This window comes from Mobula birostris, chromosome 11 (assembly GCF_030028105.1).
Source record: "Mobula birostris isolate sMobBir1 chromosome 11, sMobBir1.hap1, whole genome shotgun sequence".
Taxonomy (NCBI): domain Eukaryota; kingdom Metazoa; phylum Chordata; class Chondrichthyes; order Myliobatiformes; family Myliobatidae; genus Mobula; species Mobula birostris.
Genome location: NC_092380.1, coordinates 70,304,351 through 70,373,216, shown reverse-complemented (window position 1 = coordinate 70,373,216; position 68,866 = coordinate 70,304,351). Strand labels below are relative to the sequence as shown.

General features: G+C 40.7%; 1 protein-coding gene across 3 annotated transcripts; it reads left to right on the top strand.

Annotated features, from left to right (window-relative positions):
- The first annotated feature begins 11,986 nt into the window (after positions 1 to 11,986).
- LOC140205171 (uncharacterized) lies at positions 11,987 to 66,483 on the top strand. 3 transcript variants are annotated; one of them, XM_072272467.1, is made up of 13 exons: positions 11,987 to 12,327; positions 28,952 to 29,293; positions 30,583 to 30,903; positions 31,734 to 31,850; positions 33,584 to 34,024; positions 34,443 to 34,823; positions 35,159 to 35,470; positions 36,268 to 36,597; positions 45,885 to 45,929; positions 50,323 to 50,367; positions 54,666 to 54,710; positions 58,254 to 58,298; positions 64,021 to 66,483. In XM_072272467.1, exons 1-13 carry the CDS (start codon positions 12,204 to 12,206, stop codon positions 64,320 to 64,322), a joined length of 2,850 nt encoding a protein of 949 aa, XP_072128568.1. In that variant the 5' UTR covers positions 11,987 to 12,203; the 3' UTR covers positions 64,323 to 66,483. The 3 variants fall into 3 exon arrangements, with proteins under 3 accessions (XP_072128568.1, XP_072128567.1, XP_072128569.1); XM_072272466.1 differs by having other exon boundaries at positions 64,018 to 66,483; XM_072272468.1 differs by lacking the exon at positions 54,666 to 54,710 and having other exon boundaries at positions 64,018 to 66,483.
- Positions 66,484 to 68,866: the final 2,383 nt, after the last annotated feature.

The following is a 68,866-nucleotide window of genomic DNA, read 5'->3' as shown; positions in this document are numbered from 1 at the left end:
CGAATGTTGAAAGGCATGGACAGAGTGGATGTGGCAAAGTTGTTTCCCATGGTGGGGGAGTCTAGTACGAGAGGGCATGACTTGAGGATTGAAGGGCGCCCATTCAGAACAGAAATGCAAAGAAATTTTTTTAGCCTGACGGTGGTGAATCTATGGAATTTGTTGCCACGGGCAGCAGTGGAGGCCAAGTCTTTGGTTGTATTTAAGGCAGAGATTGATAAGTATCTGAGTAGCCGGGGCATCAAGGTTATGATGAAAAGATGGGGGAGTGGGACTAAAGGGAGAATGGATCAGCTCATGATAAAATGGCGGAGCAGACTCAATGAGCCGAATAGCCAACCTACTCCTTTGTCTTATGGTCTTACAGTCTAACATTATATTTGCCTTCCTCACCACAGACTCAACTGGCAAATTAACATTTAGGGACCCTTTAGGTCTCAGTTTTTTGTATTTTCTCTCCATTTAGAAAACAGTCAACCCTTTCATTTCTTCTACCAGAGCACATGCCAGACACTTTCGGACACTGTATTCCATCTGCAGCTTCTTTACCCGTTCTCCTAATCTGTTTAAGTCCTTCTGTAGCCTCCCTACTTCCCCAGAACTACCTGCCCCACACTTGTCTTTGTATCATCTGCAAGCTTTGTAACAAAGCCATGAATTCCATCATCCAAATCACTGACATATAATGTAGAAAGAATCAGTCCCTACACAGACACCTGTGGAACACCACCAGTCACTGGCAGCCAAGAAAAAAAGGCTTCCTTTATTCCCACTCTTTGCCTCCTGTTAACCAGCCACTGTTTTATACATGTTAGAATCTTTCCTGTACAGGTCCACCTTCACTGATCCGACTACCTGTAATCCAGTTCCTTCGATAATCCAGCACTGATCATGCTTAATATAATTTGGCATTTTCACTAATCCGGCACTCCTCAGGTCCCAATGGTGCCGGATTAGTGAAAGTCGAACTGTAATACAATGGGCTTGTAGCTTGTTATGCAGCCTCATGTGTGACACTATGTCAATGGCCTTCTGAAAATCTAAGTACGCAACATCAGCTGATTCTCCTTCTTCAACTGTGCTTGTTATTTCTTCAGAGTTCCAACTGATTTGTCAGGCAAGGTTTTCCCTTGAGGAAACCATGCTGACTACAGCCGATTTTATCATGTGCCTCCTGAGACCTCATCCTTCTTAATCAACTCCAACATCTTCTCAACCACTGAGGTCAAACTAACTGGCCTATAATTTCCATTCTCTCTCCCTTCTTGAAGAGTGGAGTGACATTTGCAATTTTCCAGTGTTCTGGAACCATTTCAGATTCTAGTGATCCTTGAAAGGTCATTACTAGGTCCTCCACAATCGCTTCAGCCACTTCTTTCAGAATTCTGGGGTGTACACCTTCTGGTCCAAGTGACTTATCTACTTTCAGACCTTTCACTTTCCCAAGAACCTTCTCTCTAGTAATGGAAACTTCACACACTTCATAACCCTGACACCTGGAACTTCTACCAAATTGCTAGTGTCTTCCACACTGAAGACTGATGCAAAAATACTTATTTAATTCATCTGCCGTTTCCTTGTCCCTCAGTAACATCCATGAGTTCTTGTACTATTTGGCCAATCTCAAATGTGGTTCCTGCAGCCATAACAAAACCATAAGACATGGAAGCGATAGATGTCACTTTGAGATAGCTTCTTTAACTCATATGTTTTGGTCATGTCCTTTTTTAAAAAAATATTGGAAAGATATTTTTGATATTATTTCAACTGTTCTGAATATTGATTTACAACCTCACCCTATTACTGCTATTTTTGGGTTACCAATGATAGAATCAAGTGATTTAACCTCTCAGCTCGTTGGATGATTGTATATCTTATATTAATGGCTAGAAGATCCATTTTGCTGAATTGGAAAGATTAATCCTCCCACCACATTTCATTCATTCTCTCAAACTATGTTATGTTTAAACTTAGAAAAAATTAGAAGTGTTATTTATGATCCCTTTATTAAATTCGAAAAGACTTGGAGGCCATTTATTCAACACTTCCATATGATGTAATTTGACCTTTTCCAAACATTCTATTTCTTTTTAATAAATGTTGAGAGGAGTGGAGTCGACAACACTAATGGTTCTTTTTTTTATGTTACATAACAGCCCATGTCTTTTTTTTTAGTTTAGTTGGCTAACATTGTTTAGGCTAGTTTTTTTTTTGGGGGGGGGTATATTTTTTAAATATTTTTTCCTTTTTCATGATTTTTTTTTCCTTTTTTTTAAAGTATATTATATTTGTATCCTGAACGATTGGGAGGTTCAATGCCTGTGTGTCAACTGGGTTTATAATTAAATATGTTAGTTATAACAATGTAATCCCAATAACTTTGCATCAATATTATGTTATGTTTACCATTATGAAACCAATAAAAAGACTGAAAAAGAAAGAAAGACATAGAAGCAGAATTAGGCCATTTGGGCCTTCAGGTCTGTGACAGCATTCCATCATGAATGATTTATTATCCCTCTCAAACCTATTTTCATGAATTCTCCCCATAGGCTTTGAGTCCCTTACTAATCATCAATCTATCAACCTCCACTTTAAATATGCTCGAGGACTTGTCTTCCACAGCTTTCTGTGGCAATGAATTCCACAGATTCACCACCATCTTGCTAAAGAAATTCCTCCTCATCTCTGTTCTAAAGGGACTTCCTTGTATTCTAAGGCTATTTCTCTGGTCCTAGATTCCCTCACTACTGGATATCCTCTTCAGGTTCACTCTATCTAGGCTTTTCAATATTCGCACATTCTTCTAAATTCCAATAAGGACAGGTCCAGAGGAATCAAACACTCCTCATACATTATATCCCCTTTGCTTCCATGTTTCCACAGTCATGAACTCCAAATGCATAACAAGAAGCCATGTAGATATACGCTGATCTTCTTTCTGCAATTTTACAGGTTTCAATCAGGGCTTTCATATCTGTGTAGAGGTACCAGGAATCATGCTTCCTGATGCCAATAGTTTCAGAAACAATAGCCCATCCAGGCATTCAAACTCTGTACTCAGTTGTTGAGGAGCTATCGGTGTACAATATCTGATCTGGGTTCAACAGAGGCATTTACTTGCTCTCCTTGATTTGCTCTCCTTGGCATGTTATTTGGCTTGCACAGTCATGATCATTATAGCCCTTCTTACCCAATGTAACAGTGTAGCTGGATCCACTGGACTTTCTCACTTGATGATGATATTAGGTGAGTCAAGAGCAGTTGACCATTTAGACCACTGAGCAGCTGTTACTTGAAAGGCCTGACTCATTGTCAGTAATGTATGTACTTAGTGAAGACATTGAACATTTAAATGTTGATTGAGCACAAAGCGAGAAACAGCCATGACTTCCAGATAGTTTGCCTGCGCTACTCATAAACCCAAACTCCATCCTAATACTACATTATCCAATTTGGCAGAGTAATAACCAGAATGATGCTGCAGGTTTCCATGTTCTTGAGCTATGACTGCCATCATGCAGCCATGTTTCCCCTTGACGTACAGGGTAAATGGTTTACACATATCATGGATTCCTAATGCAGGACCTGCACATCCTGTCACTATTAAAGTTTGAAATGCTTCCAGTTGTTCTTCATTCAGAATCACACGATCATCTAAGCAGTTTCTCCCCTTCAAGAGATGTTGAGTGGTAGTCCAATTTCAGGAGATGATTCAACCCACGCTCTGCTGTAGTTACACAAACCCAGAAATTATCACAGTTGCTGGATTGTTGTAGGTGGTTGCAGATTTGCCAGCCTTTGCAGGAGGGAGATTGAAAATTTGACGGTGTCGTGTCATAACAACAACCTCTTACTCAATGTCAGCAAAACCGAGGAATTGATAGTAGACTTCAGGAGAAGGAAACCAGGGGTTCATGAGACAGAATTCAACGGAGGAGCAGAGGTGGAGAGTGTCAGAAACATTAAATTCATGGCTGTCACTATCTCATACGTCAAGTCCTGGAGTCATCATATAATTGTAATTACAAAGAAAGCATGACAGTGCCTCTATTTCCTTAGGAGTCTGCGGAGATTTGGCATGTGCTCAAAAACTTTGACAATAGATGTGTGGTGTGATGTACTGACTGGCTGCGTTATGACCTGGTAGAGGAACACCAATGCTTCTGAGCGGGAAATCTTACAAAAAGTCATGAATTCAGCCCAGAGCATCATGGGTAAAAACCTCCCAACCATTGAGCACATCTACATGTAACATTGTAAGAAAAGCAGCATCCATCATCAAAGATCCTCACCACCCCAGGCCACGTACTTTTCCAGCTGCTGCCATCAGTGCCTCAGGACTCACGCCCCTGGGTTCAAGAACACTTACTACCCCTCAAGCTTCAGGCTCTTGACAAAAGAGGGTAACTACACTCATTCTACATCTGGTGTTCCCACAACCAATGATCTCACTTTAAGGACTCTTTATCTTGTTATTTCATGCTCTTGTTATTTATTGCTATTTATTTATATTTGCATTTGCACCGTTTGTTTTTCATTCATCCTGTTTACAGTTATAGTTCTATAGATTGTCTGAGTATGCCCACAAAAAATAGAATCTCAGGGTTGTACATGGTGAAATGTCTGTACTCTGATAATAAATTTTACTTTGAACTTTTGAAATTTTCTGTCCCAAATAAATTGCTTCTTATTGTTGCAATTGTGCCTTGTCCAAATTTGCTTTGTGAACCTTTGGAGGATAAATCAAGCAAATAAAACACTTCATGTTCATTTTGCTCTTCATTGTAAAATGCAATTAGTTTGTCATCTACATACTGTATGATAGTCAAATTTATGGCTGGTAAGTCCCTAAGATGTTGTCTCAGAGCCATGTGGTAGTCAGTGGGATAGTGTTGTCCATTAAGTGTAAAAGCCAACTATGGCTGACATTCCTATGCCAGTGGTACAAACCAGAATCCACTGGCCACATTGATAATTTTAAACCAGTTGCGCGATGGCTTTAGGGCATTGAAAATTGTTGATGGATCGACCATTAGGGGATGGTTGACTGTTATTAACTCCTGAGTAACTCAACCACACTGTTCTGTAGTGTTCCTCATATTCAGAAATGCTTTCAAAAGTCTTTTGCTTGCACTCAACCACCTTCCTCCAACAAAATGGGTGTTGTATAGGTTCTTAATACATTGAAGATGTTAAACCTCCTTTTTTAGGATGTGAAAACTCTTTGGACCATTTATCAATCTTTTCCAATCCAGCTGGTTGATGATAAACCTGTCTCTTTTCATAATTCCCATCTTCAGTTCTGGGTATTATCACTTCCTTGGTCTTTATTGGGGCAAGTCATTATATGGTTGGGTAACCTATTGTTCCATTATTGCCATCTTCACTTGTGTCACTATAGCTCTCTGTACAGTCCTTGCAATTTCCATCCCCTAATTCCTCTGAGTTGGGCATGTGGCATTGCCTCATAAGACTGTCCAATATCCGGAGTGTTTTCCAAGGAGGAGCATCACTCCACTTGAGGTCTCTGCTGGATTTTCTGACACTACTTCATTTTATCTTGAAGCTCCATGCAATGCAATTTCATGCGATTACACTTAGTCCATAGTTCTTTCGCTCGTTCAGTTAATTCTAAGATTTGCTCCTTAGAATTTTTACTGTCTCTGTCATGCAGTTTCTGTAGTTCATCAGTTTTCCTTTTCCACTTGTTTAGTTAACTTTTTTACTTATTCTGTTAACTTACATGTTCAGTCTTCTGACTCAACGTGTTCACTTTTAAAACCACATATTTGATCTTCCAACTCAGCATGTTCATTTCTCTTTTAACTGTGATAACACACATGCAGTTTTTTTTTTCTTTCCCTCAAGCATTCCCAAGGTTTTTCTCATGATTTTTTTAATATTTACTAGCAGCCAAGTTTCATGAGACTCAACACTGACAGCATATTTCACTCTGATTTCTTCATTAATCTTGGAAAATTGAAATATTTTGTACAGGCAAGAACCCTAACTCTCAGTCATCTGTTCACACCTAACGACTGGGGGATCAGTTCCTTGTTCTGTCGTGGGTTGCACTACTTTGGACACTGCTTCGCTGCACATAACGCTTAATTTGTGAACTTAATGATCTGATGATAATTTTATTGACACTCAACAAAGCTTGTAACAATTTTAATTTTATTGATACTCTTCCAGCTTGTAACAATTTTTGTTATGCAGAACACTTTAATTGTTACTTCCATTTTTTAATCACTAGATTTGCAACCAAATTTAATTTTTTTCACATTTAACTTTATCCTAAATCTCCTTTGTTTAGATGCTGTATTGAAGCAAGAATGAGATTTCTCTGACTGTTAGTAAAGTAAGGAGGAAGGTTGCATGTGTGGAGCAAAATATTTCCCTTCATCTGGGATTATTCTACCCCTTAATTTTTCGCAACCATCCTGCTGTCTCCACCAAGCTGTTGGATCCCAATGTTTAAGCAATCTAAAGGTTCTTCGGAGAACAAGAATGAAGCATAGAATTGATGCTTACTATTGTTTTATTAAATGTTATAATAGCAAAGAAGAACAAGAAGAAGCGTTGAGAGTTCAAAGAAAAGACTAGACTAAAAAGTAATCATGGCCTTCTTATAACCAGACAGTTAACAGACATTGTACTGATAACAGTTAACTAATAAAATATCCAGATTCAAGTTGTATGACACTTGCTACTGAATCTGAAAAGTTTCTTGAAAAATACAGAGCCAACTGTGCTGTAATTGTTGGAAAATTCATTGAAAAGCTACATTATATAGCTGATTGTATAAAAATATAAGCAAGCAAAACAAAGTTAAAAAGCAAGAAAATTAACAATTCTATACGCCAATCCAACACTCTCTTGAATACATCTAAAATAAACAAGGTTCCTTCACGAAGCCTTTTATTTGAAGATATTTCCTATTATTTTTCAGGAAATTAAAATCCCCTGATACTATAACATTTTTCTTGCACCTCCCTGACATCTGCCTATATATCTGTTCAATTTATTTTTGACCGTTTGAATGTCTGTAATACATCCCCAGTCAAGTGACAATACTCTTTTTTGTTCCTACTTCTTACCCATATAGAAAATAGAACAGTACAGCACAGGAACTGACCCTTCAGCCCACAATGTTATGCCAAACCAATTAAATTAGTAATCAAATGGCCAACTTAACTCTTCGCTTCTGCTACGCAATGGTGATATCCTTCCATTTCCCTCACGTTCATGTCCCTATCTAAAAGTCTCCTAAAATTCCCTCATGTGTCAGTCTCTACCACTACCCCAGGCAGCACATTCCAGGTACCCAACAATCTCTGTGTAAAAGCATCTAGCCCCTCATATCTCCTTTGAATTTAACCCCTCTTACCTTAAATGGGCTCTGGTATCTGACATTTCAAGCCTTGAAAAAAGATACTGTCTATATACAGTACTCTGTGGCTCTCATAATCTTATAAACCTCTATCAGATCTCCCCTAAGCCTCCTCTGCTTTAGAGAAAACAACCTAAATTTGTCCAATCTCTCATTATTGCACAGGCCCTCTAATCCAGGCAGCATCCTGGTAAACCTCTTCTGCACCTCTCCAAAGCCTTGTTTTTGGAGACTTTGAGGATATTCTCTTTCAACAATGAAGTGATGGTTTTATAGTCATAGTCATAGTCATACTTTATTGATCCCGAGGGAAATTGGTTTTCGTTACAGTTGCACCATAAATAATTAAATAGTAATATGTAAATTATCCCAGGAAATAAGTCCAGGACCAGCCTATTGGCTCAGGGTGTCTGACCCTCCAAGGGAGGAGTTGTAAGGTTTGATGGCCACAGGCAGGAATGACTTCCTATGACGCTCTGTGTTGCATCTCGGTGGAATGAGTCTCTGGCTGAATGTACTCCTGTGCCCATCCAGTACATTATGTAGTGGATGGGAGACATTGTCCAAGATGGCATGCAACTTGGACAGCATCCTCTTTTCAGACACCAGCGTCAGAGAGTCCAGTTCCATCCCCACAACATCACTGGCCTTACGAATGAGGTTGTTGATTCTGTTGGTGTCTGCTACCCTCAGCCTGCTGCCCCAGCACACAAGAGCAAACATGACCGCACTGGCAACCACAGACTCATAGAACATCCTCAGCATCGTCCGACAGATGTTAAAGGACCTCAGTCCTTTTTAAGAATGGCAAAGAAATTTTAAACCATTATATTTGCTTTTTTTCTCAACAGAATTAGCAGATCAAAGCATATATTCTGTTTAAATTGGTTTTGACTTGAATTAGATTCACTTAATTCATACATGAATTATGTAAATCATATATGGAACATTTTGCAGCTTTTAATATTGTCTTACTTTGATTATTAAGCTCTTTCATTTGTGTTAATGAGGCATCAAAATGAAAGAAAATGTGGAAAGAAATACAAACCGGAAGTACTGTTACCACAAATTATAAAATGGAGTCATATGAAGAATGGATTTTTATTAAAATTGAAAATAATAAAGGAGTGGAACAGAATAATAAAAACCATTATTGCATGAAGAAATCAAGAACATATGAAAATGAATTTAAAGTTGAACATCAATAAATAAGGTCTACAAATCAAATAATGCAATTGGCCAAATGGGCTAACATTTCAACTACAATTCTGTTTTAACAACATGCAACTTGTACAATTTCCCATCTTCATAATTGAAAAGAACATTTTCTTTTCCAGCATTTTTATTAATTTACATACAAGAATACAGAGTACAGGAAAACAAATATATATCAATACATTATACAAAATCGTATATAAAGGCTCCTTACCCTATATTCATACAAGTTAATTAATTTGTAACATTGAAATATAAGAATTTTATTATATTAAAAAAATCCAACGCACCACTAAGACCAAAGCTGATTAGTAAAGAAAAAAATGAAAAAAATTACTAGTCATCATCTGTGCTTTAACAGCAAATCAAAGGTTTTGAAAATAATTCAGAAAAGGTCCCCACAATGTTTGAAGGTCTTGACTAGATTCAGAGATTGAACATCGAATCTTCTCTAAATTTAAACATGACATGACATCACGTAACCATTGGGCGTGAATAGGAGGGGCCGCATCTTTCCATTTAAGCAAGAGTGTCCTTCTGGCCATAAGAGACATAAAAGCCAAAATGCAAGTCAGGTGACTCCAAAATAATATCCTTTCCTCAGAACATTTTCCAACAGTCTAACAATTGCTATTTCATTTCAGTAACATAATTTTTAAAAAAACAAGGCTATTGATGCACTCAGTATGCCAGTGTAGAATTAATCATTTCGTTCACATTCAGATTATTTTCCTTCTGTGAGGTTAAGTCTGAAATTGTACATTTATTCAAACGTATTTTACAATTAATACTGAAACAAATTTAGCCAAGATTCAGAGCATAATGTTGTTCTTTACTAATTAAGCTTGTCCAATAATTAAATTCTTGATCTGAACTGTAAAGCAGAGAGAGAAAAATAATCAACTATTTCCTTTCCAGAACATTGTAGTGACTAAAGATCTCAAGTATTGTATTAGCTGCGATACTGTTTTGAATGATCAGAAAAGGTACTGTGAAAGTGCTAAGTTCCTCCAGCATTTTGTGTGTTGCTCTGGATTTCCAGCATCTGCAGAATCTCTTCTGTTTATTACTATAAAAATGCAATTTCTCAATTTGTGGTAAGAACTCAGCAAGTCAGGCAGCATCTGTAGAGGAGAATATAATGTACAATCGATGTTTTATGATGAGACCCTTCATTCAAAGCCAAAATATTTAATGCTTATTCCCTTCTATAGATGCTGTCTGACTTGGTGAGGTCCTCCAGCATTTTGTGTTTATTGCTTAAGATTACCAGAATCTACAGAATCTTTTGTATTTATGATTTCCCAATATTCTTGCTCAAAGTAAAATAAATTATTGTTACTTCTAATTTCTCATGTTGTGTATCAATTGTCAATTGTAATACGAGAGTGTACAAATGACATTAATATGGCATGACAATACTAGGGATTCAGCGGGGTGGGGTCAGGAGTGGTCAGGCCTGATCAGGCTGAACCTCATTCAGATGGAATTGTTATTAGACACCGGCACTGAAATCCTTCTTGGGAGTTGGTCCCATACAATATGAGCCATCTCTCACATATGCTCTCCGTGCCATTCCATGCTGCATGGAGATGTTTGGGGCATAGGCTGCTCCTGCACATATTCTACTTCCTCAGCCCAACCTGGCATTTGGATGTGTCATTGCAACCCATTGTGTCATTGCAACCCATTCTGCCATCGAGCAGCAGAGAGAATGGGGAGCAGGGTGGGGGCTGGATAGCCTAAAAAGCTCATGACTAATGATTTCAGTTCAGCAACAGCTCAATCCCAGAATCAGAATCAGGTTTATCATCACTGACACTGGTTTTGAAATTTGCAGTTTGGCGGCAGCATTTTAGTGCAAAACATTTAAAAAACAATAAGTTACAGTAAGAAATATAAGAATAAACAAGCCCTGCAAAACGAAGGCAAAATAGCGAGGTTGTATTCATGGGTCATCAACCATTCAGATTTCAGATGGCCGAGGGGAAGAAGCTGTTCCTAAAACTGAGTGTGGCTTCAGGCTCCTGTACCTGCTCCCTGGTGGTAGTAATGAGAAGAGGGCATGTCCTGGGTGGTGGGAGTCCTTAACGATGGAGGCATCGCCTTTTGAAGATGTCCTATAGTCTTATAGTTTGGGGCTGAGAAGGAAATGGATCAGCCATAATGAAATCACAGAATGGCCTAATCGTGCTCCTACATCTTATGATCTTATGTCGTCGATGGTGAGGAGGCTCGTGCCCATGATGGAGCGGGCTGAGTTTACAACCCCCTGCAGCTTTTCCTGATCCTGTGTATTGGCACCTCCATAACAGATTGTGATGTAACCAGTCAGAATGCTCTCCAGCACATATCAGTAGACATTTTCTGAAGTCTTTGTGACATTAAAAAATTTCCTCAAACCCCTAATGAAATATAGCCGCAGGCATGCTTTCTTCTTATTTACGTCAATACGTTGGGCCAAAGATAGATCTTCAGAGTTGTTGACATTTAGAAACTTGAAACCACTTACCATTTCCACTGCTGACCCCTCAACGAGGACTGGAGTGTGTTCTTCATCCTTCCCCTTCCTCAGGTCCACAGTCAATTCCTTGGTCTTATTGATATTGAGAGCAAGGTTGTTGTGCAAAACTACATCAATGCCAGATGATGTTAATACACCCCTCATTCTTCAACTAAGTGATTTATCTTTCTGCACATGTTGTTTGTTTCATATTCCAGTATCTGCAGTTTTATTTGTTTTCTCTCAAAACAAAAAAGCCGAAAGGAAGACAGATTCGCTTGTCATCTGTCAGACACATGAAATATGAAAGGTTTCACCGCTTGATTTGCTTTATGTATTTCATGCCTGCACTTGGGAGCTCCCAAGACTTGACCTAGAGAGCCAGAATATGATACCACCAGGGCTACAATGTTGCTGAACATCAGACACCCTTGCATTTTATCAACACCATGATTGCTACCACTGGTATTGGTATGTGACAATAATACCAATACTGTACCAAGATTTAGTGACACGTTTTTGTTTAGAAGCCATCCAGACATATCATTCCATAAATAAGTATATTCAGGTTGCAAAAATAACAGAATGCATTTTATAGTGATGTATTTAGATAGGTCAAGTGCAGGCAAACAAATGAAGAACAAGGGCCAGACTAGGTAGATTGGTTACGGATTGCCAGTAGAAAGGTCTCAGCGCCAGCTAATGTTAAAAATTCCCATCACGGAACGCAGGGGTCCCTTTGGTCACAGGTTTTATTTTGGTAAAGGGTCGAGCATGAGAGGCGCTGGATCGGCAGCAGTCGCCGCCTCCCGAAGCACTGAATGATTCTCTCTCTCCGAGGATGAGCAGGGTCACCGTCACCCCGCAGCTCGTTACCCAGACACCGCTTTCCGCCCATCTCTGTAGACTGCAGCCTCAGTTTTCGATACGTCCTTACAACATTAAGGGCAATGCAATGTATACGGCCAGTCTTGCGGAGACAGCGGTTGACAAGACTTAAATTAAAACATATTCTATGATGATGGGTACTTACCCGAACAAACCACGTGAAGAATACGAAAGTGAAAGCAATTGTTTTTTCCTTCTGAAATGGCGGCGGAGCTGGGTTTTTCTTCCAGCCGCGCTTGGGCGGGGTCGCGGCGATACCGGTGGTCAGGGGCTTCGGGACCCCTGGTGTTGTTTCTGATTGTTGTGTGGCTCACCCCTGCGGCAGGTAAGGTGTCAGAGTGCGGTTACTGCTCTCCTCTGGGTAAAACTGGTTTAAACGGCGGGGCATAAAATGGAGTCTGGCTAAGGTTTCCTTTAAAAGATCATTCTCGAGAATTGGACAAAGAACCTTAAAACTTTTGTAGTGTGTTTATTGTCAATTCTTTCAAGTAAAACGCGGATGGGTTATTTATTTTATGGCAACACACAAAAAATGTTGGAGGAACTCAGCAGGCCAACCCGGTTAGGGATTAAAGTGCAGTCGATGTTTTGGGCCGAGACCATTCAGCAAGAGCGTCGACTGTATTCTTTTCCATGGTTGCTGCCTGGCCTACTGAGTCCTCCAGCAATTTCTGAGTTACTTGGATTTCCAGCATCTGCAGATTTTCTCTTGTTTGTGATATTTCTTTTGTGGTATGATTATACATTTTAAACTACGCTCTAACTAGAGTGCCCTACCCATAAAAACGTTTTCCGCCTCTAAAATAGGATGTTCAGGTTATTATTTCATTTATGTTGGTTAAATTTATATAATTGGGCCACTTACGGATTTGGTTGACACCAGTCAAAATTTGTCATAATTCCAGATTGGATTGTGAAGTGGTTTTTGTTTGCTGTAATTTGTCTTGATGAATTCCTCTCCCCTCTGTGCCCGTTTTTACCCCTTCTTTGGCAATTCCTCAGGGTAAAAGCTAACTTGCAACCCCTGTATTTCTGAGGTATTGTTGAGGCCAATGTGGTACCTGCAAACTCTACCCAGGTGGAGTAGGAGGTGCTTGCTTTGACAGGTTGGTTAGTTGGACTGGAGGTATTATACTCCTTCTAGATTTGATCATGGCTTTAGCCTACTCCCAAAGTGACTGGACTCTTAAGTGATTTCCCTATTTTAATTGGTAAAGGGTGAGGTATTCTCGTTAAAACTTGCACCCTTCAACCCTGTGCTCATTGAATCAAATTGTCTCTGGGTAGGTTATAGTCAAAGAAAATTCTTTTGATATCCTTCTTGGTAGTGTGGAGACAGTCAATTGCAGTGTTAAGCAGAACTTTAATTTTGCACCATTTTCTTTTTCTCAAAATGTTTTCTCCCTTATTCTACTCTTTCCCAACCCCATACCCTCTGAAATATCTCCAGCCTTCAATTTTGGCTCTAAATCATTCCAGAGTTTACTCACTGCATGGATAGTGGTTGCATTTTCAGCTGCTGAAGTTCTCACTTTAGAATTATCTCAAAAAATTAGGGATACATGGGAAGTGTTTAAGTGTTAATATTTTAGAGGGTTGGTGGGTTTATAGAAAAGTACAGGAGGGGTGGAGTGAGACCATGGCAAAACTGCAAATCAGAAAATAATCTAAAATTAAAGTAGTGCTTAAAATTTTGTTTGGGAAGTTTTACCTTATTTGAGTAAAAGAAGATCTTCTTTTGCATGTCACACCACTGGTGTTTTGGGCAGCAGTGAAAGTCCTCCATTTCTGGTAGTGTTCAGGGCTTCCTTCATCATGTCAGTAGCTTCATCTCTGTTTACTGTCAGTCATGCAAGTCCCAGCTGGAGACTCAGGAATACTGTCGCACTCAGATGTATTAGGATTCTTCATTGCTGTTTCAAACAGTTTTGTTTGATCAGTCAAGGTTGTTAGCCCTGAGCTGAACCCCTGAACCTGGAGGATCAGTGGACCACTCATAGTCTGGCTTCTACCCTTTGACCTGTATAACATGGCTGATCCAACAAATAGCCAATGTTTAAAGCCCTGACTTCAGCCGCTGTAGTTCTCCAGGTCATTAAGGCACATGAGCCTCCAAACCACGTTAAGGTTGGGGTCCTTTTGGATTATTTGAAAAAGTAGCCAATGACTTAATTTAAGATTCTAAGTCATTTGTGTGTTTTATGTGATTTAATGTATTTGGAAAAAAATCACTCCTTCAGAATACCTTGGGAGTATCTTTCCTTTATTTCACTATATAAATGCAAGGATTACCAAGTACTAATACATTTAAAACTGAAAAGGCTGCACGCAGTTGTTCAGAAATCCTAATGCTTGTGCACCATCTACACTCTAAAGAGTGTGAGTTGGTTTGTGTTATGTGGCCAAAGCTGGGGATCCAATGTGAGAAAGTGCTGGGATACCCGTAGTCAATCTGAAATTGCTTGGGTTCTATTCCCCGTACTCTTTCATTGGAAAAATATTATAATACTGTGTAACATGTGAAACAAAGAAATGAAATTGCTTTCATGTTAGTAGACTAGCATCCAATGATTTAGAACATCGGTGAGGCTTGCACCACCAAAGTTCCGAGGATGCCAGGTTATCTGAGATTTATATGTTAATAAAAGTGACATTTTCTTTCGGATTGACATGAAAAATACCTTTTTGTTTAAATAGAAAATCTTATCCACAATACAGCACTGAAGTGAACAACTGTTAAATTGACTCTGGCTTAGCAAAGCTCCCACATTATACAGTTGGGGTAACAGAAATAATTAGAACAGCAACCTTCACTTCTGTCTACAATACGATCCACATTCTCTTGTCTACAGATCGGCCAACCAGCAGGGCAGAGAGGAAAAACTTCCTTGACATTATGGAAAATAGCATTTTGAATAGCTCTCTAGGAATGCATCCCTCCTGTATTGCAGGGGTGCACCGTAATTTGCTGTAAGTAGTTCGGTAAGATGACTACCAAATAAAGCAAAGATGGGACCTGTGCTGTAGCCCAAGGCTGATTTGAATATAGCTTCTGGCACGTTGCTACACGGCAGCCATACAGTACAGAAACATGTCCTTCAGTCCATCTCGTGCCAAGATGCCCATCATAGCTCATCCCATTTGCCTGTGTTTGGTCTGTATCCCTTATACATTTTCTATCCATGGACCTGTTCAAAATGTATTTAAATTGTTATTGTACCTGCCTCAACAACTTCTGCCAGCTTGTTCCATATACATCTGACTCTGTGTGAAGAAAGCCCCTCAGGTCCCTTTTAAATCTTTCCCTTCCCATCTTAAACCTATGTCTTTCTCTCTGATCCCCTTTCCTTGGGAGAAAGGCCTTGTGCATTCACCATATCCAGAGCCCACATGATTTTGTCCACCTCCATAAGGCTCCTCTCAGTCTCTTAGGTTCTAAGAAATAAAGTCCTAACTTGGTCAACCTCCCCCTATAGCCTCAGACCCACATCTACTGGTGTAGCACCCTGTTAAGTTTTTAATTGCTGTGCTGTAGATATTTCATCTTAGCAGTTCTATAAGCAGTCTGTTCTGCTGTCAGCCTTTTTTGGGTATGGGCTGAAAGAAGGGGCTTTGCTCTTCAACTTAGGAATGTGGTGTCAGCCAATCAGGATGGTGGAATTGGGAGAAGGTTCTAGAGAACGCTGGGCAGAGAGGATTTTTTTGAGGGACACAGGTGTGGGTCGACCTCTTTTTGGCGGGAGCTGGGAGCAGACAGGAGGGAAGATGGCTGAGGATGCCGTCCCTGTTGCACAAGGTGCTTTGTGCAGACGAATGGTTTCAAAGAGGAAGGACCAGTACTCCCATGGGAGATCCCATTTGTTCGAGTTGGATTTTGAGGGACATTTGGAAGGTGGTGTGTCCTTTCACGCAGACTAAGGGTCCAGTGCATGAGTTAGACAACTGCAAGATGAGCTCCTACTTATGTGCACATTTGACTGACTGGTTATGATGGGCCCTTTTGTTTTTTTTCAGTCTTTAATAACTGTTAGGTTAAGTTAACATTCTTAATTATATATTCTTTCTAATTGTATGCAGTGTACGGTCTGTTATTTCTTGCCAGCGACGATGGGGTGGGGGGGGGGCAGTAAATCACACAGTATTCAGACAAACTGGGATTCATGTGGGCGAGACACCCCAACCTCTTGGGTTCAGCAGGATCAAAGTTGCATACACCCTAGACGTACGGAGCCTGGGAAAAATGGTTTCCTTGCCGCAGAGTCCAGTGGCTGTTAGCAAGGGGCCAACAAGCTGACTTTCCAGAGGAGCCCAATAGAAAGGGGTTTCATTGCAGGGGCTATCATCCTCGATTGAATTCATTGAACGTAGTGTGATTGCCCTGAGAATTGATAAAGTGGGTTTGTGTTTAATCCTGTGTTTAACTACTGTCTAGGAAAGTGATTAAGATACGTGATTGTGGATGGCGCAGGGATTAAGCGCTGGTGCAATTCAAAGATACTGCCCCTATCTGATGCTTGTGTTCTTGGACACCTGCAGCCCAGATGAATTATTGATAAGGGTTTTAAGTAACCTTGAAATATTAGGGGAAGTTGATCATGGGACGGCAGTTTGACCGAATGACAGGTATAGATGTGGTTTTAGTTCAGACTAGCAATGACTTGATGGGAGTGGATCTGCCTGGTATCATTGGGGTCCCAGGAGAGGCAGGGGCACGGGCTGTCCATGCTTTCAGAGAAGCGGAAGTGTAGGCGAGTGCGGAATTGGACGTTGAGTTTCCTGTAGCTGAGAGCAGAGACTTTAAAGAAAAGTTGCTCTCGTTTCTACAGAGTGAGGAGAAGGACTTGCCTGATGTGAAAGATCTACTGAGCCCTTCAGCTGTTGATGTAAATTCTGAGCTTGTTTCAGCTATTACATTAGTGGTTGATAAATGCAGAAGTATATCTGTGACAGCCGAAGTTGTTGTAGGTTGGGAGTGTTCTCTGGGGTCAAGCCCACACCCGATGGGAGGAAGAATATGAGGCTTGGGCTGAGCAGACCATTCATTCAGTTACTGGATGAATGGCACTGCTGAGATAACATAAACAAACTGAGACTGGTAGAGAGTTCAAAGGGGCCAGCGGCTGATATGGTGAGGTTCCTCAAGGCAGAAAATCCATTGGCCACATCAGCTAATTATCTGCAAGCTCTGAAAGATGCTTTTGGCACTGCTGGAAGTGCAGCGGATCTTAGGATGAAGTTTAAAGACACATTCCAGGAGGAAGAAAGGAGACAAGTTGTCTGACTACATTTTCAGGTTGGGGAAGCTGCTGCACTGTTTGTGCCACAAAGGGGGCTTTCACCTGTCTGAGAGAAATTGCTTGATGGAGCAAGTTGTGAAGGGCACATTGTCACATGACATAATTGCTCTACGTATTCTAATGACCCACAAGATGTGGTATTCTCCATCGTTTACATTTTTCCATTTTTAAAATCTTTTTATTGATATATAATCTTCTACAGCTATATAATACAGAAGTTCAGCAAATTAGTATATATATAATTAATAAAGCTGGAAAAAACCTTATGTATGCTAATGAAAGAAAAAATTATATAAGAAAAAGAAGGAACAAAGAGAACACCAACTAACTGAAAAATAAACCACTAAGAAAAAAAAAACCATTAGGAACCAACTCCCGGAGCAATACGTCTTACAATCATTTTTATATATATATAAAAAGAAAACAACAACCGCCAAATCACATTTATATAACATAAAATTGGAAGGAAACCATTTAAATTAATTCAAATTAAATGATAATATTTGGCAAAAGAGCCCCACCTTCTCTCAAAATCGAATCGGGGATTAAAAGTTCTGCTTCTAATTTTTTCCAAACTAAGACATAACATTACTTGGGAAAACCATTGAATTAGTGTAGGAGCAGAGGTATCTTTCCACTTCAATAAAATAGCCCTTCTTGCCAACAATGTAACGAATGCAATTGCATGTTGGTTTGAAAATGAAATACACTGGGAATATGATGCGGAACTATTCCAAATAGAGCAGTCAGTGTATTAGGTTGTAAATTAATTTTCAAAGCTTTAGTAATTGTAGAAAATAAAGATTTCCAAAACGATTGCAATGAGGGACATGACCAGAACATATGTTACAAAGTAGCTACTTCATTTTTGCACCTATCACAATAATTATCTATATTAGGAAATACAAACCCCATTTCCAGAAAAGTTGGGATAATTCCCAAAATGCAATAAAAACGAAAATCTGTGATATGTTAATTCACGTGAACCTTCATTTAACTGACAAAAGTACAAAGAAAAGATCTTCAATAGTTTTACTGACCAACTTAATTGTATTTTGTAAACATACACAAATTTAGAATTTGATGGCTGCAACACACTCAACAAAAGTTGGGACAGAGGCATGTTTACCATTGTGTTACATCACCTTTCCTTTTAATAACACTTTTTAATCGTTTTGGAACTGAGGATACTAATTGTAGTATCCTCAATTGGAAATTTTGTCCATTCTTGCTTGATATAAGACTTCAGCTGCTCAACAGTCCATGGTCTCCGTTGCCTGATTCTCCTCTTCATGATGCGCCATACATTTTCAATAGGAGATAGATCTGGACTGGCAGCAGGCCAGTCAAGCACACGCACTCTGTGTCTACTGTTACGTACCCCGTAACTGGGTTGCCAAACCAGCAGAAATGGACCACTTAGTTGGAGTCTGGTTAACAGAAACTATTTAACAGAAACTAATAAAGTTTTATTAAAGAAATAAGTAACACAGTATTCTAATCATAAGGATATAAATGCAACAGGTTAGCAATGATAAAACACACATGCACACAGAACTAGGGTAATAGGAATCACCCAAGCTCTATCGCAGTCTAGGGGTAAAATGATCAGTCTTAAGTGACACAGAGTTCAGTTCAGCTTAGTACAGTTTGCAGTAGTCGCCCTTGTGCCGTTAGAGATAATATACAAATCTGATTCAGACAGACCTTTAATGCTCTTCGCAGTTAGCTTTCGGGCAAACCCTTTTAATGTCTTCTGTGGTCACCGACTGTGACCCCCTCCGTTCTGGATACGACCGTTCTTCCGCGGTGAACCCGGCACCCAGGCAAGGGCGGACACACGCACCAGGTTCCCGCCGATCGTACCTTTTCACCCTGTGCATCTATGGTCAGTTCCCGCGACCAGACCTCCAAACTCCCACCAACTTGTGGGGGCACTCCGCTCTTCCAGGGTCTCGTTATCTCGTGATCTCGTGGTGTGTGTCGTGCCTTAGCGAACCTGTTCTTTTTGTCCCCCTGCTGGGGTATCGCCTGTCCATCAAACTTCAAACAGTTCAGGTTCAAAGCAACCGGTCTGTCAATATTCTGAAATGTGTTTCCTTCTCGTTAATTTCTCTCTCTTATTAGCATTTTGAATGTTTCTCCATTGTCTGTCTTAACTCTCTCATCAGCATCAATCTTCTGATAACTTGGTTTGTGGTCACACCCCTATCCTTCAAAGGATTTTTACAGGGGTAAAAATTATGAGCATGAATACATTATTAGATACACACTAATATGCAGGGTCATCAGCTGTTCGGCTAATACGGAGAACTTTAAGTTTTCAACACCTTGACAGACAGTCAGCAATCACATTATCCGTTCCTTTTATATGTGTTATTTTAATATCCTCTAAGACCAGGCTCCAACTTAGCAACCTTTTGTTTTTATCCTTCATAGTGGCCAAAAACACTAGTGGGTTGTGATCAGTGTAAATTCTCAGTGGTTTCCGTCCCAGACAAGTATAACAAGGGCCGTCCCACACAAACTTAGCATTCTTTGGCAAGAGCTTAGTAAGAGGGAGGGTAATATCCGCAAAGTTTTTGCAAAACTTCCGATAGTACCCCACCATACCCAAGAACCTTCTCAGGGTTCTCTTGTCTGTCGGGGTGGGGACTTCAGAGATAGCCTGCACCGGTTCCAGCGGCCCCTGTCTTACCACAAATCCCAGATAAGTGATCTTTCCATGGCCGAATTCACTTTTTGCGAGGTTCACTGTCAGGCTGGCTTCAAACAGCTTTTTAAACAGCTCCTCTACTGCCACGATGTGCCCCTTCCACGTGTCACTCCAGACCACTAAATCACCAATATACGCTTCTGCGTTCTTTAGCCCTTTTGTCACTGAATTAATCATCCTACAGGGGCGTTGCTTACTAGGCTGACCTGATGTGACAACAACACCATGTACCGGCTCTTTGCATTGCCTCGGGACATCCATACATACGTGTACGTGCCGGTTAATTATCTTTCTCAGCGGCTCGTTCTGTTCGGGGGCTAAGTGAGAGAACTCATCAGCAAAGTTGGCCAAAACAATAGACTTCTCCCATCTGGTCGGCACCATAATTATCTTTTCAAAATGGGCTTTCCCCTTATCAGGTGGCACTCTAGCCTCATTAATTTTCGTGATAACACCGACTAGGTCTGCAAGCCTATCGTGGCAAGCTGTTAGCATATCAATAGCCTGTAATTGTGTTAGCTCATGTCTACAATAGTCAATAGCATCCTTCCTCCTGTGCGCCCAGTAGAACTCTTTCATGATTCTATTGACTGTTTTCCTCACCCCAAAATGTCCACCGAGGGGTATCTTGTGGGCCAGGTTAAAAATCTCATCCCCATAAATTTTCGGCACCCCCCTCCCCCCCCATTCCTCATCTGCGGGCACGGTACGTGGTCTCCATTTCCTCATTAGTACTCCCTCCTTCACATAATAGCCCACTGGCTCCCTTTTTAATTCTGCTTCGGAGAGAGCTGTCTCCGCCAAAACCATCAGCTCCTCATCTCGCTCCTGTGCCTGTATAAATTCCTTCCTTGCTAATGACAAGTCTACCTCAACGTCCGTTTCACTACGCCCCTTCTTCTCACTTTCTAACCTCCTCCTGGTACAAGGCTGGTAAAAACGTCTCAGCTAAATCTATATTTGCTTCGGCAGCCTTTCTGGACATGCGCTGAGTCACTGCGCAAACGGGATAAACCTGTGAGTCCATGGGCGGAGCCTTAATGCTGGCAGGCTGGCCTGTCAGTTTTACTGCTGAGAACATACTTCCGCTGCTGAGGTCATTACCGAGTAAGACCTCCACATCTTCCATCGGTAGTTCGGGCCTCACCCCGATCGTGACCGGTCCGGAGACCAAGTCGCTTTTTAGGTGTATCTGGTGCAAAGGTACTGCTTCAGTCCCTTTCCCAATGCCTTTTATCACCCTGACCTCCCCAGTCTGGGTCTCTGAACTAAAGTCTAAAACACTCCTTAAGATCAATGACTGATAAGCCGCAGTGTCTCTCCAGATCCGTACTGGAACCGGGTTTAACCCCTCCTTCACCGACACCAATCCGGCGGAGATAAACTTCTCGCACCCTTCCTGAACTTTATCAGACCTCTTCTCCCCTAGCGGTTTGTTTGCCGGCGCAATACAGCCAGTCGGAACGGTCGTTTTTCCTTTCCCCGTCTCCTTCTTTGGGGCAAAGCACCTGGACGCAAAGTGTCCGGCTTTCCCACAATTATAGCATACGACCCCAGGAGACTTCCTACCAAACTGTTCCCGGTCTTCCTTATCCTTCTCACTAGTCCCTGGCTTACTTTCTGACTTTCTGGCGGACTCTCTCCGCTCTCTTGACTACCCTTCTGGTAGCTTTTATTCGGGGTAAACTTCACTTTGTGCGTTAACGCGTATTCATCCGCTAACTTAGCAGTTGCGGCTAAGGTTTCTGCCTCTCTCTTATCTAGATGGGGCCTCATACCTTCAGGGACACAACCTTTAAACTGCTCAATCAGTATTAGCTGTAGCAGTCTGTCATAATCCCCATTGACCCCTTTCGAGGCGCACCAACGCTCACAATACATCTGCATCTCACGGGCAAACTCTAAATACATGCGGCCCCACTGCTTCCTCACATTCTGGAACCTCTGCCGGTATGCCTCCGGGACCAACTCATTTATCCTGAGTATTGCCCCTTTCACCACATCATACCTCTGGGCATCTTCTGCGGACAATGCTGAGTAAGCCTGTTGAGCTCTTCTTTTAAGTACGCTCTGAAGCAAAACAGCCCACTTACCCCTCGGCCAGTCCTGACTTGCAGCGACTTTTTCAAAATGGAGAAAGTACCGATCAACATCGGTCTCGTCAAATGGGGGAACCAGCCTAACATCCTGGGTCGCCCTGAACCCTCCACCTTGGTTCGGCATGGGCCCCTGCGCTAGTGTCATCCTTAACTTCTCCAGCTCAAATTCCCTTTCCCTCTGTTTCACTCTCTCTTCTCGCTCTAACTGCCTGTCCCTCTCTTTTCGCTCCAACTGCCTGTCCCTCTCTTCTCGCTCTAGCTGCCTGTCCCTCTCTTCTCGCTCTAGCTGCCTGTCCCTCTCTTCTCGCTCTCGCTGCCTGTTCCTCTCTTCTCGTTCCAGCTGTTTTAACCGGAACTTGTGCTCGAGTCTCAATTTTTCAATCTGCAGCTGTACTGCTTCTCCACCAGGTTTGCCCATAGATACCACCTCCAGCTCCCCTTGGGGAAACACACCTTTAGATACATAATGCTCTATGATAGCTCTGTCCTCATTGTCGACTTCCCCTTAAAAAGATTCAACCATTTGGCAACAGTTGCCAATTCTGATTTCCTGGCATCCTCTAATGCCTCCAAGGTTGGCACCTTTAGAAATTCCTCAATCACCATTTCTGCTGTTTGCCCTTCCTTTCTTTCGGGAATTTTAACCCAATCAATTTACCCAGTCCCAAATTTGGTGTTCAAAATCGCGGACGAGATCCCCACTTATGTTACGTACCCCGTAACTGGGTTGCCAAGCCAGTAGAAATGGACCACTTAGTTGGAGTCTGGTTAACAGAAACGAATAAAGTTTTAGTAAAGAAATAAGCAACACAGTATTCTAATCGTAAGGATATAAATGCAACAGGTTAGCAATGATAAAACACACATGTACACAGAACTAGGGTAATAGGAATCACCCAAGCTCTATCGCAGTCTAGGGGTAAAATGATCAGTCTCAAGTGGCGCAGAGTTCAGTTCAGCTTAGTACAGTTCGCAGTAGTCGCTCTTGTGCCGTTAGAGAGAGAGAGAGAGATAATATACAAATCTGATTCAGACAGACCTTTGATGTTCTTCGCAGTTAGCTTTCGGGTGAACCCTTTTAATGTCTTCTGTGGTCACCGACTGTGACCCCTCCGTTCCGGATATGACTGTTCTTCTGCGGTGAACCCGGCACCCAGGCAAGGGCGGACACACACACCAGGTTCCTGCTGATCGTACCTTTTCACCCTGTGTGTCTATGGTCGGTTCCCGCGACCAGACCTCCAAACTCCTACCAACTTGTGGGGGCACACTGCTCTTCCAGGGTCTCGTTATCTCGTGATCTCGTGGTGTGTGTCGTGCCTTAGCAAACCTGTTCTTTTTATCCCCCTGCTGGGGTATCGCCTGTCCATCAAACTTCAAACAGTTCAGGTTCAAAGCAACCGGTCTGTCAATATTCTGAAATGTGTTTCTTTCTCGTTAATCTCTCTCTCTTATTAGCATTTTGAATGTTTCTCCATTGTCTCTCTTATCTCTCTCATCAGCATCAATCTTCTGAGAACTTGGTTTGTCGTCGCACTACAAAGCCACGCTGTTGTAGCCTGTGCAGAATGTGGTCTGGCATTGTCCTGCTGAAATAAGCGTGGACGTCCCGGAAAGAGATGTCGCCTTGATGGCAACATATGTCTCTCTAAAATCCTAATTATACGCCTCAGAGTCAATGGTACCTTCACATACATGCAACTCACCCATGCCGTGGGCACTGCTGCACCCCCATACCATCACAGATGCTGGCTTTTGCACCTTTCACTGATAACAATCTGGATGGTCATTTTCATCTTTGGCACGGAGAACTCGATGCATGTTTTTTCTGAAAACTAGCTGAAATGTAGACTCATCTGACCACAGCACACGGTTCCACAGTCTTTTGGTCCATCTGAGATGAGCTTGGGTCCAGAGAACTCGCCGGCGTTTCTGCATAGAGTTGATGTATGGCTTCCTCCTTGTGTAATACAGTTTCAAGTTGCATTTCTCGATGCGGCGACGGACTGTGTTGAGTGACAATGGTTTTCCGAAGTACTCCCAAGCCCAGGTGGCTATAATTGTTACAGTAGCATGACGGTTTCTTAGGCAGTGCCGCCTGAGGGCTCGAAGATCACGCACATTCAACAGTGGTTTCCGACCTTGCCCTTTACGCACTGAGATGTCTCTGAATTCTCTGAATCTTTTCACAATATTATGTACTGTAGATGTTGAAAGACCTAAATTCTCTGCAATCTTGCATTGAGAAATGTTCCTTTTGAACTGACTAACAATTCTCTCATGAATTTTGGCACAAAGGGGTGAGCCACGACTCATCCTTGCTTGCAAAGACTGAGCCTTTGATGGACGCTACTTTTATACCCAGTCATGATACCTCTCCTGCTACCAATTAGCCTGCTTAATGTGGAGTCTTCCAAACCAGTGTTGCTTGAATATTCTGTGCACTTTTCAATCTTATTTTGACTCTGTCCCAACTTCTGTTGTATGTTGCAGCCATCAAATTCTAAATCTGTGTATATTTACAAAATACAATTAAGTTGGTCAGTAAAACTATTAGAAATCTTTTCTTTGTACTTTTGTCAGTTAAATAAAGGTTCATGTGAATTAACATATCACAGATTTTTGTTTTTATTGCATTTTGGAAAATATCCCAACTTTTCTGGAAATGGGGTTTGTATTTTGGATAGCCTCTCCTTTGTTAAATAATAACGGTGAACAATTTTAAATTGAATTAAACAATGATTGGCACATATCGAAGAAGAATTAACCATTTTCAGAACTCGCATCCAATCTTCATTAACGGAAGTCATATTAAGTTCTCTGTCCCAATCTTGTTTAATCTTTAGTGAGAGGTTATCTTTTTGTAGTAAAAATAAATTATAAATTCTACCAATGGAATCTCTCACTAAAGTATTCATATTCAAAATAGTATCTAACAAATCAGATTCTTGCATATATGGAAATGTAGAAACGTATTTTTGTTAAAAAAATGCCCAACCTGAAAATATTGCAAAATTTTGTCTAGTTTTACAGTGTAAAACTAGTTTTAAGTGTAACACTCTTACAAGCTCTTTCAGGCTTTTCCAATACAGGTGTCCCCCGCTTTTCAAATATTTGCTTTACGAAACCTCACTGTTACAAAAGACCTACATTAGTACCCTGTTTTCGCTTTCAGAAGGTGTTTTCATTGTTACGAAAAAAATTCAGCGCGCAATAAAAGGCAGCGCGCGCCCCGAGCAGCCGCTCTCACCTGGATTTGGAACGGGATTGCTTTAACACGTGAGCAGTTGTTTGCAAGATGAGTTCTATGGTGTCAGAAAAGCCTGAAAGAGCTCATAAGGGTGTTACACTTAGCGTAAAACTAGACATAATTAAGCGTTTCAGTCGTGGTGAACGAAGCAAGGACAAAGTGAGTTTGGCTTGTGGAGGTTGACGAAGATGATGTTGAAGAGGTTTTGGCATCCCATGATCAAGAACTGATAGATGAAGAGCTGATGCAATTGGAAGAGGAAAGGATAACAATCGAAACCGAATGAGTAATGATAAAGTAAGACTTTAATTTTGAAAGAGAACGTAGGTTTAGGGGATATTTGCAAGATTCTTTGAGTCCTTACAAAGAACTGTATGATTGAAAAATGCGTGAGGCTCAGCAGTCAAGCAAGCCTTCCACAGCAGACGACGAACCACGACCTTCGACATCGAGGCGGGCAGTCATAGGAGAAGATGAGCTGCTTGCTCTAATGGAAACAGACGATGAGATGACACCCCAGTGTCCCACCACCCCAACACCCAGGCCGCGGGCAGATACTGTACTGATTCGCGGAGAATGCAGCAGTAGCCGGGAGGCACACAGCACATCTTTAAGAAAAAAGCCGAAATAAACATGCTAATAAATTAGGTGCCGCCCCACACGTAAATGTCGGCCCAGATCAGAGGTGACGAAATCGGAAATCGGCTCGGATTTGGGCCGACAATTATGTGTCAGGTGGCACTAAATTAATTAGCATGTTTATTTAGGCTTTTTTCTTAAAGATGTGCTGTGTGCCTCCCGGCTACCGCTGGACCCCTGCATGCTTTGCGACAATGTATCGGCTGGTGGCCCGGAGGGTGGGGGCCACTGCACCACCCAACCTGCGACGACTCAGCCTAACACACCACCATCAGTGTGCTTGGCTCTGTCCTGATTCTGGTAAGTGATACTACACTGTACATGCATTATTTCTACTTTATATAGGCTGTGTATTTTTATGTGTTATTTGGTATAATTTGGCAGCTTCATAGCTTAAAGGTTACTGGAGAGCGCTTGCGCCGTGTTTTTGCCAACAGCGCTTGTGTGAGATTTTCTGCCAACGGCGCTTGTGCGAGATTTTCGCTACGGAGAACAGTTGAGCAATGATTGTGGAAAAGTATTTCTACTTTATATAAGCTGTGTATTTATCATATCATTCCTGCTTTTACTATATGTTACTGTTATTTTAGGTTTTATGTGTTATTTGGTATGATTTGGTAGGTTATTTTTGGGTCTACGAATGCTCACAAAATTTTCCCATATAAATAAACAGTAATTGCTTCTTCGCTTTACGACATTTCGGCTTATGAACCGTTTCATAGGAACGCTGTACCTTCGGATGGCGGGGGAAACCTATACCATAGAAGTCAACTTGCAAACGGCTGCTCACAGGCACATGTTTAAGCAATGCCGGTGAGAATGCCGTTCCGAATCCGGGGGAGAGCGGCTGCTCGGGGCGCGCACGGCCTTTTATCACGGGCTGTTTGTTTCGCACGCTGCTTTTTTGGTAACAATGAAAACACCTTCTGTTAGCGAAAACAGGGTACTAATGTAGGTCTTTCGTAACAGTGAGGTTCGTAAAGCGAACGTTCGAAAAGCGGGGGACACCTGTATATAAAAACAGAACATTTAAAGGGAACAATTCACTTTTATTTAAATTAAGTTTATATCCTGAAAATTTTCCAAAATCATTTAATAATTCCAAAAGATAAGGAATAGATAACTGAAGGTGGGATACGGAGGTCTCAGAGTTCGGACACCCTTAGATAGGCTGGCTTATGATGCACTGGGGAAACAGAGTGTTGCATCTTTCCCCCAGTGAGATATATCACTACCATTCACAAATGGATTGGAGGTCCTGACACCACGAAATTCCTTTGAAAACTGTGTTGTTAATGATGGATTGATAAGTTTCAAAGTCATGAGGACATGACTATTTTCGGCGGGGGGAGAGTGTAACACCCTGGTTAATATTTTTACTGCTATGCTGTTTTTTTTATGTGTGCCATACTCTGCCAGTGCCTTGGCGACCACTTTTTTCCAAGTGATTGTTTTGGAGGAAAGATTCTGTGAGTGGTCCCCCACGGCCTTCTCACAGCACAGTTTTTTTTACGAGGCCAAGTTACAAGCTCGACACTCAACCCGGCACGGATGGAAAGCATGCCCGACTGGATTCGAACTGGGGAACCTTTGCTCCGGAGTCCGGCGCTGATGTCACTGTGCGACCAGCTATGCTGTAGATATTCCATTTCAGCAGTTCTGTAGAGCAGTCTGTTCTGCTTTCAGCCTGTTTGGGTTTGAGCTGAGATAAGGTAGTTTGTTGTTGACCTTAGCAATGTGGTGTCAGCCAATCAGGATGGTGGAATTGGGAAGTTCTAGGGAACGATGGGTGGAGAGTTTTTTTTGAAGGGCAATGGTGTTGGTTGAGGTCTTTTTGGCAGGAACTGAGAGAAGACATGAAGGAAGATGGCTGAGGATGCTGTTCCTGTTGCACAAGGTGCTTTGTGCAGATGAATGGGTTCCAGGAGGAAGGACCAATACTTCTGTGGGAAATCGCGTTTGTTCGAGATGAATTTCAAGCGACATTTGGAAGGCGGTGTGTGTTTTCACTCAGACCGAGGGTCCAGTGCTGAATTAGACAACTCAAGATGAGCTCCAACTTCTGTGCACAATTGACTGTTTAGTTATGATGGGCCGTTTTTTGTTTTGCTTACTTTAATAACTGTTAGGTTAAGTTAACATTGTTAATTATACTACATTGTAATTGTATGCAGTGTACGGTCTGTTATTTCTTGCCAATAGCGATTGCCGGCGGCGGCAGAGGGTGGGGGGGGGGGTGGCGGTGGCGGCCGGCGATGTGGTGTCAGTAAATCACACAGCATTCACACAAACCAAAGTTTGGGTGGGCAAGACATCCCAGCCTCATGGGTATGGTGGGACCAAAGTCGTATACACCCTATACATACTGAGCCTGAGAAAGGTGGTTTCTTTGCTGTAGAGTCCAGTGGCTGTTAGTGAGCGGCTATTGAGCTGCATTTACAGAGACTCCCAGTAAAAAGAGGTTTCTCTAGCAACATACTTGTACATTTTCTCTGCATTCTTCCCAGCTTAATGTTGTCATTCCTATAACAATGTACCCAAAATAAACTTTACAATTAAGGAAGTACCTTTTAAAGAGTATGCACTGTTACTAACGTCTGAGACACAACCCAATACTTAACCTTTACTAACCTGAGATGTTAGTAATGTTGACTAAAGTTTATGTTCAAGGTAGTGCTGAGGGACTTATTTAATATTGATGAGGAATTTTGTATCTTCATATTACGTTGCTGAAGGTTTAGTGACTCATCTGAAATCTGTGATTTCAAACAATACAGCATCCACTTCAGTCCACAAATCAATCTGCGATCCTGGAGTTGAACAACTTACTGACTTGTGATTTTGCTAGAAAGAATGCCATAACTTGCACTGTAACTTGGATCTTTTTAATTTCTATTTGTAATATGTGATTGAAGATAAACTTATCTCATTTTTCTGTTTGCATTTAGAAACGTTGGATATGACCATTTTTAGAAGTCCAAAGGATGTATTATTGAATACGGACGTTACCTTGGAATGTAAAGTTACTGATTTTGGAACGCCACTTCTTGACCTATCAAACGTAGGTGTTAAGTGGTTGTATGGATCCCAAAGGAAAGAAATCTACATCTTTAATGCAGGAAATGCTATGGCTAAACGACATGGAGCCAAAATATTTGAAACTGAATTACAGAAAGGAGATGCTTCACTTTATCTTCCAAATATCCAATTAAATGAAGCAGGAGAATACATTTGTGTTGTACTTGTCACTCCTGACAAAGTGGAAAGGAGCTCACAAATTGTGGTCTTGGGTAAGAGACTTCTAAAACATTACCTGTTGTGAACAGAGAACAGCACAGCATAGGAACAAGCCATTTGGCCCATGATGTTGTGCCAAACTAATTAAACTAGTAATTAGCTAGGAAGTTAAGTAATCCCTTCTGTCTACACAGTGTCCTTACCCCTCAACTCTCTGCACATTCATGTGTCTATCTCAGAGCTTTTTAAATGCATCTATCACATCTGCCTCTGCTACCCCCTCTGGCAGTGCATTGCAGGCACCCACTGCTCTATGTCTTTTTATTAAAAGAAAGAAAACCTGCTGCTCACGTCATCTTTAAACTTGCCTCCTGTCAGCTTTAGGCACTTTGACCCTGGGATAAAGACACTAGCTGTCTTTTCTATTTTTGCCTCTCATAATCTTATAAATTTCCATCAGGTTTTCCCTCACCTTGAAACTCCAGGGAAAGCAACCCTAGTTCATTTGAATGGTTTTAATCTGAAACATCGCCTGTCCATTTCCCTTCATAGATGCTGCCTCAAGTTTGTCCATCCTCTCCTTGTAGCACATGCTCTTTTGCTGAGACAACATCCCACTTCTGTACCCTCTTCAAACCCTCCACTCTATTCCTATTATGGGGACAACCAGAACTGGAAGCAGTGCTCTAGATGTGGCATAAGCAGAGTTTTATAAAGCTGCAAAAGTAACTTATCAACTCTTGACCTCAATGCCTCAACTAATAAAGACAAGTGTGCCATGTACTTCCTTACCACCCTATCAACCTGTGCTGTTTTAAGAGACTGTGGCCTTGGGTCACAAAATCCCTCTGTAGATCAATGTTGTTAAAGATTTTGCAATTAAAAGTGTACTATCCCTTCATATTTGAGTTCCCAAATTGTAAAACTTATTACTTAGCTGTATTAAACTCTATCTGCCATTTCTCTGCCCATGTCTATAACTGATCTATATCCTGCCATATCCTTTGGCAATTGCCTACACTATCCATAATGCATATAATTTCTGCAGAATTACCGATGCACTTCTCCACTGTCTGTTAATTTATTATTTGGAGACTCTGGATCAGAAGGAATAACTAATTTAAAAACTCTCACATGGAACTGCGTTGAATGTTGAACAAGCCAATTATCTTTCAGGAGTAATAGTAAAGGAAAATCCTGTGTTTTGGAGCAATAATTGAAGGAAGGAAAGTGGTACATTTTGTTTATGTTAACATAGCAATATCTTAGACTTGGCTTTAGATATTTATGATAATACACTTCATCCTATCTGACTTAAGGTTGGATTTGCCTTTTAATACAGCTAAGCCAAAGGTGCTTCTATCCACGCAACACATTACCATTCTGAATGGTACAGAGAAATCTGTCCGATGTGATGCGACGGGATTTTATCCTCAGAAGCATGAAATCTTCTGGGAAAAGATATCCAGAGGGAAAACTGAGAGATTGGAAAGATATGTCTGCACTGGAGCTGCAGTTTCTAATAATGATGGAACGTTTAATGTTTCCAGTAATATTAGAATTGAACCAACTCCGAATGATGATGGTAATGTATACAAGTGTACAGTGAGACATCAGTCCCTTCCAGATGAACTTCCACAAGAGGTGAAACTCACAGTTGAAGGTATGTTCCATACTTTGAATAAGTTGGGGATACTATGTAGCAATATTTGTAACAGTGTTTTTTAAAAATGTTTGACTCTAGTTGCACTGATTTAAATCAAAGTTTCATTGTTTGTTATTTCATCACAGAAAGATATTGGCTGAGAAGTTCAGTCATGCCTGCAAATAAACAGTAGGCTGACACATTTTGAATTTCTACAGAGACTCTTGGTGACTGCCTGTTAGTAACTTGCTCATTAAATCATTTAACTGTTTGTGCCAATGCAACTGCTGATTCTTTCCATGCCATGAGTAATTAGTTTTTACCTTTATCATATCATTTCATTTTCTGCATACCATTGTCTATCTTTCCTGTACTTGATTTGGTTGAGTAAGAGGGGCCCTGTCCTTCTGCCTCTGTCTTCAGCCAGTGGGTTAGATATTCTTTTAATATGTCCCAAAAATAATTGAGGCAGGTTTGCAGGCATCGTTCTAGCCTTCTGTCACCACCCTTACCCAGGGCTAGTTTTTAAACTTGCTATTTTAATATTCAACAGCACAACTTGCAGCTGATGTCATTTGTAAATAAGTTGAGTCAAAAGTTGAGATACCAGTAACTCTGAGCCCATCACTTATTCCAGATTATATGAAAAATAACAAAACTACGGAATAAATTTCCCAGACCATGACTTAAAGTGAAAATAAGTTGCACAATTTTGCTTTCAATTTCTTGAAAATCGTTACAGGGCTTATGAATGGTGATTTATAACTTGCAAAAACTCATAAGTGTCTCAAGATGATGAAGTTTATTCATGTGTCTAAATGCTCATATTTTTGTTTTGGTTTTCTAAGTTTCAGAGCCTGAATCAGATTCAACAGCAGCAGTGGGAGCTGCATTTATAGGAGGATTTGTGTTATGTTTCCTGTTTGCTGCAGGACCACTTGCTTATTGGTGGAGATTTCAAGCAGGTAATATGAAGACAGTGAAATCATTTTGGTGTGTTGCAGTTTGTGCATTGAGTCATAGAAGATGCAGCCAAGAAACTGGCCATTTGGCTCACTGTGTCCATGCCAGCTATCAAACACTGGTTTACAAAATCCCATTTTATTTTCCCCAATTTCTCACTAGCTCCCCCCAGGTTCTACCATTCACCTACACTTGGAGAAATTCACAGATTTCATTCACCTATTGGCCTGCATATTTTTTTGGTGATGCGGAAGGCAACCAAAGCACCTGGAGGAAATTCCTGCATCATGGCCAGTGTGGAAACTCCACACAGGTAGTGCCAGAGGTTAGCATTGAACCTGGGTTGCTGGCTGTGAATTTGCATGGCTGTTCTGATTCTTTGACTGTTTCTTGTATCTCTTCCCCAAATTGGGAAGTGATGATCTTTTTGCTTTGATTACAGCTAATCTGCAGTAATTGTACTCCTCCATTGGTGTTCAACAGAAAGTCTTGCTTGGTGTTTCTCCATTGAATGGAATTTGATACTCTAGATGCAACCTCCATTTAATTTTGATTTTTTTTTATAATTATATTTCCCTTCAAACACATTTGAATTTGGAATTGATGCACAGTTAATTTTTATGATGCCATAAATTACATCATTCAATTTTCAAAGTTCCTTTTGGATAATGTAGATTGACTTCCCCAATAAGCTTCTTCCCTAGGAAGCTAGTTGAATTTCCTCCAGGTTCACCTGTCATTGGGCACTGTTTTAATAGCACAATGTGGAGCACCACTAAATGTGGCCCATTTCATGGGTTCTTATCCTTTTTTCTGTCACTTCAATTGCTGAATTTGCTCTTGACATGAAATGAGCATGAAGCAACACACAGAAAACGCTGGAGAAACTCAGCAGGCTAGGCAGCATCTATAGAAAAGAGTAAATAGACAAAGTCTGGGCCCAAAACCCTTCTTCAGGATTGATGAAGGGTCTCAGCCCACAACATCACATGTTTACTTTTCTCCATGGATGCTGCCTGGCCTGCTGAGTTTTCCAGGATTTTGTGTGTGTTGCTTGGATTATCAGCATCTGCAGATTTTCTCTTGTTTGTGAAATGCTTTATCTGCAGAGGAATTTGGTGGGTGGAGGGGGGGTAGAGAAAAAAATATGTTCTCATGTTTAGAAATAAACTGTGCTAAGTGATGAATTTTCTCGGTTCTTACCACCTAGATTTTTTTAAGAACCTGCTTTAAAGTTCACCAACGGAAGCAATTAACAAAAATCTGAAATCAGAAGTTAGATCTGATTGCATATCTGACTGTACTTTGATCTAATTGTGTATCTGACTGTGCATGTATGCAAAACAATCATGTATACAATTTCAATGTTAGGGCAATATCCTCCCACATTGTCCCTCTTCGTTGCTTGTACATTGCGATGGAGATACATGAAGATTTTTACTCCCTTGGACGTAAGAAAATAAATAAATAAATAGCCCTCCAGTGTTTCGGAATAAGCAAATAGTGCAATTTTTTAAAATACTCTTAATTCCACTGGATGCAATTTTTGTTGGTTTCGTTATTTTGGGCCATAATATGCTGAATAAAAATGGTACAAACTAATAGAAATTCTGACCTTGTCTGTTTACACTAGTTGTGTCTTATTTCTGTAATTCCAGAAAGGCAATAAAAACTGAGGATGCAAGAAAGAACATTTACATTGTTAAGCGTTAACTACTTATTTTGTTTTGATTAGTTCCTCCAAAAATTACTGGATGCAGTGAACATCAAGTTTTGAAACATCTTGAAGAAAGCGTAGTCAATTGGATGGTTAGCTCATTTCGACCTTATGAGATTACAATTGTGATCTACGCAAAGAGGAAGCAGAACGATAAATGTCGGCTTCTGAATTGGAGCAGTAAGGATGGGAAAAAAATCTGCAGTCAGTATACATCAACAAATGGACCTGACTGTAATGAAACGAAAATCCTTATGCAGTCAGATGACGAAGATGCATCCTTTAAAGCACAGATTTCTGAATTAAAAACTAACACACGAAAGATTTGCAGTGTAGAAGTCAGTGTCAGAATACATCCAGATATTTCTCAGGATGATGGGGCTGAGTTAAGTATCGAAGTTCAACATCAAGCACTTAAAGAGCCTATAACTAAGACACTGAGACTAGACGTTAAAGGAGGTAAATTGCAAATATTTTCTTTAATTATTAATTGCTGTCTTTTGTGGCTCCATTTTGAATGTCTTTCATTAACATATATGGTATTTGACATTGATGTGGATACACAAAATTCTGGAGGAACTCAGCAGGTCAGGCAGCAACTATGGTGAAGAGTACTGATGGGTTATGGCCCAAAACGTCAGCTGTTTTGCCTTCCGTAGATATTGCCTGACCTGCTGAGCTTCTCCAGCATTTTGCATGTTTTGCTCAAGATTTCCAGCACCAGTAGAATCTCTTATGTCAATGATGTTGATAGCTATGTTGAATACCGTTCTTCATCAGGTGGACTCAGTCATTAAACATTTAAAACAATTCAGTATTTTTTTCTTTCTTTGCATTTCAGTTTGTGAGATTAATTTTTCATTTCCTCTTTTCTAAGTGCCACCTAAGGTTTTAAACATTTTGACGCCACCTCTCATCAAAGACAAGGAACCTGTGGCTTTGTCTTGTTCAGTCAGTGGATTTAAACCAAGGCCATTAAGTATTATATGGCAACAAAAGAGAAAGAATAAAGATTTGGAAGAACTTGTCCGGTTGCAGCTGGACAATACGACAAACAAACACGATGACAACAGGATGAATTTGAAGGCAAAGCATTACATCAGTGAAGTGGAGCATGAAGACAAAACTTACAGCATTGCTAGTGTATTAGTTATTGTGCCAAATATACAGCAAGACCTGAACTCGCAGTACTTATGTAGCATACTGCACCACTCCACTAACGACAAGCAAGAGAAAGAAATAACCCTAAGAATTACAGGTATACTATTATCTAAGCCTTGCAACAAGGAAGGATCCAGATTGCTTATTTCATTTGGAGGCTCCTCTGATGAATGCATTGTCTTGATGCCATATTTCTCTTATTGTTACAAGTTAGTAATAATGTTATAAGGGAAAAGATTTGAGATAATTTAAGTATATAGCAAGCTAAATCAATAGGGTAGGATTGTACTGAAATTAATAAATTAAGTAATTATATTCTATGTCTTTCGCCAAAGTTTTCAAAGCTATAAGTAATTACATACGGAAAGTGCAATATCTAGTCCCCCACTTTTGAAAATCTGCTCATGTTTCAAACCTTGTTTTCTTTTCCAGCTCCTCCAAAACTGGGCACTATAAAGTGTGAAGCAGCAAAACCAATTGCAGAAGTGCCCATGAATTTAAGCTGTCAAATAAGTGCATTTTACCCCAGAGATATCATAGTTAAATGGCTCAAAGATGGCTCAGAAATACAACAAAATTCTGAAGTTAATGATGCAGTGATTGGACAGGATGAACTCTATTATTTCACAGCTGATGTGCAGATTGTTCTTAGCAGCGCTGACACTGAGACAAAATACACATGCCAAGTAGCACATGAGAGCTTATCAAGGCCAATAGAGACTCACTGGGTAGCTGGTGAAGTGAGTAAGTAACACGTTTTTTGTTTCTGAAGTTGTTTTTTTCTACAATCGATTTGAAATTCATAAAGGATGGATGTCTAATGATAACTGTTGGTACTAGGACATACCCTTGTAATTTTTTGGCATCGGTTTACCAAGACAGCAAGCAGGGTGTCACAAAGCCTACAGGCTAATTGTATTACTGCAAAGGAAGGTGAACATGGTGGATTTGATTGAATAGAGAATTCCTTGGAAAATGAAAGTAAATGAAAATGGGTGAATTCATTGATTTGTTGGTAAATAAATAAAAGTTAATATATAGATATAGTTAAGAGGAAAAAGTATAAAACTTTTAATTGCTATTGATTGTAAAAACTGAAATTATTTGATCAAAACCAGCCACCATATGACTATACTTATCAAGGGTGTTTGACAGTATTTCACACAATTCAAAGGATATAGGATAGTTTAAAGAACTCTCCTGAATGATTCTATTTTTTAATTACTTCTAACTACTACATGAAATATATGAACAATGTAAAATGGCTGCCCTGATGATGAAAGCTAATTCCTTAACAAGAGAATAATGAGCAATCAATAACAGCTGAGAACCCACAAGAAAGCAGTGAGATCCAGTAATTAGAAATAAAATAATAATCCAAATCAGGAAAGACATGACAATAGTTTTTTTTTTCATTGCTTTTAATAGTTTTCAGTCTTGAACTACTTACTAAGAAATGCTTGTCAGTTTTGGTTTAAATTGTAATATTCTTTAAGTTGCGTATTTAGTTTAACTTATTTTTCTTCCTTTTTTATGTCTAGTATCATTGCCAAAGATCTCAGAAATTAAGGCAGATCCAACTTGCCCTGAAATAGGAAAGCCTTTAACACTTTCCTGCAGGGCTTATGGATTTTTTCCGGAAGGAAATCAGATATTCTGGTTCAAAGATGATAGTAAATTTCAAGATGCATCACAATCAGGAATAGTCACTGAAGAAAGTACAAAGGATTCCAGTGGTTTGTACTCACGATCATCCCGTTGGACATTTAAACCAACTGCTCGTGATCATGGGAAAGAGTTCAAGATGCAAATCCTTCATTCTGAAACTTCAAGCAAGCCTGTCACATCCAGTTACTGTCTGCGATTAAGAGGTGAATACCCATTCTAACCAAGTCTGCAGTCACATTGTACCATAAGAAGCAGGTTATGCCATTTGGCCTCTGATGGCTGCTTTTCTATTCAGTAAGATCATGCCGGGCTTTGTGTTTTTATTGCAGTGTTATATCCCTGTACTGGCCCCACAGACTTTATTTTCCAATATGTTTCAATTTCTGCCTTGAAGATGGCTTCATAGCTTCCTCACAGCTCTGAATGATGGAATTTTTTTTTTCCCATATCAAAACTGTTAAGACACTGATTCCTTGTTCTCAGTATATCAGCCAGTTGAAACATCAACTGCACATTAATCCCTGTCCAAACAGATAAGAGGTTTGTACATTTCAATGAGATTGACTCTCCTTATTCTGATAAGACCACCAGTACATCATTTGCTGCTATCCCACAGAGCATAGTATCTTGGCCACAGTTACATATAGTGAGTGCCTAGAACTGGCATCTCAGTGAGGATAGCACTGTGATCGCCTCAGTGCACAGATCGGATGCAGAGGGAGCCATGGAGACAGTGTGCAGACTGTGCCTCTGATGGCTGGCACTGGAAAGTGTTGGATCAAGTAAGGTAACTAACCAGTGCAATGGTGCAGGGCTTGGGTGTAGCCCATTGCTGGGGAGTAACAGAGGCTGGTAATGTTACAGATTTTCAGAAATAAAAGGACTAGAACACAATGTTCCCTCTAATTTTTAATGACTATTGTGTGCAAAAAATCTAGCACTGTGCAATTTTTTTGCCCAGTGACAACAGCACTTACCAACGAGGTAGAGGGTAACAATAATTTGTGCGCAATTAAAATTCCTTTGTTAGAAGGTTCTTTGCTGGACCATATGGTTAATAACAAAGCAGTGAAGCACCAATATGCCCGATCTCACTGAGAAAATCTCCCAGTCATTGTGGAATGGATTTCTGTCAGCTGATGCTTACTGCTGCAGAACAGCAGTTTAACGGGGTAGGGGAGGGATGGGTGTGGGAGGGGATATCACTGATGTTTAACAGCTGTGTGATCAGATTTTATGACAAATCCTCAGTGTGAATTGTGTAATTTTTAACTGGCACAGTTAGTGAAATGATTGGAACAATACTTTTACTGGAGGAGTTTAAATATCATAAAGAGTTGAAAGTATTGTGTAAAATGTTGGGACCCGTTAACATGCAAATAAGTAATTATGGTACTGGATATGTTTTACTTGAAATCCATTATTGGGTCAAAGTAGAATTTTATATTGCATATGAGACAAGCAGTAGTATTCGGAATAGTGAGTTTGTGCTGCCATTCCATTTCAACGCTGTCATTCTGTTGCCATCAATTCTTGGGTGCCCATATCCAATAAATTTCAACGCAGTTCTTTACATGATGACAAAATACCCACGAAGAGCAAAATACAGATCTGAGTAAGCTTTACAAAATTAATTTTTTTCTGTTATTTGTATGCCTCCTGATCAGATGAATGAAGGTCAATGAGATGCTCATTTCCAGATACGTCAGCAGGTTATGGCGAACGTTGAGTAGTTGTAGAAGGGTCATGTGCTTTTCCTTTTGGCTCAGTCAGTGGCTCTTCAAGTATACTAACATGGACTGGATTTCCATGGATGATTCTGGTACCAACTTCCATGGCTGAGCATGCATGTATACCCTTCAGGAATCAAGTTTAAAACAAAATCACTTTCCTTTTCTTCCATGAAGTGATGAATCCTGACTCTGGTGTCAAGAATCTTTCCCAGCATGTTGGCCACACATTTGTCTTTCAAACATATGTGACTTCTGCATTAATAAACAAACTCCTTTATCACTGTATGTTTCAGCTGTAGTGAATGGGAGGTAGGGAATGAGTGTGGTTCAGATCCTGAAATGCTGACATGGCAAGACAGGTAAACTGGCCTGTGGTACTCTGTATTGAGAATACCTAGAAAGGAGAAGGATAGTCCAAATGAGTGGATATGATATTTTTAATGTCTCTTTGAGAACATGACATGAGGGGTGGATAGGTGAATAAGAAGATATATTTGGCATGCTGGCCTTCAGCAGGGCATTGAATGTAGGGGGATGGGGCATTGCATTACAGTCATACAAGATGTTGTTAGTGCCGCACATGGAATATTGTACACAGCTTGGTTTACTTTCCTATAGAAAAGGTATCATTAGCTAGAAATAGTGCAAAGCAGATTTACTGTATGAGATGTGATCCAAAAGCTAAAAAGCCTGCGACATTTAGCAATCCCTTGAAGGGCTATGTTCCTGTGAAAATCAAGGTAATGTGGTATAAAGATGGAAAGACGCAGAAACAGGTCATCCTGAGATTGCAGAAGATGGTCTGATTTCATCAATTACAAGCATAAAATTTACACCAGCAAAAACAGATCATGTGAGTTGTATCAAATGTGAGCTGGTTCACAAACAGAGAAAGAAAGGTTAAAAGAAAGAATTCAAATTACACCTTCAAGGGAGAACTTATTGTACCAGATAGATATAGGTACTTCAGTCATCCCAAAGGGAATTACAGTGTCACAATAGCATTACAAGTACACAGATGTAAATATTAGAAAAGAAGTCAAAAGAATAAAAATTATCTCAAGCAGTGTAACAGGAGGGGATCATCACTACCCTATAATGGCTGACACATAATAGAGCCTAGTGGTGGAGGGTAAGACTCTGACTCTGCCCATATGAAAGGTTCCAGGAGTTCCTCCCTTTCAAAAGGTACATTTAATGTCAGAGAAATGTATACTATATACATCCTGAAATTCTTTTTCTTCTCAACCATCCACGAAAACAGAGGAGTGCCCCAAAGAATGAATAACAGTTAAATGTTAGAACCCCAAACTAGCCCCCCCCCCCAGCTCCCCACTCTCAAGCATAAGCAGCAGCAAAGCAACGATCCCCCCCCCCCCCTCCACCAGCAGGATAAAGCATCGGCCCCCACCACTGAACACTCAAGCTTGCAGCAAAGTATCGATAAAGATACAGACTTGCAGGACCCCAAATTCTATTCGTTCTCCTTATTGGATATACCACAGGCTTTCTCTCTCTGCCTAATAAGAGAAAAAAGGGGTGTCCCTGTTTCACAGCGAGAGAAGAGACATAAGAAACAATTCTCTGATTTTATGATGTTAAAAGTCCGTTGGGTCACTTTTTCCGAGCTCTCTGCCCAAAGAAGTCGGGTCTCTGGGCACATAGCCAGAGATCTTCCATCTCCCACGACACACCAATGGCAGCAGTAGAGCAAAAGATGAAGGTAAAGTAATGATTTTGGGATGTTCCTAAACTGGACATGGTTTACTTGAAACACATTATTGTGTCAAAGTACAATCTTATATTATTGCAGATGAGATGTGCATTGGTATTTGGAATGGTGAATTTATGCTGTTGTATACAAGCTGCCAGTCCATTTCAATAATTTGTCAGTCTGCTGCCTTCATTTCTTGGGTGCCCATATCCAATAAATTTCTGTAGTGCGTGAGATGATGACAGAAATATACTCAGAGCCAAATACAGATCTAGTTAAGCTTTACAATTTAATTTTTCCCTGTCATTTGAACACCTATCTTTGTCTGATCAGATGAGTAAAGATCAAAGAGGTGGTCCTCTCCAAAGAGACACTTCACTACCTTACTGTAAACTATGTGCAGCTGTAGCAGGATCATGTGCTTTTCCCTTGGCCCTGTCAGGTGGTCCACTCTTCACGTATTCTAACATGGACTGGATTTTCATGGTATATTCTAGTGCCACCTTCCGTGCCTGAACATGCATTTTATCCTTCAGGGATTCATGTTGAAACAGGATCACTTCCCTTTTCTTCCAAGAAGCAGTGAATCCCTACTCTGGTGTCAATAATCTTTTTCAGCATGTATCCCACACTTTTGTCCACTCCATAGCCACATCCTCACCATCAATTGTAACAGGGAGCAGTGCAGAGTGCTTGTGTGTTCATGTGACTCATTTCAATAAAGTAATACATGCAGTGATCATTTATGTTAAACTTAACACAATATTAATTGAACCATTCAGTTCATATCAAGTCCTCCCATTGACTAAACTGGTGTGGATTTTTTTCTAATGCTGGGAATAGATGATTCTAGGAGGATGGAGATGTTTAAGGTCTGGTTAGATGAGATAATTAGTGTTTTAAATTTCTAAGAGCTAATTTGATTTGACTAATGTTGGGTTTTATTAAACTACTATTTTCCCCTTACAATGCTGTCAAGGAAGATGGCAGTGATGAAGCAACAGTGAAGGTAAAGTGTTCATTTACTTGAAATCCATTATTGGGGCAAAGTAGAATTTTAGATTATTACACATGATACAAGCATTAGTATTTGGAATGGTGAATTTGAACTGTTGTCTGCAAGCTGCCAGCCCATTTTAATGGACCTGTCTGATTGCTGCCTCATTTCTTGGGTGCCCCTATCCAATAAACTTCCACTGTTCTGTAGATGATAACAAGTATACACTGAAACAGCCAAATATAGATCTGATTAAGCTTTACAAAATTAAATTTCTCACGTCATTTGTATACCAGCTGTTTCTCCTGATTATATATGTAAGTATCAATGAAGTAGTCATCTCCAAACAGACACTTGAGCACCTTCTGGCGAACTACTTTTCCCTTTAGGCTCCATCATGTTGTCAACTCTTCAAATATTAGATCAGATTCTGAGGACACGTAGTCCTGTTTTATTGTCATTTAGTAATGCATGCATTAAGAAATGATACAATATTCCTCCAGTTTGATATCACGAAAATACAGGACAGACCAAGACTGAAAAACTAACAAAAACCACATAATTATAACATATAGTTACAACAGTGCAGCAATACCATAAGTTGATGAAGAACAGGCCATGGCTTTGTCATGTCATCCACTCTTCAAATAGTCTAATGTGGACTAGATTTTTATGGTAGATTCTGGTGCCAACTTCCCTACCTGAACATGCTTGTAATCACTTTAGGCCTCCGAATTAAAACAAGATCACTTCCCTTCTCTTCCACAAGTCAATAAATACTGACTCTGTTGTCAAGAATCTTGTCGAGCATGAATCCCACACTTTCATCTGATGTGTATTTGTGACTTCTGCCTTGATAAATAAACTCCCTTATCACTGTATCGCTCTTCTCTAGTGAAAGGGATGGAGGGAATGAGTGTGGTTCAGATCATGAAACGCTGACAAGGCAAGACGGGTAAACTAGCATGTGAGCCACTGTGTTGAGAATAGCTAGAAAGGAGAAGCATAGTCCAGATGAGTGTGTTAAGAGTGGATATGATATTTCTCATAGAAATAATATCATTGGCTGGAAAGTGTGCACAGCAGATTGATGAGAATGGTGTCAGGACTCGGAGGTGAGGTATAGGGAGAGGCTGAACAAGTTAGGGCTTCGTTTATTGGAGTATCGGAGACTGAGAGGTGATCATACAGGTGTATAATATGTGGCATAAAAATGTGGTATAAAGATGGAAAGATGCAAAAACAGGTCATTGTGAGATTTCAGAAGAAGGTCTGATTTCATCAATTACAAGCATAAAGTTTACACCAGCAAAAACAGATCATGGAAGTTGTATCAAATGTGAGGTTGTTGACACAGAGACAAACTTCAAAAGTAAGAATTCAAATTACATCTTCAAGGGAGAACTTGTACTTGTCTAGAATTGCCATGATTCTTTATAGTGTCCATTGTACTACCACAGTCAAACGTGTATCCATTTAGACTCCTATGATAGAGCCAGCCTTTCTGAACAGTTTATTGAGCCTGATGGCATCACCCATGTTGATGCCATTGCCCCAGCACACTACCACATAGAAGATTGTACTGGCCACTGCAGACTGTTAGAACAAGTGAAAAGAAGGCCTATATACTTCAAAGGAGCTTAGTCTTCTCTAGAGGTAGAGGGGACTCTGGCCCTTCTTGGACAAAGCCTCTGTGTTGGTGCTCCACTCAAGTCTGTTATCCAAGTGCACCCCCAGGTACTTGTAGGTCCTCAGCACAGCCACGTCCTCATCAGCAACTGTAGTGCAGAGTACTCGTGTGTCCATGTGACACATTTCAATAAAGTTGTTAGAGATGCAATGATCAGTTATTTTAAACTTAAAAATAATATTAATTTTACCATTTACTTCATATCCAACCTCACATTGACTGAAACAGTGTGGTTTTTTCCTAATGCTGTGGATAGATAATTCTAGGTGGTTACAGTTTAATATCTGTTTAGGTAAAATGATTAATGTTTTAAATTTCAAGAGCTAATTTGATTTGACTAATGTCAGGTTTTATTAAACTGCTTTTACTTTGACTCTGCCCATATGAAAGGTTCCAGAAGATCTTCCCTTTCAAAAGGTACGTTTAATGTCAGAGAAATGTATACCATATACATCCTGAAATTCTTTTTCTTCTAACCATCCACGAAAACAGGAGTGCCCCAAAGAATGAATGACAGTTAAATGATAGAACCCCAAAGCCCCCCCCAGCTCCCCACTCTCAATCATAAGCAGCAGCAAAGCAGCGATCCCCCCTCCTCCACCAGCAAAAGAAGCATCGGCCCCCTCCACTGAACACTCAAGCTTGCAGCAAAGCATCGATAAAGATACAGACTTGCAGGACCCCAAATTCTACTCGTTCACCTAATTGGATATACCACAGGCTTTTTCTTTCTGCCCAATAAGGGAAAAAAGAGGTGTCCCTGTTTCACAGCGAGAGCGGAGACATAACAAACAATTTTCTGATTTTATGATGTTAAAAGTCCGTTGGGTCACTTTTTCCAAGCTCTCTGCCCAAAGAACTCGGATCTCTGGGCACATAGCCAGAGATCTTCCATCTCCCACGACATACCAATGGCAGCAGTAGAGCAAAAGATGAAGGTAATGTAATGATTTTGGGATGTTCCTGAAAGGGACATGGTTTACTTGAAACACATTATTGGGTCAAAGTAGAAACTTATATTATTGCACATGAGATGTGCATTGGTACTTGGAATTGTGAATTTAAGCTGTTGTATACAAGCTGCCAGTCCACTTCAATGCTCTGTCAGTCTGCTGCCTTCATCTCTTGGGTGTCCATATCCAGTAAATTTCCACTGATCTTTAGATGATGACAAGAATACACTGAAAGAGCCAAATACAATCTGATTATTCTTTACAAAATTAAATTTCTCATGTCATTTGTGTACCTCCTGTTTCTCCTGTAAATGTCAATGAAGTAGCCATCTCCAAACAAACACTTGAGCACCTAACGGTGAGCTACTTTTCCCTTGTGGCTTTGTCATGTCGTCCACTCTTCAAATAGTCTAACGTGGGCTGGATTTTTATGGTAGATTCTGGTGACAACTTCTCTACCTGAACATGCTTGTAATCACTTTAGGCCTCCAAATTAAAACAAGATCACTTCCCTTCTCTTCCACAGGGCAATAAGTACTGACTCTGTTGTCAAGAATCTTGCCGAGCATGCATCCCACACTTTCATCTGATGTGTATTTGTGACTTCTGCATTGATAAATAAACTCCCTTATCACTGTATCGCTCTTCTCTAGTGAATGGGATGGAGAGAATGAGTATGGTTCAGATCCTGAAATGCTGACAAGGCAAGATGAGTAAACTGGCATGTGAGCCACTGTGTTGAGAATAGCTAGAAAGGAGAAGCATAGTCCAGATGAGTGTGTTTAGAGTGGATATGATATTTTTAATGTCCCTATGAGAACATAACAGGTAGATAGGTGAATAAGAAGGCAGACTTGGCATGATGGCCTTCATCAGCACATTGAATGTATACGGCTAGGGCATTGCATTACAGTTGTACACGATGTTGGTAATGCTGCACATGCAGTATTATGCACAGTTTTGTTTACTCTCTTATAGAAAATGTAACATTGGCTGGAAAGAGTACAATGCAGATTTATGAGAATTTTGCCAGGACTCAAGGGGGTGAGTTATAAGGAGAGGCTGAACAGGCTAGGATTTTATTTGTCATTTATCGGAGACTGAGAGGTGATCCTGGAGGTGTATAATATCATATGGGCATAGTCAGGATTAATGTATGAATCTTTTTCCCATCAAAGGGAATGCAAAAACTAGGGAGCATTGAGAGGAGATACCTGATATTAAAAGTGATCCAGAACTACTTCAAGCTAAATAGCCTGCAACATTTAGCATCTTGAATGGCTGTGTTCTTGCAAAAATCAAAGTAACATGGTAGAAAGATGGAAAGACGCAAAAACAGGTCACCGTGAGATTGCAGAAGAAGGTCTGATTTCATCAATTACAAGCATAAAGTTTACACCAGCAAAAACAGATCATGGCAGTTGTATCAAATGTGAGGTGGTTCACAAAGAGACAAAGTTCAATAGAAAGAATTTAAATTACACCTTCGGGAGAGAACTTGTACTTGATAAATATAGATACTTTATTGATCCCAAAGGAACTTGCAGTGTCACGGTAGCATTACAAGTGCACAGATATAAATATTAGAACAGAAGTCAAAGGAATTAAAAATAAGTTATCTTAAACAGCATAACAGGAGGGGATCATCACTATCCCGACTAGAGGCGAAGGGTACGAATGTCCTGATATAGTGCCGTTTGGAGCAGCGCAGTTAACTTAGTCTGTTACTAAAAGTTCTCCATTCTGCCAAGATGGCATACAGAGATGAGAATCATTGTCCAAAATTGCCAGGATTTTCTGTAGTGTCTTTTGTTCGACCACAGCATCCACTTTGACTTCTATAACAGAGCCAGCCTTTCTACGAAGTTTATTGAGCCTGTTGGCATCATCCGTGTTGTTGCCATTGCCCCAGCACACCACTGCATGGAAGGTTGTACTGGTGACATTAGCCTGTTAGAATAGGTGAAAGAGACGCCAGCATATTCCAAAGGGCCTTGGTCTTCTCAAGAGGTAGAGGTGACTCTGGCCCTTCCAGAACACAGCCTCTGTGTTGGCACTCCACTCAAGTTTGTCATCCAGGTGCACCCCCAGGTACTTGTAGGTCGTCATCATCAATTGTAACAGGGAGCAATGCAGAGCACCAGTCTGTGTGAAGTTGTTTTAGATGACATGATCACTTATTTTAAACTTAACAAAATATTAACTTAATTATTTACTTCATATCAAACCTCAAATTGACTGAAACGGAGTGTTTTTTTCCTTATGCAATGAATAAATAATTCTAGGTGGTTGGAGTTGTTTAACATATGGTTGGATGAAATAATTAATGTTTGAAATTTACAAGAGGCAATTTGATTTGACGAATCTGAAGTTTTCTTAAACTACTTTCTTTTTTACCTACAGACCATACCTCTAAGAAAGATGGCAGCAGTAAAGCAATAATTGAAGGTAAAGTGTTCATTGTGGGAAGTTCCTGAACTGGATATGTTTTACTTGAAGTCCATCATTAGGTCAAAGTAGGATTTTACATTATTACACATGAGACAATCATTAGTATTTGGAATTGTGAATTTGAGCTGTTGTCTACAAGCTGCCAGCCCATTTCAATTCTCTGTCAGTCTGCCACCTTCATTTCCTGGGTGCCCAAATCAAATAAATTTCCACAGTTCTTTAGATGATAAAAGTACACTCAAAAAACCAAATACAGATCAGATCAAGCTTTACAGAAATGAACTTTTTCTGTCATTTGTATACCTCTTATTTCTCCTGATCAGATCAGTAAAAATCAATGGGATTCTCATTTCCAGACTCTTTGGCACCTTATGGTGAAATATGAGCATTTGTAGAAGGATCATGTGCTTTTCCCTTCGGCTCTGTCAGTGGTCCACTCTTCAAATATTCTAACCTAGGCTAGATTTTCATGGTAGATTCTGGTGCCATCTTCCATGCCTGAACATGGTTGTAATTGCTTTAGTTCTCCGTTGTGAATGCACAAATCATTTTCCCTTGAAAGGGAATTGAAAACAAGAGAGCACAGGTTTAAGTTGAGAGGAGATATCTGATATTAAAAGTGATCCCGAAATAGTTCAAGGTAAAAAGCCTGCAACATTTAGCATCTCCATGAAGGGCTATTTTCCTGCGAAAATCAAAGTAACATGATATAAAGATGGAAAGGCGCAAAAACAGGTCATCCTGAGTTTGCAGAAGATGGTCTGAATTTATCAATTAGAAGCATAAAGTTTATACCAGCAAAATCAGATCATGGGAGTTGTATCAAATGTGAGGTGGTTCATGAGGAAAGAAAGTTGGGAAGAAAGAATTCAAATTACGCCTTCAAGGGAGATCTTGTACTAGATAGATATAGATACTTTATTGACCCCAAAGGAAATTACAGTGTCAGAGTAGCATTAAAAGTGCACATATATAAATATCAGAAGGGAAATCGAATTTAAAAAATCTGGTACTTCAAACAGTCTAACAGGAGGGAGTCATTACCTACCCGCTGCTAGCTGACTCATTATTGATCCTAATGGCCGAAGGTAGAATGAATTTATATAGCACTCTTGGAACAGCACAGTTGTCTTAGTCTATTACTAAAAATTCTCCTCCGTTCAGCCAAGGTGCCATATAGAGGGCGAGAATCATTGTCCAGAATTGCCATGATTTTTCGTAGTGTCCATTGTTCTACCACAGCCTCCCGTGTGTCCAGTTAGACTCCTATGACAGAGCCAGCCTTTCTGAACAGCTTATTGAGCCTGATGGCCTCACCTGTGTGGATGCCATTGCCCCAGCACACCACCACATAGAAGATTGTACTGGTGACAACAGAGTGGTCGAAGGAGTGAAGGAGAAGCCTGCATACTGCAAAAGACCTCAAATCTCCTCCAGAAGCAGAGGCAACTCTGGCCCTTCTTGGACACCGCTTCTGTGTTGGTGCTCCACTCAAGACTGTCATCCAGGTGCATCCCCATGGACTTGTAGATCCCCTGCACAGCCATGTGCTCACCATCAGTTGTAGGGCAGAGTACTCGTGTGTTCATGTGACACATTTCAATAAAGTTGTTATAGATGCAGTAATCATTTATTTTAAACTTAACAAATTATAACGTTAACCATTTACTTCATATCAAACCTCCTATTAACTGAGTCGGTGTGTTTTTTTTCCCAATGCTATGGATAGATAATTTTAGGTGGTTACAATTTAACATGTAGTTAGATGAAATAATTCATGTTTTAAAGTTATAAGAGCTAATTTGATTTGACTAATGTCAGTTTTTATTAAACCACTTTTTGTTTTAACCTACAGACTCCAACTGTAAGGAAGATTTTAAAGGTTTCATGGGTCCATTTAATGTCAGAAATGTATACAATATACATCCTGAAATTCTTTTTCTTTGCAACCATCCGTGAAAACAGAGGAGTGCCCCAGAGAATGAATGATAGTTAGATGTTAGAACCCCAAAGACCCCCCCCCCCAGCTCCCTACTCCCACGCATAAGCAGCAGCAAAGGGACAATTCCCCTTCCCACACCAGCTAAAAAATCATTGGCGCCCTCCACCAAGCACTCAAAAGTGCAGCAAAGCATCAATAAAAACACAGGCTTGCAGTACCCCAAAGTCTACTGGTTCATCTGGTAGATTGATACACCACAGGCTCTCTCTCCCCCCCCTCTATCCCCCCCTCTCTCCCCCCCCTCTCTCCCCCCCCTCTCTCCCCCCCCTCTCTCCCCCCCCTCTCTCCCCCCCCTCTCTCCCCCCCCTCTCTCCCCCCCCTCTCTCCCCCCCCTCTCTCCCCCCCCCTTCTCTCTCCCCCCCCAAAGGAAAAAGAGATGTCCCTGTTTCACTGCAAGTGGGGAGACATAACAAACAATCTTCTGATTTTATGATGCTAACAGTCCACTGCATAACTTTTTCCGAGCTCTGTGCGCAAAGAGCTCGGGTCTCTGGGCACATAGCCGGAGATCTTCCATCTCCCACGACATACCAATGGCAGCAATAGAGCAAAAGATGAAAATAAAGTGATCATTTTGGGAAGTTCCTGAACTGGACATGGTTTACTTGAAACACATTATTGGGTCAAGGTAGAATCTTATATTATTGCACATGAGATGTGCATTGGTATTTGGAATGGTGAATTTAAGCTGTTGTATACAAGCTGCCAGTCCATTTCAAAACTCTTGTCAGTCTGCTGCCTTCATTTCTTGGGTGTCCATATCCAGTAAATTTCTACTGATCTTTAGATGATGACAAGAATACACTGAAAGAGCCAAATACAATCTGATTAATCTTTACAAAATTAAATTTCTCATGTCATTTGTATACCTGTTTCTCCTGATCGTATAAGTAAATATCAACGAAGTAGCCATCTCCAAACAAACACTTGAGCACCTAACGGTGAGCTACTTTTCCCTTGTGGCTTTGTCATGTTGTCCACTCTTCAAATAGTCTAACGTGGGCTGGATATTATTATGGTACATTCTGGTGCCAACTTCCTGACCTGAAAATGCTTGTAATCACTTTAGGCCTCCAATTTAAAACAAGGTCACTTCCTTTCTCTTCCACAAGGAAATACGTACTGACTCTGTTGTCAAGAATCTTGCCGAGCATGCATCCCACACTTTCATCTGATGTGTATTTGTGACTTCTGCATTGATAAATAAACTCCCTTATCACTATCACTCTTCTCTAGTGAATGGGATGGAGAGAATGAGTATGGTTCAGATCATGAAATGCTGACGAGGCAAGACGAGTAAACTGGCATGTGAGCCACTGTGTTGAGAATAGCTAGAAAGGAGAAGCATAGTCCAGATGAGTGTGGTTAGAGTGGATATGATATTTTTAATGTCCCTATGAGAACATAACAGGTTGATATGTGAATAAGAAGGCATATTTGGCATGGTACCCTTCATTAGAGCATTGAATGTAGAGGGCTAGGGCATTGCATTACATTTGTACAAGATGTTGGTAATGCTGCACATAGAGTATTGTGCACAGCTTTATTTACTCTCTTATAGAAAATATAACATTGGTTGGAAAGATTGCAAAGCAGATTCATGAGAATGTTGCCAGGACTCAAGGGGGTGAGTTATAGGGAGAGGCTGAGCAGGTTAGGACTTCATTTGTGGTGTATTGGAAACTGAGAGGTGATCCAAGAGGTGTATAATATCATATGGGGCATAGTCAGGATGAATGTATGAATCTTTTTCCCAACAAGGGAATGGAAAAACTAGAGATCATTAAGAGGAGATATTCAATGTTAAATTTTATTGTTTATTGAGCCTGTTGGCATCATCCGTGTTGATGCCATTGCCCCAGCACACCACTGCATGGAAGGTTGTACTGGTGACATTAGACTGTTAGAATAGGTGAAAGAGACGCCAGCATATTCCAAAGGGCCTTAGTCTTCTCAAGAGGTAGAGGTGACTCTGGCCCTTCCAGGACACAGCCGCTGTGTTGGCACTCCACTCAAGTCTGTCATCCAGGTGCACCGCCAGGTACTTGTAGGTCCTCATCATCACTTGTAACAGGGAGCAATGCAGAGCACCAGTCTGTTCATGAGGCATATTTCAATAAAGTTTTAAATAAAGTCTAAATAAATTTTAGATGACATGATCATTTATTTTAAACTTAACAGAATATTAATTTAACTATTTACTTCATATCAAACCTCATATTGCCTGAAACGGAGCGTTTTTTTCCTATGCCATGAATAAATAATTCTAAGTGGTTGGAGTTGTTTAACATATGGTTGGATGAAATAATTAATGTTTGAAATTTACAAGAGTCAATTTGATTGGACGAATCTGAAGTTTTCTTAAACTACTTTCTTTTTTACCTACAGACTGTATCTCTGAGAAAGATGGCAGCAGTAAAGAAAAAATTGAAGGTGAAGTGTTCATTGTGGGAAGTTCCTGAACCGGATATGTTTTACTTGAAGTCCATCATTAGATCAATGTGGATTTTTACATTATTACACGAGACAATCATTAGTATTTGGAGTTGTGAATTTGAGCTGTTGTCTACAAACTGCCAGCCCATTTCAATTTTCTGTCAGTCTGCCACCTTCATTTCCTGGATGCCCAAATCAAATAAATTTCCACAGTTCTTTAGATGATAAAAGTACACTCAAAAAACCAAATACAGATCAGATTAAGCTTTGCAAAAATGAACTTTTTCTGTCATTTGTATAACTCTTATTTCTCCTGATCAGATGAGTGAAAATCAGTGGGGTACGCATTTCCAGACTCTTTGGCACCTTACGATGAAATATGAGCATTTGTAGAAGGATCATGTGCTTTTCCCTTCGGCTCTGTCAGTGGTCCACTCTTCAAATATTCTAACCTAGGCTAGATTTTCATGGTAGATTCTGGTGCCAACTTCCATGCCTGAATATGCTTGTATTTGCTTTAGGCCTCCATTGTGAATGCACAAATCATTTTCCCATGAAAGGGAATTGAAAACGAGAGCATAGGTTTAAGTTGAGAGGAGATATCTGATATTAAAAGTGATCCGGAACTAGTTCGAAGTAAAAAGTCTGCAACATTTAGCATCTCCATGAAGGGCTATTTTCCTGCAAAAATCTAAGTAACATGATGTAAAGATGGAAAGGTGCAAAAACATGTCATCCTGGGATTGCAGAAGATGGTCTGAATTTATCAATTACAAGCATGAAGTTTATACCAGCAGAATCAGATCATGGGAGTTGTATCAAATGTGAGGTGGTTCATGAAGAAAGTAAGTTAGGAGGAAAGAATTCAAATTACGCCTTCAAGGGAGATCTTGTACTAGACAGATATAGATACTTTATTGATCCCAAAGGAAATTACAGTGTCAGAGTAGCATTAAAAGTGCACAGATATAAATATCAGAAGGGAAATAGAATTTAAAAAATCTGGTACTTCAAACAGTCTAACAGGAGGGAGTCATTACCTACCCGCTGCTAGCTGACTCATTATTGATCCTAATGGCCGAAGGTAGAATGAATTTATATAGCACTCTTGGAACAGCACAGTTGTCTTAGTCTATTACTAAAAATTCTCCTCCGTTCAGCCAAGGTGCCATATAGAGGGCGAGAATCATTGTCCAGAATTGCCATGATTTTTCGTAGTGTCCATTGTTCTACCACAGCCTCCCGTGTGTCCAGTTAGACTCCTATGACAGAGCCAGCCTTTCTGAACAGCTTATTGAGCCTGATGGCATCACCCGTGTGGATGCCATTGCCCCAGCACACCACCACATAGAAGATTGTACTGGTGACAACAGAGTGGTCGAAGGAGTGAAGGAGAAGCCTGCATACTGCAAAAGACCTCAAATCTCCTCCAGAAGCAGAGGCAACTCTGGCCCTTCTTGGACACCGCTTCTGTGTTGGTGCTCCACTCAAGACTGTCATCCAGGTGCATCCCCATGGACTTGTAGATCCCCTGCACAGCCATGTGCTCACCATCAGTTGTAGGGCAGAGTACTCGTGTGTTCATGTGACACATTTCAATAAAGTTGTTATAGATGCAGTAATCATTTATTTTAAACTTAACAAAATATAACGTTAACCATTTACTTCATATCAAACCTCCTATTAACTGAGACGGTGTGTTTTTTTTCCTAATGCTATGGATAGATAATTTTAGGTGGTTACAATTTAACATGTAGTTAGATGAAATAATTCATGTTTTAAAGTTAAAGAGCTAATTTGATTTGACTAATGTCAGGTTTTATTAAACCACTTTTTGTTTTAACCTACAGACTCTGACTGTAAGGAAGATTTTAAAGGTTTCATGGGTCCATTTAATGTCAGAAATGTATACAATATACATCCTGAAATTCTTTTTCTTTGCAACCATCCGTGAAAACAGAGGAGTGCCCCAGAGAATGAATGATAGTTAAATGTTAGAACCCCAAAGACCCCCCCCCCAGCTCCCTACTCCCATACATAAGCAGCAGCAAAGGGACAATTCCCCTTCCCACACCAGCTAAAAAATCATTGGCACCCTCCACCAAGCACTCAAAAGTGCAGCAAAGCATCAATAAAAACACAGGCTTGCAGTACCCCAAAGTCTACTTGTTCATCTGGTAGATTGATACACCACAGGCTCGCTCGCGCGCTCTCTCCCCCCCTCCCCCCCCCCTCCCCCCCCTCTCCCCCCCTCTCTCCCCCCCTCTCAAGGGAAAAAGAGGTGTCCCTGTTTCACTGCAAGTGGGGAGACATAACAAACAATTTTCTGATTTTATGATGCTAACAGTCCACTGCATAACTTTTTCCGAGCTCTGTGCCCAAAGAGCTCGGGTCTCTGGGCACATAGCCGGAGATCTTCCATCTCCCACGACATACCAATGGCAGCAGTAGAGCAAAAGATGAAAATAAAGTGATCATTTTGGGAAGTTCCTGAACTGGACATGGTTTACTTGAAACACATTATTGGGTCAAGGTAGAATCTTATATTATTGCACATGAGATGTGCATTGGTATTTGGAATGGTGAATTTAAGCTGTTGTATACAAGCTGCCAGTCCATTTCAAAACTCTTGTCAGTCTGCTGCCTTCATTTCTTGGGTGTCCATATCCAGTAAATTTCTACTGATCTTTAGATGATGACAAGAATACACTGAAAGAGCCAAATACAATCTGATTAATCTTTACAAAATTAAATTTCTCATGTCATTTGTATATACCTGTTTCTCCTGATCGTATAAGTAAATATCAACGAAGTAGCCATCTCCAAACAAACACTTGAGCACCTAACGGTGAGCTACTTTTCCCTTGTGGCTTTGTCATGTTGTCCACTCTTCAAATAGTCTAACGTGGGCTGGATATTATTATGGTACATTCTGGTGCCAACTTCCTGACCTGAAAATGCTTGTAATCACTTTAGGCCTCCAATTTAAAACAAGGTCACTTCCTTTCTCTTCCACAAGGAAATACGTACTGACTCTGTTGTCAAGAATCTTGCCGAGCATGCATCCCACACTTTCATCTGATGTGTATTTGTGACTTCTGCATTGATAAATAAACTCCCTTATCACTATCACTCTTCTCTAGTGAATGGGATGGAGAGAATGAGTATGGTTCAGATCATGAAATGCTGACGAGGCAAGACGAGTAAACTGGCATGTGAGCCACTGTGTTGAGAATAGCTAGAAAGGAGAAGCATAGTCCAGATGAGTGTGGTTAGAGTGGATGTGATATTTTTAATGTCCCTATGAGAACATAACAGGTTGATATGTGAATAAGAAGGCATATTTGGCATGGTACCCTTCATTAGAGCATTGAATGTAGAGGGCTAGGGCATTGCATTACACTTGTACAAGATGTTGGTAATGCTGCACATGGAGTATTGTGCACAGCTTTATTTACTCTCTTATAGAAAATATAACATTGGCTGGAAAGATTGCAAAGCAGATTCATGAGAATGTTGCCAGGACTCAAGGGGGTGAGTTATAGGGAGAGGCTGAGCAGGTTAGGACTTCATTTGTGGTGTATTGGAAACTGAGAGGTGATCCAAGAGGTGTATAATATCATATGGGGCATAGTCAGGATGAATGTATGAATCTTTTTCCCAACAAGGGAATGGAAAAACTAGAGATCATTAAGAGGAGATATTCAATGTTAAATTTTATTGTTTATTGAGCCTGTTGGCATCATCCGTGTTGATGCCATTGCCCCAGCACACCACTGCATGGAAGGTTGTACTGGTGACATTAGACTGTTAGAATAGGTGAAAGAGACGCCAGCATATTCCAAAGGGCCTTAGTCTTCTCAAGAGGTAGAGGTGACTCTGGCCCTTCCAGGACACAGCCGCTGTGTTGGCACTCCACTCAAGTCTGTCATCCAGGTGCACCGCCAGGTACTTGTAGGTCCTCATCATCACTTGTAACAGGGAGCAATGCAGAGCACCAGTCTGTTCATGAGGCATATTTCAATAAAGTTTTAAATAAAGTCTAAATAAATTTTAGATGACATGATCATTTATTTTAAACTTAACAGAATATTAATTTAACTATTTACTTCATATCAAACCTCATATTGCCTGAAACGGAGCGTTTTTTTCCTATGCCATGAATAAATAATTCTAAGTGGTTGGAGTTGTTTAACATATGGTTGGATGAAATAATTAATGTTTGAAATTTACAAGAGTCAATTTGATTGGACGAATCTGAAGTTTTCTTAAACTACTTTCTTTTTTACCTACAGACTGTATCTCTGAGAAAGATGGCAGCAGTAAAGAAAAAATTGAAGGTGAAGTGTTCATTGTGGGAAGTTCCTGAACTGGATATGTTTTACTTGAAGTCCATCATTAGATCAATGTGGATTTTTACATTATTACACGAGACAATCATTAGTATTTGGAATTGTGAATTTGAGCTGTTGTCTACAAACTGCCAGCCCATTTCAATTTTCTGTCAGTCTGCCACCTTCATTTCCTGGATGCCCAAATCAAATAAATTTCCACAGTTCTTTAGATGATAAAAGTACACTCAAAAAACCAAATACAGATCAGATTAAGCTTTGCAAAAATGAACTTTTTCTGTCATTTGTATAACTCTTATTTCTCCTGATCAGATGAGTGAAAATCAGTGGGGTACGCATTTCCAGACTCTTTGGCACCTTACGATGAAATATGAGCATTTGTAGAAGGATCATGTGCTTTTCCCTTCGGCTCTGTCAGTGGTCCACTCTTCAAATATTCTAACCTAGGCTAGATTTTCATGGTAGATTCTGGTGCCAACTTCCATGCCTGAATATGCTTGTATTTGCTTTAGGCCTCCATTGTGAATGCACAAATCATTTTCCCATGAAAGGGAATTGAAAACGAGAGCATAGGTTTAAGTTGAGAGGAGATATCTGATATTAAAAGTGATCCGGAACTAGTTCGAAGTAAAAAGTCTGCAACATTTAGCATCTCCATGAAGGGCTATTTTCCTGCAAAAATCTAAGTAACATGATGTAAAGATGGAAAGGTGCAAAAACATGTCATCCTGGGATTGCAGAAGATGGTCTGAATTTATCAATTACAAGCATGAAGTTTATACCAGCAGAATCAGATCATGGGAGTTGTATCAAATGTGAGGTGGTTCATGAAGAAAGTAAGTTAGGAGGAAAGAATTCAAATTACGCCTTCAAGGGAGATCTTGTACTAGACAGATATAGATACTTTATTGATCCCAAAGGAAATTACAGTGTCAGAGTAGCATTAAAAGTGCACAGATATAAATATCAGAAGGGAAATAGAATTTAAAAAATCTGGTACTTCAAACAGTCTAACAGGAGGGAGTCATTACCTACCCGCTGCTAGCTGACTCATTATTGATCCTAATGGCCGAAGGTAGAATGAATTTATATAGCACTCTTGGAACAGCACAGTTGTCTTAGTCTATTACTAAAAATTCTCCTCCGTTCAGCCAAGGTGCCATATAGAGGGCGAGAATCATTGTCCAGAATTGCCATGATTTTTCGTAGTGTCCATTGTTCTACCACAGCCTCCCGTGTGTCCAGTTAGACTCCTATGACAGAGCCAGCCTTTCTAAACAGCTTATTGAGCCTGATGGCCTCACCCGTGTGGATGCCATTGCCCCAGCACACTACCACATAGAAGATTGTACTGGTGACAACAGAGTGGTCAAAGGAGTGAAGGAGAAGCCTGCATACTGCAAAAGACCTCAAATCTCCTCCAGAAGCAGAGGCAACTCTGGCCCTTCTTGGACACCGCTTCTGTGTTGGTGCTCCACTCAAGACTGTCATCCAGGTGCATCCCCATGGACTTGTAGATCCCCTGCACAGCCATGTGCTCACCATCAGTTGTAGGGCAGAGTACTCGTGTGTTCATGTGACACATTTCAATAAAGTTGTTATAGATGCAGTAATCATTTATTTTAAACTTAACAAAATATAACGTTAACCATTTACTTCATATCAAACCTCCTATTAACTGAGACGGTGTGTTTTTTTTCCTAATGCTATGGATAGATAATTTTAGGTGGTTACAATTTAACATGTAGTTAGATGAAATAATTCATGTTTTAAAGTTAAAGAGCTAATTTGATTTGACTAATGTCAGGTTTTATTAAACCACTTTTTGTTTTAACCTACAGACTCTGACTGTAAGGAAGATTTTAAAGGTTTCATGGGTCCATTTAATGTCAGAAATGTATACAATATACATCCTGAAATTCTTTTTCTTTGCAACCATCCGTGAAAACAGAGGAGTGCCCCAGAGAATGAATGATAGTTAAATGTTAGAACCCCAAAGACCCCCCCCCCAGCTCCCTACTCCCATGCATAAGCAGCAGCAAAGGAGCAATCCCCCTTCCCACACCAGTTAAAAAATCATTGGCGCCCTCCACCAAGCACTCAAGTGTGCAGCGAAGCATCAGTAAAGACACAGGCTTGCAGTATCCCAAAATCTACTTGTTCACCTGGTAATTCGATACACCACGGGCTGTGTGTGTGTGTGTGTCTCTCTCTCTCTCTCTCCCTCTCCCTCTCCCCCCTCTCTCCCTTCCCCCCCTCTCCCTCCCCCCCCTCTCCCTCCCCCCCCCTCTCCCTCCCCCCCCTCTCCCTTCCTCCCCTCTCTCCCTTCCCCCCCTCTCTCTCCCTTCCCCCCCTTCCCCTCCTCTCTCCCTAATCAGGGAAAAAGAGATGTCCCTGTTTCACAGTGAGAAGGAAGACATAACAAACAACTCACTGATTTACAATGTTAAAAGTCCTTTGCATCGTTTTTTCTGAGCTCTGTGCCCTAAGAACTCGGGTCTCTGGGCACACAGCCAGAGATCTTCCATCTCCCACAACATACCAATGGCAGCAGTAGAGCAAAAGATGAGGGTAAAGTGATCATTTTGGGATGTTCCTGAACTAGGCATGGTTTACTTGAAACACATTATTGGGTCAAAGTATAATTTTATATTATTGCACTTGAGACAAGCATTGGTATTTGGAATGGTGAATTTGAGCTCTTGTATACAAGCTGCCAGTCCATTTCAATAATTTGTCAGTCTGCTGCCTTCATTTCTTGGGTGCTCATATCCAATAAATTTCTATAGTTTGTGAAATGATGACAGAAATACACTCCGAGCCAAATACTGATCTAGTTAAGTTTTACAAATTAATTTTTCCCTGTCATTTGAACACCTATGTTTGTCTGATCAGATGAATAAAGATCAAAGAGGTGGTCCTCTCCAAAGAGACAATGCAGTTCCTCACTGTAAACTATGTGCAGCTGGAGCAGGATCATGTGCTTTTCCCTTGGCCCTGTCAGGTGGTCCACTCTTCATGTATTCTAACATGGACTGGATTTTCATGGTATATTCTAGTGCCACCTTCCAGGCCTGAACATGCATTTTACCCTTAAGGGATTCATGTTAAAACAGGATCACTTCCCTTTTCTTCCAAGAAGCAGTGAATCCCTACTCTGGTGTCAATAATCTTTTTCAGCATGTATCCCACACTTTTGTCTACTCCATAGCCACGTCCTCACCATCATTTGTAACAGGGAGCAGTGCAGAGTGCTTGTGTGTTCATGTGACTCAGTTCAATAAAGTAATACATGCAATGATCATTTATTTTAAACTTAACACAATATTAATTGAACCATTCAGTTCATATCAAGTCCTCCCATTGACTAAACTGGGTGTGGATTTTTTTTCTAATGCTGGGGATAGATGATTGTAGGTGGATACAGATGTTTAAGATCTGGTTAGATGAGATAATCAGTGTTTTAAATTTCTAAGAGCTAATTTGATTTGACTAATGTTGGGTTTTATTAAACTATTTTTCCCCCTACAGATGATGCTGACAAGGAAGATGGCAGCAATAGAGCAACAAGTGAAGGTAAAGTGTTCATTTATTTGAATTCAATTATTGGGGCAAAGTAGAATTTTAGATTTTTACAAATGAGATAAGCATTAGTATTTGGAATGGTGAATTTGAGTTGTTGTATACAGGCTGCCAGTCCATTTCAGTGCCCTGTCAGTTTGCTGCCTTCATTTCCTGGGTGCCTATTTCCAATAAATTTCCACTGTTCTTTAGCTGATGACAAAACACAGTGATAGAGCCAAATACAGATCTACTTAAGCTTTACAAAATTAAATTTCTCACATCATTTGTATACCTTCTGTTTCTCCTGATTATATATCAATGAAGTAGTCATCTCCAAACAGAGACTTGAGCACCTTACGGTGAACTACTTTTCCCTTGAGGCTCTGTCATGTCATCCACTCTTCAATTATTCTGATGTGGGCTAGATTTTTATGGTGGATTCTGGTGCCAACTTCCATGTCTTAACATGCATGTAATCGCTTTAGGCCTCCATTTTAAAGCAAGATCACTTCCCTTTTCTTCCACAAGGCAATGAATACTGACTCTGTTGTCAAGAATCTTGCCTACACTTTCATCTGATACATATTTGTGACTACTGCATTAACAACTAAACTCACTTATCGCTGTACAGGTTTCCCCCGCTATCCGAAGGTAGAGTATTCCTATGAAACGGTTCATAAGCCAGAATGTTGTAAAGCGAAGAAGCAAATACCATTTACTTATATGGGAAAAATTTGTGTAACCCCCCCGGCCACCCTCAGGGTCGCTCGGCTCGCTGTCGTCTAGGGAAACAGCCTCGGCCCCGCCAAACTGGATAATTCGTTTGTGTGGATGCTGTGTGAGGTACCCCACCCCACCCAAATAACAGACAATACACCAGATGCAATTAAATGATATACAGTTTATAGATATTACTGGAACTATATAATTAAAAGAGAATAAAATATAAAAGGAAAATAAAAGGCGCCACACTTATCAAAGTTCAATCTCTTCGTGCACAAAAACCGTTGGAGCTCAAGGACCTTCTTCGTCACCCTGCGACCCCCTCGGACCACCTCGACCGGCCGCCTGGGACCAACAACGGTGGTCGACCAGACGCTCCACACGAGTCCGTCTCCATCTCCTCGCCGAGCGTCCCGCTCAGGGTCCGACCTCGTTAGCGGACTCACAGCACCTCGTCCATCCTCTGTCTCGCTCTCCCGCAAAACCCCGCGCATACAGTATCTTCAAATACACCAAAACCATAACAACTATCCCAATTGGTTAATAGCACTCTCTTATCAGACTCTAAAGCAAAAACAAACTGTTAGCGCAAACTTTCTCAGTGTTTAACACAACAAAGCCGCATTCCCCAGATTAACATAACAAAGACGCCATTTTAATTAGCCTCCGCAGAAACATAAAAATCAAAACCCCCTTACATTTGTGAGCATTCGCAGACCCAAAAGTAACCTACCAAATCATGCCAAATAACACATAAAACCTAAAATAACAGGAATATATAGTAAAAGCAGGAATGATATGATAGAAACACAGCCTATATAAATTAGAAATACTTCTCTACAATGATTGCCTGCACTGTTCTCCGTAGTGAAAATCTCATGCAAGTGCTCTTGGCAGAAACACAGCACAAGCACTCTCGGCAGAAAATCTCACGCAAGCGCTCTTGGCAAAACACTCTCTCCAGTAACCTTTAAGCTATGAAGCTGCCAAATCGTACCAAATAACACATAAAAATACACAGCCTATATAAGGTAGAAATAATGTATGTACAGTGTAGTATCACTTACCGGAATTGGGAAGTCAGCGCAGAGCACACTGATGATAGTGTGTTAAGCTGAGTCATGAGAGGTTGGGGTGGTGCAATGGCCCCCACCCTCCGGGCAGCGAACCGATACCGATCCGCGAAGCATGCAGGGGTACAGCGGTAGCCATGAGGCATCCAACACGTCGTTAAGAAAAAAGCCAAAACAAACATGCTAATTAATTAGGTGCAGCCCAGCACGTAAATGTCAGCCTAGAACAGAGGCAATTGCCGGGCGGCACCTAATTAATTAGCTTGTTTATTTCAGCTTTTTTTTTTCTTAAAGATTGCTGGATGCCTCCCAGCTACCGCTCCATTCTCCGTGAATCAGTATCTCTCCGTGGCCCGGGGGTTGGGTCCACTGGGGTGGTGGGACACGGGGGGGTGTCATCTTATTGTTAATCATGGAAGGCAGGTCATTTTCTATGTCTGCCTGCCTCGATGTCGAAGGTCGAGGTTCGTCGTCTGCTGTGACTGATGTGGAAGGCTTGAAAAACGACAATATGCTTGACTGCTAGCCTCGCGCATTTTTCTATCATACAGTTCTTTGTAAACCATCTTGCAAATATACCCTAAACTGACGTACCCTTTCAAAATTAAGGTCGTAGTTTATCATTGCAGCGAAAATCTCACGCAGTTGCTTCATGTTCCGTCCGCTTGCTTCTGCATTTGATTTTGATTGTTATCCTTTCCTCTTCTAATTGCATCAGCTCTTCATTTATTAGTTTCTTGATCATGAGATGCGAAACCTCTTCAACATCATCTTCGTCAACTTCCACAAGCCAAACTCACTTTGTCCTTACTTCGTTCACCATGATCAAAACGCTTAATTATGTCTAGATTTATGCTAAGCATAACACCCTTACGAGCTCTTTCAGGCTTTTCCGATACCTTAGAACTCATCTTGCAAACAGCTACTCACAGGCACGTGTTTAAGCAATGCTGGCGAGAATGCAGTTCCGAATCCGGGGGACAGCGACTGCTCGGGACATGTGCTGCTTTTTTCGCGCTCTGCCTTTTTTCGTAACAGTGAAAACACCTTCTGTTAGCAAAAACAGGGAACTAATGTAGGTCTTTCGTAACAGTGAGGTTTCGTAAAGCGAACGTTTGAAAAGCGAGGGACACCTGTATGTCTCTTCTCAAGTGAATGGGAAGGACGGAATGAGTGTGGTTCAGATACTGAAATGCTGACAAAGCAGGACAAGTACACTGGCATGTGATCCTCTGTGTTGAGAATACTCAGGAAGGAGAGGGATAGTTCCAATGAGTGTGTTTAGAGTGGACACGTCATTTTCAATGTCACTATGAGAACGTGGCATGACCGATAGTCAGTCAGAAAAGAAAGCATATTTGGCATGATGGCCTTCATCAGGGTAATTGAATGTAGGGGGCTAGGGCATTGCATTACAGTTGTACAAGGTGTTGTTTGTGCTGCATGTGAAGTATTGTGCACAGCTTTGTTTACTCTCCTATAGAAAAAATATCATTGGTTAGAAAGAGTGCAAAGCAGATTTAATGAGAATGTTGCCCGACCACAGTCCGACTCTTGAGTCGTCCGAAGACTTCGAGCCTCTGATCAACCCTCCAACACCGAGTACCGAGCACCATCTCTATCGGAACGATTCGACCTCAGCCTCGGTCACCAGCAGCAGGCAAAGTCGGGGATTTTGGGGCCTTCCCTCTGGAAGATTCTCGATCGCCCTGTAACAGCAGCAGCGAACCGGCGTTTCAGAGATTTCTCCAGATGTTCCTCTGTTCTTTCACGTCTGTCTCCATCAAATCAGAGTTGTCCACGGCCCCTATTTAACAGATACAATATCATTTCACCGGAGAGCTGCGCGTGCTGCGTCGCACCGCCATCTTCTCCTCCCCTCCCCTAACGTAATATTCTAACGTAGACTGGATTTTTATGATAGATTCTGGCGCTAACTTCCATACCTGAACATGCTTGTAATCACTTTAGGCCTCCATTTTAAAACAAGATCACTTCCCTTCTCTTCCACAAGGCAATGAATACTGACTCTGTTGTAAAGAATCTTGCCGAGCATGCATCCCACACTTTCATCTGATACATATTCATGACATCTGCATTAACAACCAAGCTCCTTTATCACTGTACGTCTCTTCTCTAGTGAATGGGATGGAGAGAATGAGTATGGTTCAGATCCTGAAATGCTGACAAGTCAAGACGAGTAAACTGGCATGTGAGCCACTGTGTTGAGAATAGCTAGAAAGGAGAAGCATAGTCCAGATGAGTGTGTTTAGAGTGGATATGATATTTCTTTTAGAAAAGATATCATTGGCTGGAAAGAGTGTAAAGCAGATTGATGAGAATGTTGCCAGGACTCAGGGAGGTGAGTTACAGGGAGAGGCTCAGCAGGTTAGGAATTCATTTATTGGAGTATCGGAGACTGAGAGGTGATCATACAGGTGTATAATATAATATGGGGCATAGTCAGGATGAATGCACAAATATTTTTCCCATCAAAGGGAATGGAAAAACTAGAGACCATTGTAATCATTTTAATTGTTATTCATGCCCATCTTTAATTTTTCCAACTGAAGCTGAATCTCCACCTTCAGCAAATATTTCCAACATGTCCTCATTAAACTTTCCCTAGGTTATAAAATACTTCACGACTACCGTTTGCATCTTTCGCAGATGGTAATAGCGAAGTATTTGATAACTCAGGGAAAGTTTAAATAGCCTTCCTCATTCTAGTATTCACCATAAGCCTTAACTTGTGAGCGATTCCCAACAGCATATCCCTCGTAGCATCATCCAACGCTTCAGCGGCTGGTTGCCCCAGAAACTCATCAATACTAACCTCCATTTCTGCTGTTTTTCCACACAACCAAATCAAAAGGGATTTTCCCCAGTCAATCCAAATAAGCCCCCAAACAATTTGTTCAAATCCCAAACGCAGGCCCCAATTTTGTTACGTACCCTATAAAGGGTTAAAGAACCAGCAGAAATGGAAAACACCTTGGAGTCTGGTATTGCTGTTAACTAATACTCGTTTATTAGTAACTACGCGATATAGTAATATAAATTCAGATATATCAAACAGGTTAGCAATGATTATAGGGAATGATTGTGGTTCAGACCATGAAATGCTGACAAGGCAAGACAGGTAAACTAGCATGTGATCTACTGTGTTGAGAATAGCTAGAAAAGAGAAGCATAATCCAGATGAGTGTGTTTAGAGTGGATATAATATTTCTTATAGAAAAGATGTCATTGGATGGAAAGAGTGCAAAGCAGATTTATGAGAATGTTCTCAGGACTCAGGGAGGTGAGTTATAGGGAGAGGCTGAGCAGGTTAGGACTTCATTTATTGGAGTATCGGAGACTGAGAGGTGATCATACAAGTGTATCATGTAATATGGGGCATAGTCAGAATGAATGCACAGATCTTTTTCCCATCAAAGGGAATTGAAAATTAGAGAGTATAAGTTAAGTGTGAGAGGAGAAAAATTTTGAAGGGACCTGAGGCAGAGAATGATACATAGTATATCAAATAAGCTGCCAGAGGAAGTGTTGGAGCAGGTAAAATAATAACATCTAAAAGACATTTGAACAGGTACATGGATAGTGTGGCAGGGATATACATTCCATGTGGGCAGATGTGTCTAACTTCCGGCATCTTGGTCAGTGTTGATGAATTGAGACAAAGCCCTGTTCCTCTGCTGTATGTTTCCATGATTCTATGCCATGACAGCAAATATTTCATCTGGATGATATTCCATATCCACCCAACTGCAGTAGTTCAGGTGGCAAATGGTGATTTAGTGTAAACATTTAAATTTGTAAGAATTAAAATAAGGACTTTACGAGTGCAGTGATATATATTGACTTACATAGGTCTTTATTTTTGAAATGCCTTTAAGCTTCTCATGTTATTTATTGTAAATTCTCTTTTTCAGCAGATGTATGGGAGAAGGTTTCAGAAATAAAGTGCCTCACAAAAAGTCCGAAAATTGGTCAACCAGTAACTCTTTCTTGCGATGTTAAAGGATGTGCTGTTGAAGAGGCTCATATCATCTGGTACAGAGATGCTTATCCTTTTGATGAAAAGGAGTACGTTACAAACAAGCCATTTCACAATGGTGGCGGTTTCACCACTGAACTAACTTATACACCAAAACCAAATGATAAACAACACATCCAAGTTCAAATTGAATTTAATTTGGAAGAACATATGAAACAGTATGACTTGATATTAATTTGAATTTATGTAGCATTTTCTTAAAGAGTGAGTATGGAAGCTTTTTTAATTGGAGACAGCACTTCATTTATAACTGAGAGTAAAATAATTTACTGTCAACTTCATTGTTCTTTTGCAGTTTACCATCCAGTATCCATTCACCATTCTGATTGGTAAATTAATCCACTTTAGTTAACATACTGTTTATTGAAGTCACAAAAGTTACATAATTGTGAGGCAGACAGTGATTTAGTTGTAGGTGTAAGGAGAAATTAATTGAGGATGGCAGATGTGTCCCAAGAGCTCGTGTACAATAGGAGTTGTCTGATCTGACACATTAAGCCACTATGATGTAATTGTGTCGATCTGCTGGACAAATCCATGAATCATTTATTACAGTTAAGTTGAACTCTTATGCCATTTGCACGAAAGTGTGACTACTATTAGTGCATTTATGGAACAATGCCTCTCTCCTCCCTTTGCCCCAGCTAATCAGGTGGATCAGATGCATTGATCAATTTTGTAAATTTTCTAGAAACACAACAAAATGCTAGAGGATTTCAGCAAGCTGGGCAGCATCTATTGAGAGGAATGAAGGGGCAATGCACACAGGAATCAAAAACATACAGAGCACAGGTTTAACGTGAGAGGGGAAGAGTATCAAAGAGACCTGTGGGACAGTCTGATACTTGTACAATAAAAACATTTAAGTGTTTGGATGAGTACCTGGATTGGAAGGTTTTAAAGGAATATCATGGGCAAGTGGATTCTCGAAAAAAGATTTTCAAGCTTCTGGTAATTGCCCCCCCTTCATTGTTTCCTGCCGCTCCCCCCTTTAGAAATTCCCCATTGCTATTTCCCTCTCTTACCTTATCCCCCTTACCTGCCCATCCCCATCCTCTGGTAGTCCTCCCCCTTCCCTTTCTTCTGTGGTCTTCTATTCTCTCCTTTCTGATTTCCCCTTCTCCAGCCCTTTATCTCTTTCACCAACCAACTCCCCAGCTCTTTACTTCACCCCTCCCCCACTCTGTTTCACCTATCACCTACCACTTTGTACTTTTTCCTCCCCTCCCCCAGCCATCTTACTCTTCACTTCACCCCTCCCCTCCCCCTCTCCATTTCACCCATCACCTACCACTTTGTACTTTTTCCTCCCCTCCCCCAGCCATCTTACACTTTACTTCACCCCTCCCTCTCTCCGTTTCACCCATCACCTACCACTTTGTACTTTTTCCCTTCCCCCAGCCGTCTTACTCGGATCTCTTTTCTTTCCCACTCTTGATGAAAAGTCTCAGCCAGAAACATGTATTGTTTACTCTTTTCCATAGACACTGCCTGGCCTGCTTGCATCTCCAGCCCTTCATTATTACAAGGTTTTAACATTTTGGAACTAATGTTAAGGTCGTTGGAATTCAGTATAATGGACTAGAATTGCAGCCACAGACCATTTAATACCAAGGATGTAACAATCCCTGTCGTATGCAGAACCCCTTTTCTGACTTTATATTATAAACCAGAAAGGGGATTTCTGCAATCCAGCATTGTGACACCAGAAAGCTTGATTGCATCTAAGAATTATGTGTATTGTTTACTGAAAGGTGTTTTAATTTTTTAAAGCGCTTTAGACATCAGTAATTAAATTTTGGACTCTCTGCATGTGAACACATTTGAAGATGATATATAAATTTTGTATATTAACATAATTTTTAAGATTTACATGTATTTGTTATGTCAGTTTGGGCAGCAAAATTATTGAGCCTTGTTATACAAGTATGTATGTGAAATGTCTGAACTTTCATGTGTTAGCCTAAGCTTAGAATCATATCAACTAAAGCTGTGGCCCCAGTATAACTGAATAATCTATGCTTAAGTTCTCTCATTTTTACAGAGAGATCAAGGAAACTGCTATAAGTATGATGCAGTGGGATTTGGTAGGCCATCTGGGACTTGGAAATTTTGGTGGGAAAAGGAACAAGTACACCATTCACTGAAAATTTTATGCTAGTTAACAACTGGCTTCAGATATGGGAATAGGAAATGAGGGCTGCACCAGGAGAACTGGAAGAGAAAATCTTGGATGAATTTCTGGTGGGGCAATAAAAGCATGAGTGTACATTGTATGTCATTTTTTATTGTCTTTTAAAATATATTTTCATTAAATATATTCGAATTCTAGAAATTTTAATTTGTGTATATGAATGTGACTGCCTCCTAACAATTATATCTAGCATTTGTGATTGAATGTTTGATATTAGCATTTGTATCCAATTTGACAAACATATTCGGTTTACAAGGTCATTTCATAAGTAAGTAATAAAGACATGTTTTCAGTAAGATGGCAGTGCACTGGAATGCAGCAGATGCACAAGGCCTTTTTTAAACTTCAGTCCTGACGAAGGGTCTCGGCCTGAAACGTCGACTGTACCTCTTCCTAGAGATGCTGCCTGGCCTGCTGCGTTCACCAGCAACTTTTATGTGTGTTGCTTGAATTTCCAGCATCTGCAGAATTCCTGTTGTAGGCCTTTTTTAACTTTTTTTTAATGATTGCAAGGCACTGCTGGACACTAGGAACTTCAGACACTGCAAGTCTACCCCATCAGCAAGTTGCATGTTGGCAGAGGGGCTGGATTTGGTGTGATCATATTGCTGCCTGCTATAGAGAGGCATTGGGGTCAGTGCATGAAGGCAGTGTGCAGTCTAACAGCCAGTGATTGTCTCAGTCATTTTTCTTATAATCGCAAGCCCCTGGTGGATATTGGTAACGTGTAATGCTACAAGTCTGATTCACTGCTTTATTGGCAGGACAGACACGGGGAGCTGTGCGTCCTCAGTTGTAACATGCACTAGACCTCATGCTGTGGTGTTGCCTGTTGCAGCCGGTGGTAGTGTGCTGCCTCCAGTGCTGTGTATGACTGTTGGTACTGTGTTTTGCACCTTGGCCCCAGAGGAACACTCCCATATCTCTTACCATAGCTTCACTCTTCTCGTATCTCAAAACTACTGCAGTCTGTCAAGTTAATCTGCCAATAATTGTACCACTCAATCTCTTCTGGCCTTCTCCCTATCATAGAACCTCCATTTTGTTTCCTTTACTCTTCCATCCTCTGCATTTTTTTTATTACCATTAACATTTTATAGTGTTGATGGAGAGTCATCAGCTTGAAACACTAACTCAGTTTCTCCTTCCATTCTACGCCAGCGAGCCACATGGGCCAGCGGCTTTCAATAAACAGGTAAGACACTGCAACATTCTACCCATCGAAAGCCACAACACTGATGTTTGGCCCAAAGGCTTGTATAACCCTCATGGGCGCCTCGCTATTACACACAAAACATAACAATAATACCCAAATCTAACAATCAACCAGTTACTACCCAGTGACATAGTCCACCAAACTCCCAGTGCTCCAAAAACCACCAACTTGCAACTGGGGAGTAGTAGTTATGAATCTGGACCCCTACTTTCCTGATCTTATTTACTGACTGCTGAATATGATCGGCCAGGTGAGTAATGTTCCCAGACTCATGGGGGATGTAGGTGCAGCATTTCTGACCAATCACAGCCCAGCTGTCACCTATCACTGCAAATAGGTAGTGCAAGGCCACCATCTGAACAGCCATCAATTCAGCTGACACTTTGCTCAGTGCACCCTCTGTATGTTTGAATGCCGAGGCTGTCCCATTGGTAGTGTCTCCATGAGAGAAGCCATGCGTATCAGTTGCCGGGACAGCCTGGTCGTACCATACAGGGGAAAGACTATCATCCAAGACCTTTCTGCTCATTCAGGCTGTTGAGGTGGTGTATGTGTACCCCAGATAGCAGGAGCCATCCTATCCTGCGGGGTTGGGGGCGTATCAGCCATGGGCACCACAATTCCAGTACCTACTGTTTAGCATCCAGGAAGTGCCCATCTTCGTGGCATCATTCGTTCTGGACACAGTCACCCAGAATACTGCTGGGTACAGGATATAGGACAGGCTGGATAGCTTTTCTAGTGAAGGCTTATGGGTAGACCTGAGGAAGAAGAAATGTATGACCAAGTTAATGGGATTATATTGTAGACCACCCAACAGTCTGTGGGATTCAGAGGAGCAAATTAGTAGAGAGATCACAGGCTGCTGCAAGAAACGTAAGTGTAACTCAGGTTAATTAAGCCCAAAGATGTAATGTCAGAAAACTGTCGAGGGATGAGGACAAGATTTACTGCAGTTTTAAAAAGAGAACTTGAATAAAGGGCTATGCGATAACTAGGCATTGCTAACAAGGCTTGGACAACTGACAGAAATGCAGCAAACTATAGAAAATAACTAAAGATAAAAACTGTTAAAAGTGGAATTAGTAGTTAGTGTCTCTACCCTACGTATGGGAAATCATCAGTGTGAAACCCATGGAGGAGAGATGACATCGATGAAAGAGTTGTTGAAGCTACGACTATAGCGAGGTGATATCGGTAGAGAGTAGCATCCACAGTGTAAACAGTAATTCGGTCTGTTAAATCATACGAAGAGATTTGGTCAGGTTTTTCAAGTGCAAGTATTGTGAATCAACATCCTGTGGATGACCCACT

What these genes read in the sequence shown, in the direction of transcription:
- LOC140205171 (XM_072272466.1), top strand. Translation starts at nt 12,204, where the DNA reads ATGGCGGCGGAGCTGGGTTTTTCTTCCAGCCGCGCTTGGGCGGGGTCG. An exon ending in GTGGCTCACCCCTGCGGCAG is followed by an intron (nt 12,328 to 28,951) that starts GTAAGGTGTCAG and finishes GTTTGCATTTAG; the next exon opens with AAACGTTGGATATGACCATT. An exon ending in CAGTAAAGCAATAATTGAAG is followed by an intron (nt 45,930 to 50,322) that starts GTAAAGTGTTCA and finishes TTTTACCTACAG; the next exon opens with ACTGTATCTCTGAGAAAGAT.